This window comes from Aptenodytes patagonicus, chromosome 13, assembly GCF_965638725.1.
Source record: "Aptenodytes patagonicus chromosome 13, bAptPat1.pri.cur, whole genome shotgun sequence".
Classification (NCBI taxonomy): Eukaryota; Metazoa; Chordata; class Aves; order Sphenisciformes; family Spheniscidae; genus Aptenodytes; species Aptenodytes patagonicus.
Window position 1 is genome coordinate 4,398,760 of NC_134961.1, and position 70,235 is coordinate 4,468,994.

The window sequence follows — 70,235 nt, forward strand, 5'->3', positions numbered from 1 at the left end:
TTTCCTTGTTTGTCAGCTTGGCTGCAGTTCCTCGAAACACCCTGCGACTGCCAGCAGAGCGGTCAGTCCCTGATGCTGCAGCTCCTGCCCTCACTGCTCATTAGTGGTGGGCTCCCCTCACCCTTGTCACCAGGCAGCAAGGGCTCAGACATGGCCATTAATGAGCTTCTGGCTGCTCCAGCTACTTGCTTAAATTAATTTGGGCCAGGCTGCTTGAAAACACGTGGTTTAGCTGCATAGTCCAATCTGGACTTTTCCCATCTCCTTGGGCTCTTTCCTCGTTGCAGGGCTGGTGTGTGAGTGTGTGTGAATGTGGGCAGTGCTGCATTGCGTGTGACCACCATCGGTGGCATTGGTTCCCCTGGTTGCATGCAACTGGTTTTGGGTGGTTATGGCAAGCACGGGGGGGGGGCTAAGCCAGGAGGAGACAGACTGTCATGGGATCGATGAGGGGAAAGGAAGGGAAGAGCATTGGCACTGGAGGCGCGGGGCAGAGGATGCTGTGGGACAGCCACAGGGCTGCGCCGACACCGGCACCCAGCACCCCTCCCTGCCAGCTCGGGCGGGACGTAGCTTACCTCTGCGCCAGGACGGGGGCTGCCAGGGGCAAACTTCAAAAGGGGGAGAAAATGCTGTTTCTCTGAGTTAATATTCCCTTGCGGATCTTGTTCTCCTCATTATTCCGGTCGTTACTTAAGCAACAGCCGCTCGTCACTTGTGGTTCAGCAGCTGAGGGAAGGGCTGAGTGCAAGAGGCTAATTTATTTTCTTTTAGTGCTTCTCATCCATGGCAGCCCCTGGCTGCTCCTCACCACTGGTAACCAACTGGAGGCATTTCAGATATTTCTAATATACGACAGTAACTGGGAAACAGAAATTACCCTCTCTGAAATAATTCCTGAGACAGATTTCTTTTGGCACTTTGCAATAGATACGCAGAGGAGATGAGGGCTGCATGTACTAGCTTGCCTTTCCTGAGCAATTTATTAGCCCCACCATCTGTTTAAGACCTCATTTCTTTCCCCCAAATAAATGTACCTCATCGGCAGAAATGGCATCTGCAGACATGAAGAAGCGGAGGACACAGCGAGGGCCTGTCTGACTCTGCCGTGCTGCGCAGCACACCAGCCCGCTGGGATCTTTTGCCACAGAGGGCTTTGCAGAGCCGGGCTCCAGCCTCGTCAGCGCTCAAGCGGTGCTGGTGGAACATGGCGGCCCCGCACAGCCCGGTGGCAAGGACTGACGTTGTCCTGTCCCCACCCCGGACCTGCCTCTGGCTGCCGGGCATGGTCCTGCCCCAGAGCCCCAGCCCCACACCAGGGCACCAGGTGAGTGGGGCGGTGGGGCTCGTGTCCTCTCCTGCCCCAGCTTGTCCTGCCCAGCTGGCTCCCTGGCTCCATCAGTGAGGAGCCACCAGCATCATCTCATGTGCTGAGCCCCTGCTGAGATCCAGAGCGGGAGACAAACGATCTGCTTAGGATGCGCTGCCTCCACTCTGCCTGCTCAGCCCAAATGAAATTAAAATATTGACAGAAACAATTTCCAGGGGGAAATTGGAAAAGTTAGCGGCAGTGCCGAAGCCGTGCAACTCCCGCTGGGCGCTCAGCAGCCACCAGCCCGGCTGCCTGTCATCTTCCTGGGGAGCGTGGGACAGGCAGCGTCCTCCAGCCGCTGTGGCCGAGCAGCACTGGTGGGCGGCCGGGCACAGGGCAGCGAGTCGCTCCAGCCATGACATGCCATCATGGGAGTGTATTGCCCCAAACAGGGCAGCCCCAGCACTCGGTGCTGCTTCATTGCACTTTATTTAAGTCAACCCAGGGAAACAGGAGTTGGGCCATTACTCACCGCACGCCCGAGCACTGCTCCGGGCTCCCTGTGCCATCCTGCACAGGCACCAGAGACCTGGGGCACCGCTGGCCCCAGTGTACTGGCCAGGTACTGCCTCAGGCCACTGCGCAGACCCAAACGTGCCCCGGCCATCGCACCCCACGGCATGCATGTCTCCCCACCACGCTGCACCAGGCCAGCAGCCTCGTCCTGGCAGAGAGCATCCCACAGCAGCGTGCAAACCCGCTCCTCTGCTCTCGCTCTGGCCTCCTGGAAGCTGGGAGGACCCATTGCCTCCAGACAAGAGAGCCCAGGCAGTGCAAGGGAAGCAGGTGCATGGACAGGCAGCAAGATGGTCAGCCAGCAAGACACTGAAAAACAGAAAGAAATTGGGCTGGAATGGCCCCACAAGTGATCCAGGGAGAGCACGAGCCCCACGGCATGGTGGGGTGCTTACAGGACAGGGCAGGGCGACAGTGAGGGTCTGCCTTGCCAGCCGAGCTGCTGGAGCTGGGGGGATTGCAAAGAGCACCCCAAATGCAGCACTCTGAGCGCAGCCTTCCTCGCCTGCCAGCGGTGCAGCTCCTGGCAGAGGAGCCCCAGCAGCAGCACGGTGCTCCCGGCAGCCTGTCAGCGATGCCGCCGGGATGGGAGCTGCCAGGAGTGCATCAGCCAGCACCTCCAGCAAAGTCCCCGCTGCTCGGCGAGCTGCTCCCCTCGGCCGCTCAGCATTTCATGACAGCTCTTGTGGGCCCTGGGTGGGCTCTGACCTGCCAGTGCTGATCCGAAACAACAGACCTGCAGGAGATCAAGCCGGCTGCAATAAAATTTTCATTACTGGTGTGTTTGAAAAGCTGTTGTACTATTTTAGAGAAGAAAGGCAATCAGTCATGGCTTACTAATGCACCCTAATGGGGTTCTTTTCGCGTGAAGGACATGTGGGGTCTGTAATTTTACCGGGGGCTGAGCAGCCCCAGTGAAGCATGCACGGGGCAGTGCAGCCTGGCCACAGCACGGGCACAGCACAGCCGCAGCCCTGCCACAGCATGGCCCTGCCGGCTCGGCCCTCCCGGCAAGCGCATCTGTGCCGGACGGCCCCAGCCCCTCGGGATGCGGGGAAGGACGCAGGGAGGGATGGCTGTCGGCAGTGCACACACGTGTGTCCCCACTTCTCTCCCGCTCTTGGCTGCTTCCTCTCCCCCAGGCGCTCTAGTGCAGGGTGTAATTTGTACCTGTCTGTGAGTATGGCTAGCATGGCTGTGCAATTGTTGGATTTTAAGAAAAAAGTGGTATTTAAAAAGCAGCAATAAAGGACTTTAGCAGGCTCTGTGTCCTCTCAAGCAGGGACCTAGCTGGCCCCTAGCATGCTTTCAGCAGCACCATGCCTGTGCCCGCGTGCAGCTCTGGCAGCGTGGCAGCCGGTGAGGCGAACGGCCGTGAGCACAGGGCTGGGCAGTCCTCCAGCACCCAGCACGGTGGGTGGCAGACTGCATGTACCAAGACTGCCCAAAAACTGCCGGAGGAGGAACCGAGTCCAGAGAGCAGACGCCATGAGTGGGGCGGGAGTTGGCTGCCCCCCAGCCACGATGCATCCCAGGCAAGCCCAGCCGCGGTGCCCGCCCAGCAGCACCAGTGACTGCTCAGAGCTCAGCAGCACCCGTGGCTTCCACGGAGAGAGGAGCTGACGCTGCAGCACAGGGGCAGCACGAGGCCCTGCCCAGGACTCCGGGTGTTGGAGACAACAGCAGCCCGGGCAGAGCATGGCTTCCAGCCAAGTGCTAAATCAGCCAGGGACCCCTCCCTTCACCTTGAAATAGGCACTGAAGCGGTGAGGAGGGATGAGAGAAGAGCTGCATAAATCTGTCTGTTGCTAGAGCTCTGATAAAAGGGAATATGGTGGTTAATTAAATCCATTCATAATCAGATGGATTTGGGTCTTACTTTGGGCACAGTTTCTGCTGCTTTTGCTACACTCAGAATCATCTTCACATAACGGTTTGCAAAAATAAAGCAAACTTGACATTTTCTGCAGACATGGATTTTCCCCGGAGAGCCAGTGTGTAACTTCAGGGCGGGCAGCACACACGTACCCATGTGAGCTGGGCGATTTACTGCCCCAAAGCAGTGCAAATATTACTCACTTCTCTCCTCTGTTCACGCTGCTACAGCACTGAGTGCCAGTGCCCTGCGGCACCGCAGCATCGCAGCACCGCACACCGGTGCTCCTGAGACCCCAGTCAGGATGGGGCCACCGCCACCGCCACCACCACCGCCCAGCTGCAAAACGGCGACAGCAGCAATATTCCCTCCTGCGTTCTTCAGCCTCATTTTCTAATCCACTTTTCCACCAGGGCATCACGGCATCGAGTGAAACACTGTCCGGAGCCTGTTATTTCTGTGTCACTGCCTCCATCAGCCAAACTTGTAATCTCATCACAGGATGAAATCAGGTTGGTTTGACAGGACCTACTCCTTTTCAACCACGTTGACAGGCATGGATTTATATTCCCAGGCTCTAATTCTCCCATTAATTGCATCTTGCATTAGTTTTTTCACCTGTTTGCCCACGATTAATGTCAGGCTAATTGGACATAGTTGTCCAAGCCATCTCACTCACTCACTCACTCCGCTGTCTCTTGGTACAATGCGTTCTCCTCCCACCCAACGCTATTTTCCTGCTCTTCAGGATCAACAGGAAAGCTCCAAGAGGAGCTGCTTCTGGCTCCAGTTTAAATCCATTTCTCCCCAAAAGCCCCTTGTGCAGGTCTCAGGGCCAGGCTGCTGCAGGACCCCACAGTAGCACCCGGCACCGCACGGCGCGCTCGCTGCACACCCGGCACCCACTGCTGCTGCTCACCCATCTCAGCCCAGTTCACTGAGCACAGCTCCGGACGTGTCCTTGCAAGTTTCCCTTCATTCTCACCACCTACTGCACAGGTTTCAGCTTCTGGAGGCCTCATTTCCCAGTTCCTCTCTGCAACCACAAGAACGATATTTGTCTTTTATTGGCAATGGAAATCTGATTTCGTTCGAGTTTGAAAAGAGGGAGGTCACGCTGCTGCCTGACTAACGCCAGCCCTGCAGCCCCATTTCTGATGAGATGCAGCAAGGGCAGCTCAGGCCAGAGGCTGAGGCTGGAGGAGGCCACGGAGGTGCAGGGTCTGCCCAGGCACTGCCAGCGCTGCCGGTAACCCCGCAGCGCTCGGGACGGCTCCGAGAAGCTGCCTGCAGGCAGACTGGGGAGCTCAGCATCCACACCTGACACGTCCCTGGCGTGCAGCGGAGCAGGAGGTGATGCTGCCAGAGTGCGATGCTGCCAGCTAGCAAGACAGGGCAGGGGAGGAGAGGACGCCCAGCACCCACGGCCACAGCTGATGGAGCATCCTCTGCAGAAATCCCCTGGGACCACAGGCCCTCCACGGAGGGCGCACAGCTGGTGCAGGGCATGGCTGCTCTGCACAGGGCCACCCAGGACTCACCCACGCAGGACGGCCACGAGGGCAGCAGTGTCCCCCACGACGTGACGGGCAGGCGTGGCACAGCCCAGCCTGCCGCCCCGGCACACCGCACCCCGGAGGTCTTGCAGAGCTGGTGCTTTGCTTGTGCCTTTTTTCCCCCTTAAAATCTTTTTCTTGAGCATTTAATAGGTAATTTGCATATTGCAGATTCATTTTTAAGAACAGTTTTAATGAAGATACTCCACTGTGTGTGTATCTGCGTCTGTCATCCGTCCAGGCTCACACCATATAAATCACCACTACTTGTGGAAAAGCTAATTAAAGGTAATAATGAAAACCTCATTAGTCCTCATTTACATAAGATACACAGAGAAATTTCCTAACCTTTAATCCTGGCCGTCGCAATCCATTTAGATATCTCCTGCACGCTTAATTCAAAGGCAGAAGCACAGCCCCATCCCCTCTGTGCACACTGCCACCAGAGCTCTGCTCTCGGCCACCACGAGCCCTGGAGAAGATGGGCCCGACTGCTTCAGACGCGGCTGAAACAGGTCTGGGTCAGCACACACCGACCCGCATGGCGGGGTGAGCATTTCCTGCACCACGGGCAAGCACGAGCATGTCCTGGGGAGAGCACGTCTGCATCGCAATGTCAGCACGTCCTGCCTGCCCCGAGCACGTCCTGCCTGCCCTGCATTGCGGGAGAGCGTGTCCTGCAGTTCCCGGGACCTGGCCCTGCCCTGGCACCCCCTTGCCCCAAGAAGTGCCCGTCACCCCGTGCTCGTGCTGGCGCTGCTCGCTGGCACCGTGCATCGGCACCCCAGCCCCTACCACCCCTGCCTGACACGGGGCTCTGCCTCCCTGGCCCCCAACCCGACAGCAAGCGGCACTCACTGCACAGCGGCAGGAGCAGCAACGCCGGAGAGAAGAAAGAATAAAAAAATTAAGCCCTGGGGAAAACAAAGTTCCACTTCTCTGCACAGCTCTATCCTCAGCACCAGGCCCACCGTCACCATGAGGATCACCTTAATAACACATGTTCGTAGCAGCACCAGGGCTCGGCACAGCAACTGGTGAAGGTGACGGTCGCACCACAAAGATCCCCATGAGCCGCCACGTGCCACAACAGCTTCCACCTCCTCCCCGGCGGAGCCCTGGCCTCCCACATGCCTGGTACAGAAATGCAGCTCAATTAGGACCCATCATGCCATAAAAATATTAGAGCATTAAATGTATTAGATAAAACTCCTTCTGCTATTAAAGCAGATCACATCCTGGAAATCTGAGCAGTAAGCTGTGCAATTTCACCCTGCGATAGGACTGGATTAAGTTCTTCCCACAAAAATCTCTTATTGTACGAAAAAGAACATTAGCAACCTATGAAATCAATAGAAAACACAGCCCTGGTACTGTAAAACACGAGAATTAGCCGCAGCGCCGGCAATAGCACCAATTAGGCTGGGACCTCTTTCGCAAACTCTTGCAGGAAAGAGCTTTGCTGAAACCAGAGGAGTTGTTGTAGTCCCGCTGCCACGGCTGGCGGCTGGCTGGCGGGAACAAGCCGCGAGCCCGGAGAGCTCTTCCCGGCGGGGGCATGCAGCCGCCCGGCACACGGGGCAGCAGCACGGGCAGCGGGAGCTGCTGGGCACGTGTCAGGGTGATGGGGCAAGCAGCGGGAGCTGGCGGATGGAAGCCTACAAGAGTGAGAAGACCTTCTCATCCTTCTCCCGTCAGTCTTCGGGGCTGTTCAGCTTTTTTCGCTGCAAATTGGGCTGGGAGCTTTTACCCTCAGCCCCTCAGACTCCCGCTTGCAAACAGCCACCGCCGCTCCGAAGCCCTCTGCTCCAGGAGCCAAGCTGGTTTCCCCGGGAACCCCAGGGCAGGACCCAATGGCGTTAGCCAGTGGCAGAGAGGTAGCTGCACCGACACCGTCAGGTTATCGCCAGTGCCCTGCCTGCCCTGCCGGGTGCTGGCTTAAGTGCAGGGAGCCACGTCAAGCCCCTGCTGTTTGCTGTTACCTTCCAAAGACATTGGGTTTATTTCTCAGTGGCTCAGTCTTGGGCAGAGTTGGGTGAAATGCATCAAAGCAACACAGAATGTTGCAAACCTCATGAAAATATATTTGCAAAATGGGATTTTCCTCAATTTCTGCAAAGTAGGCTCATTTGCTGTAATTCCCTAAGTCAGCAAGCACGGAAACTGGTGTGATGGGGACAGACATTATTCTGGTGAGTAGCTCCCACCTTCTCTCTCATCCCTGCAGCTCTGCAAATCCTGCTCGGCTCCTGATCCCGAGCCCATGTGCCCAGGGAGCTGCCCTGGGGAAGCCGCCCAGGAGCAGGCTGTGGCCATCCCTCAGCCACAGCCACGGCAGCGCTGCCAGGCAGAGTCACGCTGCAGGCGGCTGCGGCCCAGGGCGGGCGCTGGGGTCCCGGGCAACGAGAGGATGCCCCGAGAGGGGACTTCGCCCCAGCTGAGCCCCACGGCACCGGGGCGGTGGGGGGATCCTGGCTGGGCTAGGGGCTGGGAGGGCCGCACAGTGCGGAGGGGAGCGGGACCAAGAGCATCACCTCAGCTCAGAGCTGTCCCCAGCCGCAAGCATGGGGGGGATGCACTGGCCCCGGGTCGAGCTGCACATCCTGCAGGGCTGCCCAAGGACTCACACGTCTGCTGGCAAACGCGGCCCCACCCATGCTGATGGGCACAGCAGCATTGGCCTGCAGGAGACCAGGGGTGCACTTGGGAACGTGGCCCCCTCTCAGCCACGGCCTCTGCCGGATGGACGCCCCGGCCACCCCCAGGCAGCCAGCGGAGGGAGGACTCGACCTCCAGAGCCGGTCCCACCACTCCCGGCACGAAGCGCAGCTGAACCCGTGAGCAGCAGCAGAGACAATTGGACCATCACATCAGATTAGCTCCTCTGTTCTTCAAACTGACATCTAAGATTATTTGTAATTAGGATTAAAAGATGAAGTAAGAGAAGAAACAGAATTGAAAATGGGCTTTCTGTAATTAAGAGCGCTGCTTTCACTGCCGTCACAGGGCCAGCCAGGGCTGGGGCCAGTCCCCTGCCAGTGCCCATGCGTGGCTCCGTTGGCGTAATGGGGGCTGGCAGGAGGAGGAGACCCCTCGCTGACTGCACTCAGAGCCTCCAACTCTGGTGACAAGTATTTAAATATTAAAGGATCCCTTAAAGCAAATGAGAGGCTCAAAGCTGAATCATCACAGAAAGTAATACACTGCGAAGGAGGGAACAAGAGGACAATTGTGCGAGTGGCTCTTCACGGGAGACGTGTCTCGGAGCAGCCGGCATGGAGACTCCCGCTCTCGAGAACGCACAAACCTACCGGGCTTTGCCAGTGTGTTTGCACAGCAGTAATTTAATAGAAACCAATCATGCAAAACAGACACAGTATGAGTTTGGGGATTCATTTCCATATATTACACTGTTCTTTATTGTATTCCCAGCCCCAGCCTGAACAGCAGCGGCAGCCAGAGAAAGCACCAGGCTGGCAGAAAGAGCCGGTGCCCAAGCCTGCCCCAGCCCCAGCAAGCGGCAAGACGTTCCTGCGCTCTGGTTTAGGGGGCCACAAGTTCTCCAGAAAGCATCATCACCCTGCTGGAGCCTCCCAAACCCATCATTCCCCCGCACCAGGTGGGCCAGGGGGGAAGGGGTGGCAGCGCCCGGTCCCAGCCCTCGCTCCCTGCCTGAGCCGGCATCTCCCACCACCCAGCCGCACCGGCACTGGCACTCGTGGTGTCCTGCCAGGCAGGGCTGCCCCTGGGGTTCCTGCCAGTGTGAACGAAGGCTTTCGTGGCAGCTCCCGAACCCCTCCCCACAGCTCGGGAGATAGCCTTGGAGAGGGACGAAGATTTCAAGCTGAGGCTAATTGAAGGCTGAGAAACACTCCTTGTGATTCACCGCTGGCATGGAAGAAACAACAGCCCTGCGTGCCGTGCTGCCTTCCAACAGGGTCACACGTCACACCGGGATTGCGACAAATCCCACACAGAGAGGAGAGCCTGTCCTGCAGGAAGGAAAATCCTCCTGCGTCCACCTTGCATCCCCAGCCCGTTACTGGCTATCCTGGGACTGCTGTGCACTGGCTTCACACCGACCACTTTGCATTTACTCCCCCTCACTTTCCACAGCCCATGGCCTCACCTGGTCCTCTCTTCCTGCAGCAGCTCTTGGGCAATAGCCATTGCCCCCAGGGCCAGTACTTCTGGGTGAAGGCTGATGGAAAGGTTCTTCAGCCATCGCCGCGCTGGAAGCCCTCGGTGCCGAGCGAACGGGCAGGGACCCAGGCAGCCGGGGAGAGCTGGGACTCACTAGTGCACAGGTACGATAGCACAGCATAGCTGCGTAGGACAGCCTGTGCCAGCACAGAATGACGCCGAGCTGCACAGACCATCCCGTTGGCTTGCTCCAGGCACCCATCACCGTGGTGTCGGGCCTGGGCAGCAGTGCTTTGCCAACCTCTGCCCCACGATGTGTGCACTGTGGGTGCCGGTGCAGAGCAGCAGGGCCATGAGCCACAGGGGCGTCGTGCACCCCAACAGCTCCCGCCGCTCAGAAAACACCGCTGCCCTGCACAGCAGCCCTGCAGCAGCAGCAGGGAGAGGCTTCCTCACCCGCGGGCAGCAGGCAGGACCTCACGCAACTCCTCCTCCCCAGCAGCACCTCTGCTCAGCAGCCCTTTGCCACCCCAGGTAATTGCTGTGCACGTACCCTAATAGCACAGTCGAAGGGCTCAGCCGGAAGGTGGTGGTCCGACATGAAAAGCAACCTGGGGAGTTTGATGTAATATTTATACAGTGCCTCGTCTCGGCATTTGATGTGGCAGGGCAGCAGGCTGGCTCCCGATGTGCGGGCGGGGATAACCCACCCCCCGTCCCCACCCCCAAATCCCTGGGGAACCTGTGCCCAGCCCAGCCCGGGCGCTGCGGCCCCCAAAGTGCTGCCCGGTCCTGCCCCCTCCCCTGCCCCTGCCCCTGCCCCTGCAGGGTCTAAAAACCAGACTGAGCAGCAGCTCATGCTCCACAGCTCCCCCAGGGACCCTGCTGCTGTGGCAGGGGCTGACTGCGCCGCTCGGGCAGCCTCCCCCAGGAGTGCCCGTGCTATATGTAAACATGATTCAAAAATACTGTCACTTCAGGGAAAAGGGGAATGTATCTGGAAGGAACTTTATGGGAGCAATTTCTAGCAGGTTTAACATTTATCCAGTTTCATATCTTCTTTAGGCCTTTTGGGAGAGTTTAATTTCCTGTGAAATTCAGGTTGCAAATGAGTTTGGCTGCTCAGCTAGCCAGGAAAGTGGCTCAAATAAGTGAACTCCCTCCAACTGACCAAGAGCACTGGCCCACAGGAACACCATGTAATGCGATGTGAGCACTGGAGCCCTGACAGCCTAATAAATGCCAGGTTAATTTTGATTATACTATTTAAAACCTCGCAGATTACACGAGAATCCATCGGACGCTGGCACAGAAAGTAAAACATTTCCCTTGCTGCTCCGGACAAGTCGTCTTTGCTTTGCTGACAGTTCCCCTAATTTAATTATCCTTCCTTCAGCCACTTCTTATCACCATTTCCCAGGAGGTACAGTTCTTTGGAGGATGTTTTTAGGGGCTCTGTTTCGAGTAGTTCAAACTTAATTGCAATTCACTGTCACTTGAATGCAGGACGGGGAGCTGCATAGCCAGCCAGGACCGCGGGCACCCGGTGAGTGGGAGACGGCTCCTCTGGAGCAGCCGGGGCTGGATTTCAGCCTGGGCTCCTGCTCCCAGGGCGATGCACCTGGGGGGGCGGCAGCCACAGCTACGCCCTTGGCCACCCCCCGAGCCCCGCTGTGGGGACGTCTCTCAGGGAGCGGGCTGGGGGCTCCAGGCGCTGCCCTCACCAGTGGTCATCCAGCGTCCGTCTGCCTTCAGAGAGGTGAGGGGAAGGGACGAGGCCCCTGCCAGCCCCGTCTCAGCTGTGCCGGTGATCCCCCTCGCTAATGGCTCAGAGCTGGGGATGCCACCCTCCCACAGCCGCTCTCCCACCCGGGGGGGATGGAGGTCCCTGCTCCAGACCGGGTCAGTGCTGCACTTTGCGTCTCTGATGCGGGAAATGTAGCATGATGCGCAACATCAAAATTGAGCTGATGGCCAGCAGCCCCTGCAGCTCTAGCACAGCTATTCATGGGGGTTACAAGCCCACTGAGCAGACCTCTGGCAGCACGACGTTGAGACACTTCAGCTACAACTGCACATGAACATGCAGCACGTGGGTGCCCCCGAAGCTGTCGCTGCTCTGTGGTGACGCACCGCACACCCCAAAGCTGGATGTGCCAGGGATGGTGGGTGCCCGACGCCGGTGCGCAGCCCCTCGGGCCAGCAATGAGCTGCAGGCTCAGGGCTCCTGCCAGCGGCAAGGCGGCCAGGCTGCTGCTCACCCACCTGCCCAGCACCGCTCTGCACCCACCTCCCACTGCAGCGCAGGCGGTGCCCAGCGTCCTGGCACGCCAGCTGCGGTGAGGCTGCCAGGGCAGCGGCCTTGAAAGGGAATTTCTAATGACCCCTGCCAAGGGTAATCCATAGCTCCACAACAAACAGGTGCAAATACACGAGCGAGAAGGAAAAGTCCCTTGGATTTTTAAAACATTCAGTAACAGCAAGTGAGGGCGATACATTATTTAAAGGCTCTTCTAAGGAAAGAAAATAATTTCAGCTCAGTTAGCTTTTTAGGACAGCGTTAAGTAGAGAGCAGGGACAGCAGAGCCACAAGCAGCAGTGCAGGTGGTGGAGCGGGGAGATGTACGCAGCCCATGGCCAACAGGCATGTGGCACCGGGCTGCTCGGCCGTGCCGGCACAAGGCACCGTGGGGCTGTGGCGTTCCTGAACCCCGAGATGGCTTTCCTGAAGTCCCAGCCCCCCTGAAGGCAGCGCAGGGTGGCCGCACCAGGCTGCCGGGTAAAGCGGGGTCCAGTCCAGCACAGGTGCTGGTGGCTTCAGCCAGAGCAAGCAGAGGACGAGGGGACACAGCGCCCGGCATGCAGCATCCCCAGGGCCGCCTCCATGCAAGGGTGCCAGGAGCACGCCGACTGGTGGTGTGAGAAACCGGCGGCGATGGACGAGAGCGGGGCGCAATGGGCACTGCAGTGCAGGAGCGCACTGATGAATTAGGAGTCACTGGGTTTAATCCAGAGTCATTAGCCATGCTGAACACTCGCATGTCATTTGTTAAACTAATGGATTGCTGGAGGTCGTTCAGTAATAAGAAAGGGAGAGAAGGGTTATTAGTTTTTATCAGACATTAATTGGCCAAAATCGATTACTTATTTGGCATTTGCAGTGTATTAGGGGTGTTCCCCCCCCCAAGAAGCAGTCTGGCCGGCAGAGCAGAAGGGTGGCAGTGGCTCCACAGTGGGCACCACAGCATCGCCCAGGCATGGGCCAGCAACCCTGGCTGCAGCACGGCTCCATCCCGGGATGGATGCTCGGGGCAGATGCCATCACAAGTGGCTCCCATCCATCCACACACATCCCATCAGTTTGTCCTGGGCTGCAGCACCCCGTACCCACGCAGCCGCCCCTCGCGCCCGGGTGCTCCGTGCCCAATGCACATCCTGCACCCAGGGCTGCGTCTTGCCCCAGCCCAGGGCAGCGCCGCAGGCAGCAGCTCCTGCAGGTCCCCCACGCCCGCCGGCGACGCTTGATGTGGCAGGGAGCAGCAGAAACAATCTGGGAACCGCCCAGGTGATAGCACATTTATCTAACAAGCTTCCAAATGAAAACTAGCATTTGGACTTAATGCATTCTGGCTCAAAATTTGATTACATTTTTCTACAGCTGTAAATCTGCCTTCCTTTCTGCAACATTATTATTAAAGCCAGTATTGAATTGGTGGTGTGATACGTAAAATTTCAATCCTGGCTTTGACATTCCAGGAAGTTAAAAACCAATTACAGTGTGTGCTTTGCCTCGGGACAGAATGAATCATTGAACACAGCCACTTCACCAAGAGAAATTAAAGGTTGAAGCAGCAACATGGGGAAGGTATTAAGTTAAAAATCAAAGGTCAATTAAAGTAAAACTGAGTCTATTTTATTTTTAATATTTTGCTTACATTTTCATTCCTTTCTGATGAACAAGGAGGCAAAATAAACCTGCACTTTTATTTATTTGCTGGGTAATAAATCTGGGCTGAAGTTGGTTTCAGGAGCTAAGAGGAAACATTCAGGTGATAAAACTCCCAACCCAATAACCAGCATTAATCTCGCCATAACGAAGCCAGCATAGCAATGGACAGCACGCATGCACGCCCCACACCAACGGCAGCTGCCACCTCGCCTCCACCTGTGGCCGCCCACACAGCAAAGCAAGGGGCGCATGCGAGAGGTGCCCAGCGCCCGGGGGACACATCCCGCTGCCACCATCACCCCGAGCCCATGAGGCCCCACTTGGCCCCAGAGCTCAGCCATGCCATGCCGGGATGGGCAGCACCGACTGCAAAACGTGGGAAAGAGGGTCAAAGTCGGCACTGAGGTGTGCAAAGAGCTACATGTCCCGCAGCCGGCACCTCCCTCGGGACTGCTGAGCCCAGCGGGACATGAAGGGAGGGAGGTGCAGCAGGTCTTGGCAAAACCAGGTGGCACAGCTCCTTCTGCTGCTTTGGCTTTGCAGGGGGAGTGGGGGATGACCTGTGCGCCCATGGGGGACGCCCCGCGATGCGGGTCTTCTGCAAAAGGGAGCAGCCTGGGCGCGGGGCTGGGTGCAGCGTCACACCACGACAGCGTCACGCTGCGCACTCACAGTTCTGCTCTTGGCTCCAAGGGGCACCCAGGGTGAGCCTTAAGCCCTGAAGCCCCAGCCTGCTCTTTTCCAAAAAAAGGGGGGGGGGGGGGGGGGTAGCAGCTCTCAGACCCGCCACGGGCACCCAGGGCCCGGTGCGCTGCTCAGCCCCGCTGCCCATCCCCGAGGGATGGAGCCAGCACCACCGGGGGACCGGAGCTGCAGGCAGGGCGGGCAGCGCGGGCAGCCCAGGCCACGGGCACGTCCCAGCGGCAATGAGACACGCGGGTGCACACAGGCGCGCGCGCACACAATCCCCCCAGCACGGTGTGCAGAGAGCACGACAGGGGCAGCCCCTCCGCAGCCCCCCAGACAGGGACGGAGCACCTCGGCCCCTGGCCCCCCCGGCCAGACAGGCTCCCGCAGGGCTGTCACCCACCCCGGCACCGGCCCACCGGGCAGCACCCCGGGCTCAGCCCCGCCGCACACGCGTGTGCGTGGCAGCCCCGGCAGCCCCCCCCCCGCCTCGGCAGTGCACAGTGCGACCAGCCCCACCGTGTGAACTGCTTCATAAACAACTAAAGCAGATTTCTCCCGCGCTCCTTGGAGCACAGAGAGCCCTGAGAGATGATATCACAGCCCATGAACTCATCCAGCGGCGGGAGTGAATCAGCACCACCCTCCGCTCTTAACCAGGCACGAAATGAGCTGCGGTTCGATGGGCCAAAGCCTCCAAAGGCAGCGCAGGGGCAGGATCGGTGCCGGCACGGCACAGGACCCCACCACGGCAGATATTTACCAATGTCATTAAAGCAGCGAGCGGGGAGGCCGGCTATCTCCTGAGCTGTGGCAGAAGCTGTTGACCCCTCCTGTAAAACAAAAGATAAGTTGTACTTTCTGATTTCTGCAGCAGTATGTCATTTGCAGATGCCTTTTATGCGTGGACTTTAATAGATAATCCATACCCTTGAAGTGGAGTATATCATCTGCTCATTACCAATGATAAATCATTCGCAAAATATTAAAATGCTTAAAGACCGTCACGTGGGCTTCATGAATTGCTTTGCAACACACACACTTCTGCCTATTAAAGGAGAAAATGTATTCATCGCAGACCCAGGCAGAGCTATCAAACTCTGCTTTATTTACAGTCTGGAGTACAAAGCTATCGGAGAGGCGCAGCACTGGAGGGAGAACCACCTCCCAGCCCCGCCATTACCGCCTTTCTAGATAATCTGACCCCAGCTATGGAAACTCATTAAGGTCGTTAGGAAACGCGCCAGTTCTCCAGGGACCCGGCTTCTTTTAGATTAAAAAAGGGAGCGGGAGCACGTGCGAGCGCTGCTAACAGTGCGGTTTATTCACATCTATACAAGTGTGCTAACCGCAGGGAAAGAGTAATCTAATATATTCTCAGACATTTTAAATTCATTTCAATAAAAGAAGAATTAGAGGGAAGCAAATGGCAGGGAGAGCAGATGTTACAGTACTGGTGACACCCAGAAGAACAAGCTGACAGCGCTGTGTTACACAGAGACAGCGCTTTCAGCCCCGGACGCGGGCTGGAAGGGGAGGCGCGGGAGGGCTGGGAGTAACGGGATGCCCAGGGAGCAACACGGGCCCGGAGCAGGAGCTGGGCTGCCACCGTGCCGCCTGCTCCCAGGAGAGTGCGGCCACCAACAGCTCCCAGGGACCCCCCACCCCCCGCCACGGCCGAGCCTGCGGGGACACACCGGCGGGACAATGACCCACGGGTCTGGGAATCCACAACCAGCCTCAACCTGTGAAGCCACCAGCGTTCATCAACAGAGGAGAGCGGCAAAGGGGCTGGGGGAGCTGGAGCAAGGACAAGTGAAAGGGCTTGGAGGCTTCCCAGCGTCAAAGCCCTCTGCTCACAGCAGCACCCCCTGTCCCCGGCCATCCCCATCCCCGCCCGCTGGCCACCAGCTCCTTGTCGTTCACAGCAGCGAGACCAAGCTCCAGGCAGGGGCATGCAGCCAGAGACACATTAGGGACACAGGTCCTGTGGCATTTGGGGCCAGGACGCCCCAGCCGGACCCTCAGCCATCAAGGAAAGGGGCACGGGAGATGCCCGGGTTATCCCCCCACCAAGGGTTCCTGCAAGTGCTCCACCCCATTTGGTAAATAACGACTTCATTATAAATATTCCATAAGCCCAGGAACTGCAGTGCATTAAAAAATTATAAGGTCCCTGCTTCCCAAGCAGCCACTCCTCTGCACCGGGGCCTGGAAGAAGTGTTTAAAATCGGATGTCAGCTAGGGCTGACATAGGAATTTGTTGTGGGGCTGATGAATAGTTTGAGAAATATTCAATACCTTCAGGAAAGATCAATTTATCACAGTTTGGCTCAGACCAACTGGAAACATACAGCCATCTACACCGCATTCGTTTATTAAGAAATTCAGGTCATTATGTTAGACATGCGGTTTCTTATTTTTTCACTGGATGAAACTAATGTGGAAAAAGGGCCATGCGGTACCTTGATAAATCGCTCCAGCAGCCAACGATTTGCTCATTTCCCCAATTTAAACATCTCCAGAAAAGAGGCGGCAGGACCAGCACCAACGCAGCGAGTGCTCCCAGCTGGGAGGGACGGGAAAGGGCTTCAATGAGTGAGCAAACCCCAGTAGCTACGAAATCATTTGCTTTGTGGCAGTGGCCAGTCTCTGCTCCCCAAGTTTGTGGCCATCACCCCACACCACGGGGCAGACCCTGGGGTGCCGCTCATCCCAGGGGAGGTGGCATGGGCGGGAGGAGCCCTGCAGGGTGCTCGAGCTCTCCCATCTCCAGGGCAATTAAGCACCACCAGCTCCAAGCTGCCAGCCATCCCTCCGTTGGGAAGAGCCAAGACCAGGGCATTTCAGCCTTTGCAAAGCCTCTACATAGGTTTGCAGGTGCAAAAACAGGGGAAACTGAGCCACCGCCTCCACGGCCATGAAGGCACAGCAAGCTCCCAAGGACCAAGGGCCAGCACACCAAGGAGCACATCTCTCATCAGCATAACACCATGCTCTGGTGTTAATGGGAGGGCACCACAACTCCCAAATATTGTCAGTCTCTTCTCTGCATGTGACAAAAACCTCCACGTAAGCTTCCCCCTGGCAGATGGAAGGAGCAATTTCCTCAGCGACTCAACCCTGCAGCCCTACGCCTGCCCCTGTTAACCATCAGATAGACGCTGTGAGCGTCCACTGGCCAGGTGAGGATTCAGGAGCGCTCTCAGGACTTCCTGTTGGCCTCAAAGCTTTCAATTAGGAACATACGTATTTATGAAATATTATGACAATTGAAAGCCCGTTAAGTGTTACAGTAAAAATCCCTATGTGCAAAATGACCGGGGCATCAGCACGGCCTTAACTGTTAAATCCATTTGGTAATCAGGTTAAGCTGCCAGCAAGAGACTGGTGTCAGCGGTTTTTATTAAAAGCTGGGGTTTTGCTATAAGAGGTACTAGTTTTACGTTACCATAAATTGTCAACAGTTGGTCAGATCCCCACAGAGAAAGGATCGATATCCAGCAGAGGGGAAAAAGTGCTGAGAAAGGAAAAGCGATACTCTAATTAGAACAAAATTTAAGAGTCCAGGGGTATGGATGACAGTTCCTAATATGTTATAATTTATTGACGGCCTCCAAAGATTGGGTTTTGTTCTGGCTCTCAGACGCAGCCAGGTGTTAATAAATATCCCAACAGACAGCAGCTGCCTGCAGGCAGGGAGCAGGCAGCTCCTCGCACATCGATCCTCTGTGCCCTCAGCCCCCGCGATCGGCACAACCAGCAGCCGTCCTCGCAGGGTGGAGCTGCTGCTGCCGCCGGGTCAGGTCCTCCAGCTGAACAAGTGGTTTTCTTGGCTCCTCTGGTTTACGCATCTGCTGGGGGCCGCTGGTGCCCCCCAAGCCGGCGGTGGGCAAGTTGCAGCCCTGCGGGACGGGTGCCTCGCCAGCCCCAAGACCAGGTTCCCAGGGCAAGGGGACAAGGCGGAAAGCCTGCCCCCCCCCCCCCAGCCAGTGCTCCCTGGGGACACCCCTGCTTCCCCGGGGTGTCAGAAATCTGCACGCTGTTTTGCGGTAGTCTAATGCTGGTTTAGCACAGCAGTAATCCCAGCCGAGGACCCAAACATCTGCAAGCCCCAGCTCTGCGCCCAGACGCAGCCTCCCCTGCTGACCCAGATTTAATAACCGCTCAAGTCCTAACCTGCCCTTGCTTCATTTCACAGCGCATGAAGCACCTGCCATTGGACCCTCATAAACAAGGAGGCAATAAAATTTAATCACTCGAAGATCAAAGTTCTCAAGTGTTTTCCAATTGTCCTCTCGCCACCCTCCCAGCTAGGTTAAGGGAACTGCGGCGGGCTCTCTATTTAATAAGTAGCCATAAAAACCCGGCTGGATTGGAGAAATATTAGCAAATATAATAAACAAAAATGTATTAACTCTAATTCTGTGAAGCCTTTGGCTATATTAATATCTCTTTAATGTAATCACCTATAAATAAGTGATGACCCTATGATTTAATATGACATCTGTTATCCCCATTTCCATGCAAGACATGAAGTAATTACTCTCTCTGGTATGCAATAAAAGGATGGGAATAGCATGCTGTGACTGCCCAGTGTAGCCCCCAGCTCCTTCACCCAACACCCGCGGGCAGCCCCAGGGGGCTCGGCTCCAGCTCACCGTTCCCAGCGGGATGGACGGAAACGTGGAAGAAAGCTGCATGCGTGGTCCCACGGCGTGGGCTGGGGGTGCCGGCACGCCCCCCCAAGTGCCAGGGACAGGCTGGGGCAAGGGGTAACACAGCACGGCTTTTGGTAAACAAGCTAACTTCAATGTTTCTGTAATTGCAGCTGGGCGATGGGAGATCAGCAACAGCTGGTGACACATCTGTGATTTGGGGACCAAGGGGGATTCATGGGTGACCCCTGCCTGCCCCAGGGGGTGAGGACCGCAGCAGGGGGCACACGGCATGCGCTGCCAACCAGCGGGTCACTGCAGAGCTTACTGCTGCCAGAGACGCGGTGCCGCACGCCGAGGGCACCCTGCCCCCCTGGCCGTGCCCTTCGGCCGCTGGGCGGGCAAGGCGAAGCCCAGAGCCCCCGGCCCCACAGCGCGGGAGGGCTGGGCAGCTGGTTTCTCAGTGCTGGGAGCAGCCCTGCCCCAGAAGGGCCAGGCTCCCCTCGAGGAGCCGCCGCGCTCTCTGCCGGGGACGCCGGCCGGCCGCTGGGCCGAAGCCAGGCCCGGGCTTGGCAAGTCAGAGCCGGGGGACCGCAGGCAGGCCGGGAGCAGCGTACGCCCCACGTCCCGGGCTGGGAACCGCGCCAGCCGGGGAGAAGAGGCAGGTCCCGGGCTGCAGCGGGGAGCAGAGCCGGCTGTAACAGCCCCCCCCGGAATCCCCGTGCCCCCAGACGGGGGTGGGAGCAGCGGCCCCCAGCGCCCTCCCCGGCAGGCACAGGGGCAGATGCACTGCCAGCCCCCCCCCCCCCCAGCCCCCTCTGGAAGCGGCCGGCGGTGCCCCGACACCCCAGGGATGTGCAGCCGGGGACCCCTCGGGCGGCGGCTCCGCAGCTCCCGGGGCTGGGCCGTGGTTCTAGCACCGGCTGCTGGAAGACCACGGCAATCACAGGAGCCAGCGCTGCAACTTAAGGCGGCTCAGCGCAATCGGGAGAGAGGCAGAGCGGTCCCCTATATACGTATTTTCCACTTTAGCCGGAGCTCCGCTGTGCTCCCGGCCGGGCTCCCACCAGCTCAGCAGGGCAGGGACGAGCCCTGTGCGCCCCTCCAGCCAGCGCTCCGGGGCAAAGCTGCCCTTCCCCCGTTCTGTCCAGAAAGCTGGAGATTACCAGTGCACCATGCAGCGTGGTGCAGCTTACTGCTGTCCCCAGGGCTGGAGAGGTGACAGCGTTCTACAGCCCTGAGGCAGGAAGGCAACAAGATTTATAGGGAAAAAGCAGCTATTGCAGGCATAAGGAGGCTGGGCTGAGGCTCTTCTTCACACCAAAAGTATATTGCAGACTGCCTCACCCCAGAACTGGCCAGAATAAAGCAGAAGAGACTCTCCACCTTATCTCCACCCATCCCTGTCCTCGCTGACTTCTGGAGTAGATCAACCCCACAAGCAGCAGCTTGCAAACAAATCCAATGAAGGGGAACCACCCCACGCCCTGCAGAGCTGAACATTTGCTCTAGCAATATAGCAAAGGTGACAACCAAATAGCAGCAGCCAGCCACAACTCCACAATAAGAGCCCACAACCAGAGTCATCTCTCTGCAACCGCACATGACAACCCCACAGCCAAGGACGGGAGCCTGGAGAGCACAGCGTGTGCCCAACTGCCTTGCCCCAGCCATGCTCTCGGCCGACAGGACCTGCCCACCCAGACCAAAGCAGCCCCAGCAGCGACACCAAACCTCCAAGTCCGCTTCTCCAGCTGGAGCGCTGTTTTTGTGATGCTGCATCTCAAAGAGTGTACGTACACAGGAGGGAGGAGGAGAGAGGAGAGGGGAAAAAACCCTTAAGAATCAAAACCTGCATTTAAAGGCAAGTTTATAAAGCATGAGCACCAGCCCCTACTACACCGATCTGATGGCTCACTCAAGCAGGAAGATCAGAGTCTGCAGTGGAAATGCCCCCAGGCAGCTCCAACCACAACGTCTTCCATTTTTCCCTCCTGTTCTTCAGCTGAGGTGACACGCTGGATTGCTAAAGCATTTCGCACCCCATTTGCCCCCCAGACCAGAGCCCCAGCAGCCCAGCAGCTTTGGGGACAGTTGCCCAGCTGTGTCTGCAGCAGCCGCAGCTGGAGCAGCGCACCCAGCCGAGGGTGTCCCCTGCAGACAACGCAGCCACCCGTGTAGACAGACAGAGAGGTCCTCCCTTCAGCAGCCGGGAGCAACAGTCCGTCCTCCTCCCACCTCACTCCATCCTCCTCTTCCTCCTCGCTGGGCCGAGGTGAGGAGGTGGCAGGAGCAGTCCAACTGCATTCCCACCCAGCGGCCCACACTCTCCTCCACGGCCAGAGAGCCACCGCTGATCACCCTGTTAAATGAAAAACAATATTTAATTAGGACAGAGCTAGGGGAGTACACAATTAAACACTCTGTTACTATCGCTCTTGCACAGTTTAAGCCTCAGTTCAATAAAGAACCATTAAAAAAGGCTAATATTGAACCAAACCTCAAGCAGCAGAGCCGCATGCTGCATCACTAGAGCGGCCAGAGGACAAGGAGCAGGCTGGAGCACAGCCAGCACCAGCACTGCACATGAGATGGGGACATGGGGATGTTCCCTCCAGAGCCTTGCACCCGCCAGCAAGGGGAGTGCAGCCTTGGGACACAGGGCCAATGCAGATGGGAACCCGTGATCAGGTACCCATGGACAGAAAGGAGCCGGGGCAGCCGCAGCTTTCGAGCGGAGGCCTGAGCTTTCCGCAGGGCTTTAGGGGCAGAAGCAGAGAGGCTGAGCCCAGATGCGAGGCACGGCCGGGTGGGCAGGGGAGACCCCCACCTCTGCCTGGCCAGGTATAAGCCCCCGAACCCCAAAGAGGAGCCAGATTGCATCCGCCTGCCCATGGGGCTCACAGACCAAACTCACCAGCACAAAAAGGCTCCGTCCAGGTCCTGCACCCCATTCTTGGGATGTGCCAGCAGCAGGGACCCCGGCCAAGCAGCAGCAAGACCTGGGCTGCCGGTCTGTGGAGAGAGAAGCATCAGGGACACCACCGGGGAGTAAGGTAGGAGGCCATGTCTCCCCCTCCCCAGCACACAGGTCTACGCCCAAAAACAGGCCTCCAAGGTTTTTGTTTCCCAAGGGGAGCAGAGACGAGCCCTGTTCAGGATGCAGAGGGAAGTTACTAAGCCCTTGCCCCCCTCCCATGCCTGCGCAGGGAGGGGGCAGAGCCGCCACGGCTGGGTGGTTAGAGCCAGCACTGAAGCCCCCCACGGTTACCCCCCGCAGGCACCAACCCTGCCCCGAGAGACGCTCTCCTTCTGCAGCAGGAGAGCAGGCAGGGCAGCACAACCTGCCAGCGAGAGCAGGGAGCACGGCGAGGCTAGAGCAGCGGGGTGCGCAGCTGCCGACGCCTTGTCAGGCGATGATGCGGACCTGGAAAAACGCTCACTCAGGCAGGATGCCTAGTAATAAATTTATTGTATTTTCTTACATATTCCCCTTTTTGCACTTAATTCCAATTCCTCATATTCAAACTCTTCTTTCTGAAAGAAAATTATTTGTAACATAAAAATATAAATTCTGCATATTAAAAGTGCATACACCTTGAATAATAAAACATACAAATAAATAATAAAAGGCATTGACACAGTCTCATGCACTTGTCCTCAAATAATTTAAAATTTATGGTACAATGTTCAATCCCAAGTAAAGACAGCCTGCTTTCCAGATTACTGTACAGTTCAAAAACATTAAAATACAGAAGAGAATATCAAAGGTGTGGGCAAGCCCCACGTCCCAGTATCAGTGTACAGTGATGTGACATGCAGTTTTTAGAACTGTAGATATTCCAGTGTAAAATCTGACATTGTGTCCAGAAGAGAAACTGCATTTGCAACAGGACTTAAAATTCAATTTTAACCAATGGTGAGGCACAGTTGGTGAGCAAATCTGTACAAATTAATACTTGGAAGGCCACAAGAAAATAATCTAGCCACTTGTAGCCTGTATTCCCTTGTGTCACCCTACCCAAGGCAATGTAGCACCTAAAAATGGTTTCTTATTGCACTGCACAAATGCCATACAAACCTAACACTAACTTTCTTGCAACGCGTTTGTGGTGCAGGGCCTAGAGTGAAACGGAATTTGTGTTTACACTTAGTTTTAATCTGTGTCTTTTAAAAAACACTATTTGCAGATAAATTGAGTGCTATCGCCTTTAAAAAAATAGAAGATTCCCTAAACCTTTAGACCTAATATAGATATTGTACAAGTCTTCAGGTACTTTTATTTTACAAAATAAAGCTCCTAATAGTAAATGCTTTATGGTGCTTTTATTAAGAAAACCATGTAGTACTTTCATCTCACCACAGATTAAAACTAAATTTCAGTTCCCTCCACAGATAACATTAGATACCGCCAAATTATTTTGGATTAGTAGGCAAATGACAAAGATAAAAAAAAAACAGTAAAATTATTTGGAATGTAATTTCCAAATCCTCTCTGTGCCGGCTGACCAAGGGGGACGGGCACAGAGCCCGCGGGGGGAGCGGGGCCAAGAACCTGCCCGACGCCCAGCCGTGGCTCAGACCGGCTGCTCTGTGAAAACAAGGGTGCTGCGAGGTGGTTTCTCGCGGGGGCACAGCCAGGCAGCCCAGGAGGAATCCCGGGACCTACACCTCTTGCTAACCAAACGTGCTGCTCGTGAGACCTCGCCAACCTGCCAAGTCAGCCGCCTCGAGCAGGCGGCTGCCCGCTTTGCCCAGTACACCCCACGGGCTCCGACCCCGGCCGGCCCCACGCTGCCACCAGCCGCACCATGTGCGCAACCACCCCGGTGGGATCTGCAGTCCGACGGGAGCACGGCTCAGACAAGCAAACGCCACCACGGTTTTGGAGCACAAACGGGAAGCACAGCCACCCCTGCGGGCAGCTGGGGCCCAGCACGGCTCTTCCCGGGAAGGCAGGCAGAAGCCCCATTACTAGTACAGGCAGCACACTGGCAACTGGAAACTGCTCCCTTAGCACGGAAATTCAACAAAAACTCTTTTTTTGAGTGCTCGCATGGCTACAGGTGACTGCCTCTTCTCACAACATAGAACACGTCATTAAAGTTACATGGAAAATGGCAGGCTACATACAGAACACTGATCAGGTTTTCCCTGTTAAAAAAAAGAAAAAGCAATACAATACAGAAAACCAGTTTGTTCTCATTTCAACATTTCAGATCCCTTTGACGTTATGCTACACTCCAGCCTTGTCAGTAATGCAGAATTCTGCAAAGGAAAGAATCAAAGATGTGCAAACAAAGCAGGAACCCAGGGACATGCTCCTATGCGCTGACACGCAGCTGCACCAAGAAACAGAAATACAGACTCAAAGCAGTGCTCCAGAGTCGACCTAGCAGCTTCTGATACTGAAAGCACGGTCTATGGTTTGTATTAGATGCTTGCATAGTTAGTAAGTGCATGCGTTTGGGTACAGCGAGAGAACTGCCATGCAAAACTGCCTTTATTACTGAGAAAAAATGGTTGATCATGCTCAAGTTTCAGCTTTGGAAAGCAAACAACCCTGCAGCTAAGACAGATGAGGGCACTTGCAGTGGAATAAATGTACTGTAATTAAGCTGCTAATTTTCTATCCTAAGCATCTTTTTTTTTTATTTAGCCATATTTGATAAGTTTGAGAGGGTTAACAATTTATACACCCAAAGTGAGACACTTACAAGTTACAGAGAACTGCAGGCACCAAATTGTCTATCAAATGTGATTAATACAAATAAAAGGTGCCTCTTTAATACACGTCATTGAAAATGTGCTTATAATTTGTATACTACTAAACACTATCCAAAAGACGCAGCCCAAAAAGGGTAAAAATAATTTCTTTAGGTGACTCCAGCAGGAATCTAGCACTGGAATGAAGGCACTGCTTTCCTGCGCCCAGAGGGCTGATTCCAGGAACAGGAGCAAGTGTCAGACTAGAGATGTGATGTGAAATACAAGTTACACATGGCCGATGCAGGTGAGTTCAACCCAAAGTTGCTTGGAAACACACCATAAAACCCTTCAGAGGACTTGAAGCCTGCTTTCCCTTGGAGCTCGCACAGCTGTTTGAGAACAGGGACAGTGCTGGACCTCCCCCTTTCAAGGCATTTCTCACCAGCGTGAGGCTGCCCTGTAAACCTTTGCGTCCAGGCACCGTGGCTGTGCAAGACTGGCAAAGCAGACCCAGACAGCAGCCATTCTCATCCCACTCAGACACCCAGCCACAAGACCTCCAGGCCCCACGTGCCACCACCCAGGGGCAGGTGGAGATCCCTGGCCAGCGGTGACCTTCAGAAGATGGCAGAACCCACCTCCTCCACAGCCACAAATGCTTCTGAAGCCAAACATGAATTTTAAGGAAAAGAGGTGACCACATACAAGTGGCTGCTTCAGAACAGCCTCAAGCCTTCACTGCTCTAAGGATCAATACACAAAGCCAAGGTGGTGTGGCATCTAGGACTTGGAAGATCCCTCTCTGGTGTGTTCCCTAGTACCGTGCCACATCCTTACATCTGAACAACGCGATACACATGGACAGGAATTCCTACGCATGAAAGGGCTAAGAAATAAGTCTGCTTTAAAGCAAGGAGAGAAGGCTGATGTTGCTTTTCCCCAAATCACTTTAAGCAGGGCCTGCAATAACCTACATTCAGTTTTAGAAAGATTTACTCTACATCACTGATGGAGCCATGACTTTTAACATAAGCAACGAGGCCTGGTTTTCACTCACAATGAACATTGTTGTTTCCTGGACCCACACCCTTCAACCCTCTCCTGTGCAAGGAAGTTCACATACTAGTGGAAATCTGTGATACCGAAAAGCAGAGATGCAGAGTGGCAGCAAACAGCTGCTTTCCAAACTGCTTTGTTACAGAGTGGACCCAGCCACAGAACAGGGACTGCACTTTCCAGGTCCTGCACGGGCATGCTTTGCACGTTTTGCCTGGTGTGTGCCTTATATTCAACACGAACTACAGTGCACCCTTGTAAGTCAAAACATTTTGCCTGAGGACGCCCTAAGTCAAGCCCTCCTGAGCCAGAAGACACGCCACGTGCTGGCAGCCCACCACAGAAGAGCAGCATACCATCTCCTCTAAGACGAGGGCACTGTCAGTACAGCCTCTCCTGCCCACCCCATGCTCATTTGCGGAGCGAGGAGTCTGTGCACCAGAGCTGCTGTTTTCAGAGGGACAGGTAGGAAATCCAGTTTGGCAGCATGTGCAGAGTAGATAGTGCTGGAGCTGGCAGCAACTTCCATCAGGAATTACGGAGAATACACAGAAAAATAGCTAGATTACACATCATGGGATTGCAGAGGTTCAACTGCTTTTAACATCAGCTGCTGGAACACTTGGCACCAGGACCTTCCATTCCCATTTTGTCTAAATGGGAGCTCTAATGATCACTCTCATGCCCCAAATACAAACATGTTGAACTGGCATTCAGCTAAAATGCCAATTTGGACATGACTTCAGATTTCCTTCAGTCCAGGCATGCAATACAGGAGCAAAAACACCTCAAAAACCATACACCAGCTTCCAGTTTAAACTTCTTCAGTGAACTATGTCATGAAAAGAAAATGTCATTTGATAAAAATAACCTTGCACAAATATCCCATGGTAAAATGCACAGAAAACTAGGTTCTGTCTATTTTAAAAGATACCAAACCAAGTTTGCACTAGCTACCAGAAGTACATTCTTGCTAGAAGAGTTGTTACAAGAGAAGAGCCAACACAGTGCAAGACCTTAATACAGATAAAACCTTAAACAAATGCTTCAACATCAGCATTTCAGGGAGTAATTTAAGTACTACAATGTGAAGCAAGTCTTATCTGCTCTGCTGGATATAACAAAAAATAATCCAAGAATAATCCTAGTCATACATTTAAGAAGCAAGTAATGCAGTCTTTGCTTCTTGTTGCTGCAATAAATGAGACTGAAACAATACCTGGGAGAAGAAATGCATCAAGAAGATGGTCATGTTCAGGTTTAAAAACATAGTCCAGGGCACAGAGTCCAGCACATTGTAAAGACATGCAGGCTACTGGCATTGCTTCTGGGTTGCATGAAGGTAAGTACTGCAGAATGTCATCAGGACAGAACAAGGGTTATACTGCAGGTGGGCTCACCGTCACACTGACCAGAGCTCTGTAGCACCCCCAGCTCAGCTCCACACACACGCTGCCTTTTCTCCAAGGTGTCAGCTACCCCCAAAACACTTCTCTCCAAAGCTTGCTGCAGATGTGTGGTGAGCCGAGTACAAGAAGTGATCACGGAGCAGCACCATGCCCAGCAGACCTGGGGGCAAGGCTTCTTGCAGGGTTGTCAGCACATCAGCTCAAGAGTGGAGGTGGAAGAGACTAGCTCAGAGTCACTACTTGTTCAAGGGCTGTTTGTTACGGTGACAGAAAAGATGTACAAATAGGTCTGTCCGTAAGATAAGCCTGGAGAAGCTTTGCCAAACACGACTGTATGACAGGCAAAGACCTCATTCAGAAAACAAGCGTGCCCAGCACACTGCCAGCTGCTGCATGTCGTGACCTACACAGATTGCTGCTGTACATAAAGGATAAGCAGCACATTAATAAACACCCATGAAATTAAAAAAAAAAGATTACACCACATGTATATAAGAGGACTTGAGGAATCCACCTTTTAAGAGGAATCTTAAAGAACTTGAGGAATCTCCCCTGTAAGAAGGGCATGTAAACAAAGACGTCACTAGATGTAGTGTTTTAACCCTGATAGAGACTGTCATCCAAAGAAGAATGGGGATCGCTTCGCTGAGACATGTGGTAGCCAGACCCGCCGGGGAAGGTGACAAGCATGCCGAAGGGAGGAATGTAGCAGCACCCTGGAGAATGTGAAAACTGCTCCACGGTATTTTGGTACAGCCCCTCCAACCCGCACGAAGAGGCTTGTTCAAAGCATGCTCAGAGAAGGCAGAGAAGACAAGACAACACTTGACTTATCTAAACATTACTCCTATAAATAACGGATGCTATATTCACACCACTACAATTAAGCATCTGAGCACATTAGGAAACACTCCTTCTCAGGAGTTTGAACAGGGGTCCTAACAGCATCACTGCCATTCAGGTGCATGAAGACAGCTCTCCTACGGCACTGCAACCATCTCCCACCTAGCACTTTCACAGGTACGAGCTGGCAACCAGCTGCTGATTTCTTCTGTTGCTTAGTATAGTGTTTCAGAAGAAAGTAATTAAAGAGGACAGGGTAGAGGTCACCTTAGGTATGGACAGAGTAAAACTCTTCATAGACATAGCAACAAAAAATGCAGGTTATATTTCATAAAAAAATGAAACAAAACTTTCTGCTGTTGTAATGCAAAAACGAAATCTATTCCAGACACACATATGCACAGACACACGGGTACCTTTCTGTCCATCCACTAATGCTAGTCCCTCCTATACTGGCTGAGTATATACCTGAGAAACAACATTAGTGTTGAAATATTGCCCTTTAGAAAGCTTGAAAAATGGAGGGGAGCGGGGAGAGAGGGTTGAGAGAGAGCATAAAGAAGCGGCAGTCTCCCCTTTCCAGTTTCCTTCGCATCCTCCACAGCTCAGAACAAGGCCATACACCAGCGTGGACACAGCCTGCTCAGAACAAGACCAAAGGAATATCAGTTCACAGCTCTACAAAGCACACTAGTGTCAGTACAACTGGGTTTCAGATTTCAAACCCTGAATCTGAAGAAAGTTGTTGCATTTGCTATAAAGAGACTCCTGTACAAGTGCTATGGGACAGCTGCATTCATGTTCAACAACAACTCCAGCTAGACTACTTGCATCAGTGCTGGCTGCCTGTGGCTATTTGGTTTGATGGCAGAATAAAAAGGCGCTTTAACAACTTGCAGTTAACTTCTCCTCAAAACATACATTAGGCACATGAACAAAAAAACAAGAGCTCAGAATAAATTAGCTTCTCAGCAGAAAAGACACCTGGATTGCAGCATTTCACTGAGGTTCCAGAGAAGGCCGTACAGACACCTGCATGCTGGAAGGTAATTTTTTCAGCGGCTTGTCAGCAGACTGCTTGCCACTGGAAGGAGGAGACTGGACTCCGGGATCTAGCTGGGAAGACTTGGACTTGCGACTGGATAGCAGAGAATGTTTGTTGGGTGTGGCATCTTTTGGGACAAGTTTTTCTTTTGCGGTAATGTTGGCATTGGTTTGAGAGGCTGGTGGGACAACACCTTTCTCCGATTTGTCTTCCAGCACATTTTTACTGCCTGACTTGGAACTGCCACTCACTGTCTTTTTTGAGAGCATCGTTGTCTTTCCCAGATCTGCAGACCTCCGGGTCTCCTTCTGCCTTAAGGCTGATTTAAAGAAAGACAATCCTTTCTCTTCTGACTTGCTGTCCCTCTTCAAACCAGAACGCACACCAACATTTGGAGACCGCAGGTTGGCCATAGAGGAACTCCGCACATGCTTGCTGTCTACTGCCCTGCTGTCGCTCCTAGAGTGGCTTATCCGCGGGGAACTCGTTCTTGAACTGCTGGTAACGCTTGTTTTATCTGACCCCAGACTTATCTTAGAGCCCTCCCTGCTGAGGCTTCGGTCTGAAGTCCGGCTCTTCCCAGCAGAAGAGCCCTTAGTCAATGAGCCTGATGGGGTTTTCTTGGCAGCTGTGGAGGATGGAGAACCACCCGACTTTTGCTTCTGTTGAGCCGATGGGACAGCCACCTCAAGGGGCTTCGTGCTATGGTCCTTCCTAGCCTGAGTGGGAGCAGGAGACCCATGTCGCCCACTGGCCCTAGAGGAGTCCGTCTTACTTCTAGACCGGGAAACTTTCTGGGAACTCTTTAGTGGAGGAGAAGAGTGAGAGACTTTGGTCTCTTGGGTAGGTAAGACTGTCCTTCCCTTCCTCAAACTTTTGTCTGGCTCAGAAACTCCCTTGGAGCTGTGAACCTTCTTAGGGGTGCCATCTGCCTTCTCTGCAGCCAGCCCTGTCCCAATGGGGGCTTTCACCTCCTTGACTGGAGAGCTATCCACAGAATCACTCTGATCAACAAAGGCGATTTGATTGTTGTTATCGAAAGGGTCCAAAGCAGGGTGATTCCTGTCTGGCTGCACAGAGCTTTTACCATACCCATCTGAAAGATCTGAGCTAGATGTCCTTACAACAGACTCTTCCCTGAATGCCCCTTCCATGACAGCCAAGGGGGCTCTGCGAGCCGTCCTGTGCTCTCGCCGACTGCCATCACAGGGCTCCAAGTAGCTGCTAGAGAGATTCCTCAGGCTGCCGAAGCAAGAGGTGGAGACTTTATCATCAGCCGCCTCCCCGATCTTCTCCAGAGTGGAAGCAGAGGTATGTACAGGGGAATCTCCAGAGAAGCGCGATGGAGAGTTGGAGCGCAACTGCAGTTTTGCAGAAAGTGACCACGAGGGCCTGACACCATTTTCACTCACTGCCAGCGGGCTGGTGACAGAAGATCTAGATGACAAGCTCTGACGCTGGACGCTCCTTACAAAGGGACGAGTTGAAAATCCTCCTGCAGGGAAAGAAAGCGACATCCTCAGTATGAAAGCCAAGCCTGCAGTCGGTTTATCCCACCTATCCACAGACGCTATTTCCATATGCGAGTCAGACAGCCCACCTACACCAGATTGTGTACCTATCCCTTCATGCCTGCTGCAGGCACAGCTTCTTGCGTAAAAGCTGAATAAGGAACTCAACAACTGTTATTTGCTAGTGGTCACCCAGAAGTAACTCTCTCTGAAGCCTGTAATTGAAAATCCAGATTTTCTTCTCATCCCCAAACAGCGGGAGACCAAACACAGGTTTTGTACCTTGGAAGTCCGTGAAGCTAGCAATGAGTTCACCAACTATGATTATGCTGCCATAAATACATTTTTCTGTATGAAAGAATATTTTCCCGTACCACCCTGTAAAAGGCAAAGTAGGATTCCTACCTCTTTAGATAAAGCAATGTATTTGTATTTACAAACACAAAGTACAACAATAAGCATTTTAGAAATGCAACTACCACGGCTGGATCTGACAGCTAGATCACAACACTGCTGCAGGGACATCTCTATACCCGCTTCAAAATGCTCAGACTGACCCCTGAAGCTCCACATTTTCAAGAGTTATAAGGCACTATGTGGAGAAGCCAGGCAAAGCCAGGAACTGAACAGTTACTTGCACACACAAGTGAATTTGCGTATCTTCACACCTCCCTGGGAGCAGTCCTCTGCAGCATGGCAGCAGACAATGAGTACCTACACTAAGTTGTAGTGACATGTCAGCCACCCTGCAAAGGTGCTGCAGTGAAACCCAGAAAAAACACAAACGCAAGAAGTTCTTGATTGAGAGGTTTAGTTGATGGTATTTCCTTTCAAAGAAAGGATCCTTAAGGGTCCTGCCCTGCTCTTCTCCATCCCTTCACACCAGAGAAAAAGCTCACCTGTGCCAGAACCCATCTGCTCCTACTGACACAGGGCCTGCCTCCCCCAGCTGCTAGAGGAACTGTCCCCTTGTAACTACATATTTTGCAGCTACCTTAGTAGGGATCTTGTAACAGAAGAACTAGTGGCCCAATATCCCCCACACGCTGCAGTGTTGATACACACCATCATCTTCACTCCTTTCCCCGGTCAGCTCTACCGATTCTGAGAGCGAAGCCAGAGACGTGCGCCGCGATGACGCTGCCGAAGCAATGCTGGGCTGCTTGCTACCAGGAAGACGGCTGACCCAGTGCTCACAGAGCGAGGAGCTTGTGGAGCCTGCAAGGAATCAGGCACAGACATCAGGCCAGCAGCACACAGCTGCAGAACACGTGAAACCTTGGAAGGCTACTGAGAGTCAGGTACGTACTGCACTGGCTTCGACAGACACCTGGAGTCTGGAGCTGGCCCACACAGCCACAGCATCCAGATACTGCCAAGAGAATAAGTCTTTACTCTTATGAAATAGTTATGGTCGTAAGTGAAAGACAGAATTGCACTTGTTCCAGTATGCTGTGAATCAAAAGAATCAGTGCAGCACACAGGTAGAGGGCAGTCCTTGAGCTGCCACGAAAATGCAGTGCAAACCCTTTCCTTTCCAAAGCCAAGTGACCAAGCCTGTGTCTGCCCCCAGCTCACCCTGGATTCAACCAACACATTCAGCTGCTGGCTGCCTACTTGAGACCAACAGCACTGCTGGAGGGAATGAGCTAGTCACATTTTTATGTCATGGTTTTGACAAGGGCAGCTCTGAGCAGAACTACCCATGGGGGTGGAGGGGGATTCCCCCATTTCCACAGCCTCTTTGCCACAACTAGCCTTAACAGAAGAGGTGGGAGTTTCCCACAGCCTCTGATGCACAGCAGACTGAGACAAGCCTCGCTGAATTCTGGGACAGAGTGGGGGCTTAAGCAGAGCTGGGCAGAAAATTCTTCAGAAAGACAACCTATCCATGAAAGACAAACTACAACCACTCCTTGACAATGCCAGCGGGGCTTACCTGCCACAGAGCTGTTAGCAGACCACGACGGGATTGCTGTGCGTCTCTGGTAGAAAAGAATATAAGCTGTCTGCTTGCAGACTTCGTTTTCAGAAAGTTGCTGAACATCACTGTCATCAAAGCAGTACCACTGGCCATCAACGGAGTTTTTGCAATATGCTGAGAGAAAATACATTACTATTAGACTTTCCTCACTCCTGCTACTCAGGTTTGCTGTATGATAACTTAAACATGACCTTATCTGCTATGATGGACTCAGAAGAGAATGAAAGGAACAGATTTATTCATGCAACACATCCTCTTCCAGTCTGACTGGCAAGATGGGGGCCTGAGGCCACCAGAATACAATAAACAGCTCACATTTCAGGATTTTCTTTGTTCAACACTACTGCTCAGAACAGAACACCATTTGGGGTGGCTCCGTTCACTTCACGTTCTGTAACTTGTGGCAGTCTGCCTCCATCAGTGATTCTCCTTCTAACTGAGCCCACCCAGGACAACACAGCCCAGAGACGTACATCAGAGGGCAAAACCGGACACACACATTTTCTGGGCTGCTGCGTGAAGTCACACAGATCCTAAGAACCACCAAGCAACTTTGTCTATCTCTGGCTGCTCTGGGAGCTGCTGAAACAAGCAAAGAGGAGTTCATAAACTGGCTGTGCACATAGGCAATGTGCAAATACTTCCTATGTATAACAGCCTCTTGCAACTACAGAAGTTCTGCGTTGAGTGGCCAGAAGCATTTTTGAAACATGAAAGGCCAGTTACATTACTCTGAAGGAAAACAAAAAAAAGCAGAGAAAGAAACATACAGTAAGACATTTGGGGTCACCAGGCATTGTTCCATTCCTCACAGTCATAAAGGTTACCCCTCAGGTGTTACATAGCCCGCCCTTGTTAGTTGGATTAGGTCCTTTTGTCAAGAAAGATGAAGAAGTTATGGACACTCGATAGAAAAATATAACCGTTTTCTTTCTGAAAGGATCCAACGTACATAATATTGCAGGATACTTGCCTGTATAGTGTCCCCCTTGCATGGTGCCATGATGATTGCAGACAGCATACAGGTCATAGATATAGTCCTCAGGATCCCTTCCGAGACCATAAGGTCTCCTCCAGGGCGACCAGTGTGATGGCAGACTCCAGCTGCTCTGACTGCGTTTAACAACATGAGGAGTCATGTCCAAGCCACTCAGGGGGAATTTAACCATGTTTTGAAGTTTCATCCTTCGGTCTCCTTCCTGTGTAAACAGAGAATAGCGTGAGCTGCAGTGGCAGCAAGGCCACCACGCTTGGAGAAAACAAAAACCCAGGAGAGGAATGCATAGGGCAGAACAGCTGCTTCTGAAGAGGTGGTCTAGTCAGGTCACTCCCTGGCTGAGAAGCAGTCCTCCAGCATCACTGCAAACATCCTTACCTGTCTAAACCTTTTGAGATGTATGATGAGAACATCAGGTAAGGTCCAGAGGCTCAGTGTGATGCTACCCTGCTGCAGCTGCTTGCAGTGTGGGCATCGCCATGCGTCATCTGGGGCAAGCTACAAGGAAGAGGCATCAGTGGGTATGAGTTTCTAAATTCCAAGGCAGCTTTTACTACACCACTGTTCCTCTGCTGCCCCAGGCCCAGTGCAGACACTGACACCTGCACCCTATCTACCTCCAGCATTTATCAAGCTCATTGGAAATGCAGGGTTCCCAATGATGCTTTTCAAAATAGTGACAAGCAAAGAGACATGTGCGCCTCACGCAGAAGGCACTTCCCACTGCAAGACAGAATTTAGCTAGTGCTGCTGTGCTGAGAAGCTATTTGCACCTTATAAACCCCAATCCCTTTGAAGTGGGGAAGAAAAAACAAAGGCAAAAAGCAGACAGGCTTGGCAGCCTGAGTAAAAGTATTCTCACAAGAAAACTAGCAACAAAGAAAGAATCAGAATAGAAAGAAGACAGATGTGCTTCGAATTTCATCTCTGACACCTCGCTGCCCTCTAGAAATCCTCTTCCTCCCTATGTGCCAATGGCACAGACTTACAAACTGCAGAGATTTTCACTGTCCACCAAGGAGAATTTGTCTTTTCAAAGACACAAACACGACATGCACTTCCCTCCACAGCCCAGTGCTCAGAAAACTCAGAAGCCAGAGAGCTTTAAGCTGTCAAACAATTTTTCCCTCACCTCTGAAAGAAGCGACAAGAGAGGCTCCAAAATTATTAAAGTTCAATCACGGATCCGCAATCCACCTCTAGGACCATCCCTTTTTACAGCAGATTAGAGACCTCTGGCAAAGAAATGCAGATTGCTTATGTGTTCCAGGCAAGGGCCAGATCAGACCCATCTCTAGTCTGCCCTATGGCACATCATCTCTCCTGCCACTTCAACCTCCTCACACCATGAGCTGAGCTAAAGGAGAACAGCCACGCTTCTGGAGAACTCAGCTCGGCAGTCACTGCGCTGCCATTCAGGGGGTCCCATTCAGCGACGGTTGCCTTGAGCCAGCCCCAGTCCTGCTCAGGCTTGGAAACACACAATTGCTCCAAGACAGAGCAGTAAATTCCCATGAAGAAGCCACGCTGTTCTAACCCTTTATAACGTATGCCAGAAAAAGACATTGCTACTGCAGAACAGAGGAGTAAGTTCTCATATCAACATTTAGGAGGCAAAAAAACCAAAAGCAGTACCTCCCACAACTTCCTCCTCACTGCAGAGAAACTCTGTTAGGAGGACTGGTAACTAGTGTTGTGTTACAAATTTATTCTCCTGTCTCAACAAATCAGTGTTTGCAGAAAACAGCTACTCTGCTGAATGTGGGAGTTCAGGCAGCATGTGGACCAGCCAGACCTTCCGAGTCTTGGCTGCTATACAGTCTTGTCCCTACCTGTTCCTCTTTGGTGTACAGTTGGAAACACTGAGATAAAGTGCAGGTCTGAGGTTGATGATGAAGCTCTCTCTGCTGGCGGACGCTTTCGGAGTCTGGAATATACTCCTCTTCCGTATTCACAAACAAGCTGCATCAGGGAGACAACACATTTACCAACACATCCACCCGCTCCCCACGAGGAGCCATCCTAAAGGTACAAACAGCAGCTCTTTCCTGGATATGTCCCATTGCACACGAGCGAGAGCCGACTGGCAAGAGATCCCACCAGGGCAACACAACTGAACACAGGGGTAAACAGCTTCAGTGGGCACCCATTCCAGTTTCTCAGACAGAAAAAGCTACTCACTGCCCACAAACTTTCTCACACAAATATGATTTGTGGGGGAAGGAGCCACAGGCGAGACGCCTGCTCCATAATGCAAAACCCCGACTACAGAGAAAAGGACTCCAGCTCGGAGCAAGTCTAGTGCACCCAGCCCCAGTCTGTCCCCCAGGGCACAGGGTGGAGTTTCTGAGGGGTCTCGTGTTTGCCGAGGGGTGCACAATTCACACAGAGCCAAGCTGGCCACAAGCATCACTCTTAAGGTGAACACACTTTAAGGCTTTCTACTTCATACTTACTACTCTTTAGTTTCTTTGTCCCATTCTACCACTAATTTCACATGAGCAGTTCCCCCCTGTCCACATGACTTCAATGTCCTGGAGAGAGGAGCAGACCGAAGTTAGACCACCTTTCAATTTGAAGCCTACGTTATCTTTTACATGCATATAACTTCTCTCCACTAGCCCTTCATCCTTCCTCCACTCCCACACAGCTCAAGTATGCAAAGGAGTAAAAGGAATTCATACAGCAAAGAACATGGCAAAGCTGGCAAACTGCATTTACCTAACTACACTAATTCTGTAAATAAACATACATTTATTTACAGAACAGGCATCTACAAAAATTTCTAAATAATAACAGTCACTAAAAAAAAAAAATAAGTGGGGGAGTAATACTTTCATTCTCTTCTCCATTTCCAAGGAGGACGGACTCCAGATGGCATGACACACAACTGAGCAATCCTCACACAGCTTCTTGAGGACACTCAGTCCTTTCCCTGCTCCTCAGGCCTGTGAAGTCCATTCCCCACCATCCACACCAAGACTGTCCCTTTCTGTATGGCTACACACTGAGTTCCCAGCTGACAAACCTCTCCGCTCCTGAGAACGAGGGCTAACCCACCTTTCCACTGTTGGATGGCAGAGGGGTCGCTCCTCCTGAGGTAGCAAGTACGTGATGCCCACAACACTGACCACTCGCAAGCTGAATGGGCAAACCTGCAAGAGAGTAGAAGCCATCTCAGTGACTCAAACCCAACTTACCTATGTGCAAACCTGCTCTCAGCACCAGCTGACATGTACTTTATCCCAGAACGTGTGTTTTACATGAGAAAGCAAATGCACAAGGTCTCAAATATGCCTACGCCAAGCAGCTAACAGAGGGGTGAGGTACAGCAACTGAGGCTTTGTATCCAAGTCCTCCTCTACTGTGACCAAAGACACCCCTCTTCACCCCTCTGCTGTCAGAGGGAGTTCTCATCAGAAACACGCAATCACTAAGCAAACGTTTCAGCTTTCCTTTTAGGCAAGCACCACCAACCAGTGGATTTCCAGTGCAGACAGCAGCACTAAATATTTCTTGGGGGTAAGGAAGGAAGTGAAGCATGTAATTTCTTCACCTGATCAGTCTAATCTTACTTGTACCTTTCAGCAAATAGACAAAAGCACCAATGAGGTGGAATACCTTGGACATCATTGCACAAAGAAATATTGGGAAGCCATCAGTTCAGCATGTGCAGCATGTTTATCGCTCCAAGTAACTGGCTTCCCCTTTAGTTCATGTCACACAGAGCTGCAAGTCTCAAAACAGACAAACCATTTGACTCACCTGCATGCAGGCTGTAGGCCGCAGGAAATACTGCATCTTCTCCAGAATTTCCTTTTGCAGAATATCCCAAGCAATTGTTTTTTCCAAATGCAACACAAAGGGCAAGCCAAACCTACAGGAAGGAGTAGCATTTGAGGCAGCAATTAAAAGATTATTCTGTTCAGCAGTCCGATCCCCAAACTCTGACAGTGCCACTCTCCTCCTCACTCAGCACCTATGGAGCTCGGCATGCTTTGGATGAAACTTCCCAGAAACCAGGCATTTAAAAACTTGTCTCCAGAGGAGAGGTGCTTAACTTTGAGGAAACACTGTTATGGCCGCCCATGCAGAGGGCCCTTTTTAAAGGGCTGCAGCCCTGCTCTGTGCTCAAGCGGCTTGCTTCAGGCTGCAGAGCTTTGCAACCTGGCAGGGATAACTCTTCGTGAAACAAACTTCAGCAGCTGAGGTAGTTCTCAGTCCGCAGTTGGTACAAATGCCTTTGCCATGGTTGTTCCTCACTTCCCTCACCCGCTGTTTGCACTCCAATTAAAAGTTTCACACATCACAGGATCTGGTCAGATGTGCTTGCTGCTGTCTGAAACCAGATAGCTCTAGAGAGAGGTGGTATGTCCTTCCAACTGGTCTGCATTCACCGCTTTCCAGTAACACGGGACTATTTGAAGTCCACCAAAATTAGGAATATTTCGTTGCATTCATTAACATTTTTTGATCAACATGTTCTTTAGCACTTAATGCAAGCTAGGAATGCAAGCTGTCGCTCCTTCACCTTGTGTTTTCACTACGCGGTGAGTAAAACCCCAAGTCAATTAAGCAGCCAGAAGAGTAACTAACTGTGAAGCTGTCAGTCACCTTTTGCTCTGCTGTCCAGTGCACGCTCTGTTACACACCAGCAAGACAATCTTGTCATTTGCTACTGGTTTAGTAGAGGACTGTTCCAGTTTTCCAGACTTCACTGTTCCTTGAGAGTAAGATATTGTTCGGGAGTGCTCAGTGCCACATTTCAAGTTATTCAGGTTATTGTTCACATGTATTCCTGAAAAATTAGGAGAAAGGAAACATTTTGTTATGTCATTTGCCTTTAGTGCCCTGATGCCCCCCTCAAGAAACTCTTTTGGCTGCAGCGGAGCGGGTCAGTATGGAACAAAGACCATTTTTATTACTTGTATGAAGGCTTCAAAGAGCAATTACTTTTCATAGTGACTATTTCTTTACAGAAAGAAATTATATGCAAGTGCTCACCTAACTGATTTTTCACAGTAATTTCTACAAGTACTCATATCTTTGCCCGCAAGAAAAGCTAAAGTGACAGAAACCCTACTTATTACTTCCAATAATAAAATTTGCCTTTGATTACGCTCTGTCTACCCAGGATGCAATTATTCCCTTTCACTGAGAGGGAGATGCAGAGAAGCTGAGTTTTTTCAGCTTTGAAAGAGAAAGCGTTTGTTCATTCCTCAGACTGTTTATTCATCACTGGCAATCTGATTTTAAATAACACATTTTCAGTGGCTTCATCTGGTCCCTAGCAGATCTTTAAATTAAGCCTGACAATAGATTTCACATTAAGCCAGCCTGGCCTGCAAAATCAGCCCCAGGAAGAGCAAGAAAGGAGTATACATCGCTTCTTGATAACCTCCCGGCTGACAACACCATTAAGTCTGCTGGAACGAGTCTGGACAAAGTCAGAGTTGAAATCAATACACCAGAACATTAACTGCTTGTGGGACTTTTATTCTCCAGTATATCCTTTTCCAAAACAAGCCTCCCTCACCTAGTCACCTGAGGTGGGCATTAAGCGGAGTTATCGACTTACCTCTCTGACTAAGGATACCCTCAGGCCTAAATATCTCTGGGGTCTCAAAGGCAAAAATGCAGTCGCTTTCATGAATGGTGTCCAGGTCATCAGTATCGCAGAAGGAACGATGAAACCCATCATAGTACATCTCCGTCAGCACAATCTGGAGTCAGCAAAAGCAAACCAGAACCCATTAAACCATCCATGCCTGGTCCACCTGAGCTGCCCCATCTCTCGACCAGGACATTCTCCTGCTACAAGAGGACATTCCTCAAAACATCCTGGCATCAGCCAGGAGCAAGGAAGAGGGAAAACAACTGCCATAAAGGAGAAGCTGGGGTAAAGGCACTATGTGAAGAGGTTTTGGTGGGATCCGACAGCTTTCTTGAAGCTCTTCCCTACAGAGGAGTCCCTCATAGGTGCCCAATGGTTCCCCCACTGCCAGCATGCACAAATCACCAGGTGATCAGGCAGAAGGTCTGCACACTCCACAGATGGCTATCCCAACATCACTAGGTTTCAAAAAGTCAATGCACAGAGAAAAGCATGATCCAGATCATCACCACTCTGCTTCCCCCATTTAATCATGGGCAGCGTATTTCAATTCCTACATATCCAAGATGGGATGAAAGCCTCCGCGCTCCCTCCCACTGAAGGCAGGGCACACGGGGTGACGAGACCAGCCTGTTACCTGCTCTGTGGGTATCTTGGTCTCTGAGGAGACAGCTTCCCGCAGCCTGGCCACCGTTCCAGAGATGGGCACTGCCACCCCGATCCGCATGCAGTGAGAGCACTTCCCCTGGTACACCACGGTGACGTAGAGCGGCCTGAGGAGAGCACGGGAGGCACTGCTGGGGCTGGGCTGAGCGTTTCCTGGCAGTATCTTGAACAGAGTCAGCCCAACCTGGGTGCATCCAGGCTGCCCATAAGCTACAGGGCCATCTCGGCAGTCCGGATCCACCTCACACTGGAGTTACGCTCGGCCAAAGACTCCTTTCTTACTACACGGACTGGTGTTACTTGTTCCCACAAGCAGAAAGTCTTCTCAAAAAAGCCCCACAGAGTTAAAAATAAAACTCTCTGTTACAAGGCAATCGTAATTTTCCAACAAGGATCCTGTAATGCAGCTTAGGACAGTCCGAGGCAGCACCTTAAAGCACCACTCAGAGAGCTGCTGCTGGGAACAGCTGCTCCAGGCTGTCTCTCAACACTCAATCCTGCCTCCACCAGCAACCAGAAGTACTACCTCGGGAAGAGAAGAGTGGGGCAGCTAGCCTACCAGGGACACCTTCCCTGGAAAACCCATTCAGCCTCCACTTGGTGGTGGAGCAGGGACTTCTGAACCAAATGTGACATCATCATATTTAATAAGTTCTTTCATTACTTTATTCCATTGCTTCTTGAACCCATACAAGTTTTCTGCATCCAAAACATCAGGTGAAGGAGTTGCTTATTTATACAACGGGTAGTTTTGCTGCACATCTCTTTCTTCACTCTGAACTTTTACCTGGATTTTTTTCCTCCCTGGAGCTTTTTTCTTTTTTTGAAAGACAACTGTTGCCAATAAAGCAAAACATTTTGCAGGAAAGCTTTTAACTTCACTTTTTGAAATTGGAGTGATCAGTGAGACTGTTCTAAAGAAAGTAAAAAAGTGTTTCATCCTTTTCCCCTTTTTAATTTTAAAATGCTATAAATTAAGTCAAAAGCAAAATATTTTGGTTACCTGAATCAAATATATTTTTTTCTCCCAAAAATTAATTCTATAGGAAGTTAAGGGTGGGGGCGAGGGGCCATTCTGAAAGAAGTAAAAGACTCAATTTTCCAATTTACCTGCAATGCAAAAAATTTAAGCCCCATATGGTCCTATCTATCTTTTTTAAAGACTTACCGGAGAGATTTTGCTGACATCTCTCTTCCTTCTGTAGCAAATTAAACAACACTATCTGCATGGAAAACAGCCAACGTTAAGTTCAAGACAGTTACATACCGTGTATGAGGCAAAGGAATCGGCAGAGAGATGCAGAGAAAAGGGTCAAAGGTGTTACTCTGCTTCTGGCAATGAGGGCACGTCAGAGAGGACCTAGTACAAATATCAATAATAGGACAGAGTTATACCTCATTTCATCAGGCATGGATAATTCATCAAGTCACAAATAACAGCCTTCGCATGTCAACCTGGCTGCCCCTTTCTACTGTTCTTTCTCCATACAGAGCGGCTCTGCACGGAGGCTGTATAGACAGAGCTGCTGTAAATGATGGACTCCTGATTTCTAGATCCTTTTAAAGTAATTAGTCTCAAAGTTCATTACAGGGCATGCCAGGAAAAGACTTCACTCCAGTCACTGAATTTCTCTTTTAATAAACATCACTGCAAAATTAATAATTCACCAACAGTAGCTCCAACATGGAAGACCTGGAAGGATTTTCTCTTTGAAGAGAAGGGAATTGACGGGAGAGGGATGGCAACAGTCAGCACTGCAGGTGTACAGATCTCTCTTACTCAAAGGGAGAAACTCCAGACAATACATCTCTCACATTCAGAATTAACCTGCACCTTCCACCGGCTTCGTGTTTTATACCAGGCTTAAGACTTCTCCTTTGCAAAGGAAGCCTTGGCAATTATCAGGGAGAAAGCCCAGCAATTAAAATTCTTATAGCAGCACAGATACAAGCCATCGAGGAGCACTGGAAATTAGGTTGTTTTCTTGTATTAGTTCTGAAATTAGAAAGCTCCCTTCCCAAAAGTATGGGAAACTCATGGGAAAACCCCGAAGGGACAGTGAAAGATTCAGCTCAGAACTCTCGAGTGCCAGATAACAGGAACTCTACAGGACATCTGGGATCTGTAACTCCCCAGCAGCCTCCAGGCACCTCCAGGTCTTGCCACAGGCTCTTGCCTCTGAACAGCCAGGGTAAGCCTCACAGCACTGAGTCATCCTGAGTCTTTGCTCCATTGAGCACTGACTTGCTTTCAGGATGCGTGAGGGCAGGTGAAGAGGTGGTACATACTGTAGATTTTCACAGAATATACCAAATTAGAAGTAGTGAAACTCTTTCTCCTCCAGAGCAAGATCCTAGTTCAGATTTCATTCAACAGGAGTTCAGAAACAGCTGTTAACACAATGACACCAGTCTCAACTGTACTGGGAGCTAGCATCAGGGTAGAATTATACTGGGGTCACCAATACATACAATAATGCCTCAAAATTTACAAAATATCATACCTGTACTGGGCTTGAAAGAGTTCCTGCACAAAAGTACTACTGATTGGAAAGGCTGGTCCCTCGAGCAGCACGTCATCCTCCAGCGGTGGCTAAAAGAGAAGAATAAACCCTAGAAGCACATCCAAGCGTGGAGGTGCAGCACATTAGATGGCTCCAGTACTCTTTGTCAAATTTGTGCCCTCCTTGCCCAAAACCACCAGAAAAATGTCACAAAATTTTTAACCAAGTGCGCTCTGCTCACATGGGTAGTTATGCAGGAATGTGAGGTAGCTAGGGCAGCCCGAGGAAAGGCAGGGATCTCACACCAGATGATGTGTCTGGCAGTCCCTCCCCTGTAACACCTCCCAGCTCTGGCAGAGCGGTATGCGACCATTCACAAACGGTTGTATTGGGGAGCACTTGCCAGGGATTAGTGAAACAGTTAGTTACATTCACAGGGCCAGAAACAAACAGTATTTTAACCCAAGCTTTTGTTCCATACAAGTTATCAGAGCTGAGAAGCCAACACATAGATCTAATTTAAAAAGACAGACCGTATGCAAAGTTGCAGCTACTCTCCCACGTTGGCTCCCAGCAAAATCCCTTACCTTGAGTGGAGGCATGCCGCTGTAATTCACTGCATTGTTCAGATCTTCATGGACTCTGTCTAGAAGCCAAAGCAGGAACTCCTGCGCATCGTGCTGGGCATTCCCGCGGTACTGCATAGCGTTCTTGGACACAATGTTCTGCAGAGAGACAGAGATGGCGTACAGCAAAAGCACAAGAATCAAGCTCTTCCCTTTACCAAGCCCTCACAATCAGACAGGCACAGTTAACAGTGCACTCAAAACAGGGACTGCGGACAGCTCTGGATGGTGCACTGCCTTCCCACACCACCTGGGGACAGGCCAGGACCTACCATCGTGTGTGGGACCCTCCACACAACTTGAGTTAAAGAAGCCGCTGATGCCTTGCTGGGCAGAGAAACTGCCACCTGCTCTGAGAACAGACCAGACGGGTTATGGCAGTGGTTACAGAGGAGCTACATCATTGTTTAAAAAGAAACGTTTATAGCAAACTTGGGACTCAATTACATGAGATGAGCACCAAAACGATCAACCTACAACATTTTCACACAGGTCAAGAGCAAGGCAAGCTCACTTCAATCCACTGACAATGAGAAGCAGTATTTCCCATGCTAACACAGAGCAAAGGGTATTTTTAGTCCTACCTATCCACGTACCACAGGGTCTGAAACTGTTCATTTCCTAAAATATATTTGTTTAAGCTGAAGCAAAACAAGTATTTAGTCTCCTAATGTCCACTCACCCTGTCTAGCTCATTCCTGCTTTGGTGAGATTTCCCAAAACCTAGATGCAGATGCTCAGTGCTAATACAGGTATCCAATTCCAGGAATCAGCCAAAATCAGTACATCAAAGCTGCAGATGCTTCTACAAACTGATCATCCCAATAATATGCAGGTAGAGCAAACTTACTTTGCATCACTCTCTTAAGCACATAAGCACTACAGTCACCGTGTAATTTTCTCCACTAGCTATCAAGTATCCACACTATGCACAACTTGCTCATCCTAAATACCATCTTCTATTGCTACGACCCGAAACAGAAAACTTGCTTAGGACGGACCACTGAGCAGGAGGAAAAGCGCAATTTGCACTGGCATTGCACACAGTTATGAACGACTGTCCCAGCCAGCCAGACGCAGCTTTCCCTCTAGCTGGAGCAAGCATAAGGAACCGAAGGGTCACAGAACGACCGACGCCAGAGCAGTGCGGTACCTGATGGGTGCTGCTGGACCGGCGAACTCCAGACAAGGGAGGACTCAGACAGACACAGGTGCAATGCGCACAACTGGCACTACTTTGGATACAGACTAAGAGCTTGGCGAACGCACCTAATTTACTCTTGAATTTCCAGACAGACTGTCTTAGAAGGACACCAGCACACCCAAGGGATTTGCTCAAACCTGTTTTTCTTCCGGACACAAACAGGAAGGGCTTGAAGCTCACCAGCAACCAAAATCTGCACTTGGCAGATTTATCCTTGCTCTGCAGCTCTGGGGACACCCTTCATAACATTGAAGTTCGCACTGAGCTCTGCAGCTGGGCCACACGCGCCCCTTCCTTAGGACGATGTCTCCTCCTCCTTGAAAAGCCAACAGGAACTCACAGGGCTTGGTAGGGTATCTTCCTCACCAACAGCCAGCATCAGGAAACACTTTCTCTGCTCCAGCTCTCTGATCTCACTTTTACCTCCACAACAACACCCGAATGGCCAGCCAGCACTCATCACTGTGCACCAGGGGACATGGCACAGGCTCTGGAGGATGGGCGCCAGGCACCAGCATCTGCATTCAGCAGGAATACTCTCTGGAGTAACGTGCCATGGTGGGCTGACCCCAGCAGCTGAGCCAGGGTTCCTTCCCGAGCAGCAGACGCCACCACTGCTGTAGAAAAGCCAGCATGTTCTACTTCTTCAAGGAGGCATTGGGCTGCAGCCAGGAGAGCCAGCCTGCTCCTCCCGCTGCTCAGGAAACAGATGAACGTCCTGCCTAACACATCACAGGTCAGCCACCCCCATGTTCCCACTGCACCTATTTTAACCACAAAGTCAATACCAGGCTTTTCTTTGTAAGAAATAGGCTCATGGCAAAGCTCACGTCAGTTGCACAGCTATTACCCAACCTTCCTGTGCTGCATACTACCAGGAAAAGCAATCCTGTTTGGGATGTGCTACACCTACGTCCTTCAGTACACCTCCGGAGAGACAGAAAGTGCTCACGTGGGACTTGAACTTGTTTGAGCAGGGTCCCCAAAAAGGGGCAGCGGCACCAGCAGAGACCAGACTGTACCTGCAGGGCAAGAACCACACGGGAAGGCTGTGGCAGACCAGCCGCCCCAAGGAGCGCCCAGAGGGGCCAGGCAGGCTGCACACGCGCACAGGACCAGAGCTCCTCCATTTCTCTGATCAGACTTCGTAACAGATTTGAGAAATGAGGTTGGGCTGCTTGCTTTATCCCTCTAGAAAATGGGGTCACCAGAAGGGGGGGGTGATGAAAAAGACAGGAAAGGACTGATAAACATATACTCTCTATCCTCTATGATCTGTCCACCTGCCTCAAGGCAGCAAAATAAGGGAAAACAGAAATAATCTGCTCTCATTACATATGTGCAAGCCCTTCTGACAACAGATTTACTGCCCTTGCCCGCACAGGGACCAACACCCTCCCACACAAAATATGTAAACACAGTTTTAAACAAGTAGCAGTCCACAGTGAATACTCACGTCTGCACCACACAGGTGCGAGCCCAGCACACCCCTGCTTGGTGCTCACCGTAACGTGAGCTTGGGACGCTGCTGCAAGCCGATTTACCGGGGAGAAAAATCTGAAGTAGTCTGTATGGACTCAAAGATTAAAGGGGACCAAACAGCCTTCTAGTTCCCATTAAGCAAAACAAGACCCACTGGCAGGAAAAAAAGTGACAAAACATGATCCAAAAAATTATCTTAAGCCTCTTCAGGTATCAGCCTGATACCTCTTGCCCTCCTTCAGCAGAAAGCCTAGTGAATTATTCATGTTGCACCAATTTATGAAATTTAACACTAACACCTGAAAATACAGTGAACGTACTTGCAGATCCTGGTCCGACACCTAAACACTCGACATTCACCCAGCAGATATTGGGACAATATAGCAATGACCTAGAGAAGCCTAGTTTAGCTGTGCTAGAAACCCACCACCCCCGAGTCACACTTAAAGACACAACCTTGTAGTTTCACCAGCTGACGTTGACTAGCCTAGACCACAGACGCTCTCATGACCAGATCTCTCCTTCGCATCCTTCAGCTGAATACCACGGCAGAGAGTCCCACTCCTACCAACTTTATTACAATTCCCGGTCTTACACTTCTCCCGTTAGATTTACAGAACACTAGTTTCTTGATCAGAGCACCATGCATTCTTTTATTTTTAAGAAAGCTCCAGGCTGACCCATCTTAGGGCGCTCACGAGGCAGCTCCTCACTGTTGGATACCAGCAGGGCCAAGCAGCAGGTCTCGAGGAGCACTGCTCCGCAGACCCAGGCCCTGCCTCAAGCAGGGGCGTTGGAGCCGGTCACCCTTCCAGCTCCATGACACCATGACTTGAGTCCACGGTCGCAGCTAACAGTCAGCCATTGCTGACAGGATTTAGTGGGTCATCTAGAATTAGGAAAAATTCATATTCAACAATATCCAAAACATCCACAGCAAGGAGAGAAGGCTGATATTCACAGCAGCTGTGTTTAGCTGAACGCTCCCAGACAACAGCGTAGGGAAGAGTTTAAGACATACATGTGGAGACTTCCTTTGCCAACATTATCTTTGTTCAAAAAAATTACATTGAAAATTAAATTTAGCCCTTTAATTACTGTGTCAAGTTCCAAATGGAAGATCAATCACTGAAGTGTGAAGCAGAGATTTTAGTCCAGTCTTAAGTGGTTATCTCACTACATCTTTTCTCTAGAACTGCTATCCATGCCTCCACATAACACACTTTCCTTTTAACAGCCTTATGCATCCCTCCCATTCCCTCCTGCACCCAGCTCAGCACGCCAAGGTGACCATGTCCAGTACCACCACTGAGGGAGGAGGGCTCCAAAGGCAGCACAGGTCGCAGCAAGACCAAGCTCATTCTTCTCAGCAGTGAGTTGACTGGAGAGGGCCAAGAGAAAGAGAGGTGCTGAAACACACACACACTCCCCTGCCACCAGCAGTGTATGGTCCCCTCTGCACTAAGATATAAAAAGGTATGAAATCATCAGGCCAGCATTAATGCTTTTCAGTCGGCATGCTAAGAGCCAGCTGCCTTACCTGGTCTACTTTTAGTGAAGTTAGCCAACAGGTGCTACCACTGCACTTTAAGTCCTAGTCTAGACAGAGTTGAAGATACAAGGGTCTTTAGTATTGCTAGGAGGAAGTGAATCTGGTATTTCAAGTAAAAAAGGGGGCATGGGGGGGTTCTGTATGGAAACAGACATAAGTAAGGACTTCAGGAATCCAGGCTAGTATTTCTTACTGCCTCTCTCTCAGTGTCACCAGCACATCACTCCAGTCTAGACCCTCACTGGCTTTTACTGACGTGCATTCCTGGTGATGTGTCATCCTACAGCGAGCCACACAAGCCTGTAACACCCCACAGCAGAGTGAACCCCAGAGATCCACAACAACCATGTGCCTTGGGCTGTATCTGTGTCATTCCTCGTCTCAGAAGCATCTCCATGATAACTGTTCTGGTTTCCTCAACACTCTCCCAGCCTGAGCGGACCAAGGATAAAGAGCTGCCTGTGGAGACAGATCACAAGATGTTGGAAGTGATTCAGGAAGCACTACAAAATATCAGATGCAATTCCCTCAACAAGAGGCTCTGCCACAAAAACACTCCAGCAATAGCAGTGTGTTCCCAGTGTTACTCATGCTTCCTGCCATCGCTGCTACAAGTGGGTTTGTTATTACTTAAACCTCTGCATGTGCTGCTCTGTGAAACACTATGTGCCTTCCTCCCAACACGCTCCGAGATGCTGGGGCAGCAAAGCAATCCGAGACAGGCAAGGTGTAAAGGAGGAGCAACAGACAGGCAGTGCGGAACAGTCAGTACTAAGGAACACAATCAAATCCAAGTAAGAGATAAAGGCGCTGACTCAAATAAACAATTTAACAATTTGAGAAAAATACCAGGAACTCCTAAAGCACAGTCTCCACTCAACTAGATGGCTCAGCAATCAAATACATCCCCACACACTTCCCTGTCCCCAAAGCCAGCCCCCTCACTCAGGCTGAGGGCAGCAGGCTGTATGAACAAGTAGTGGGGACCTTACAGCCCTGTGCAATAGACGGGGGACTGCAACCGCTTGGCAAGCCAGACTGGCAATTCCTGAACAGCTCCAATAACGTTTGATGGGCAAGAAGACAAAGCGAGCAAGTATCTCATTATTAAGCATCACCCACCCTGAACCTCTTTGTATTTATTTTCTGAGAGTCCCCTTCCAGCTCATCAGCTGCAAAGCTGCCACCCAGGGGCAGCGGCTCTCCTGCCCTTGCTCTGGAGCATGCTCTGGCCTCCTCTCAGCGCAGGGATAAGGTAGTTCAACTTAGTCTGTAACGGTGCAATCCAGGTGACACCCATGCAGCTCAGGCAGAAACCTCAGTTTAGATAAGGCCACAACTGCAACACCCCTCCCCAAGATACCCGCTCAGCCACCCAGGCTGAGGAAAGATTACTTTACACAAGGACAGGTATAAGTCAAAACATAACCTCAAACTTTCTCTCCTCTTTCACTCATCAAATAAGAGAAGGTAACACCTCGTTTTGCTGGTCCTGGTTATGCTGAACCCGCTGCAGTAAAGCAACAGCAATTGCAACTGGCTGCAGATACAGAGTTAAGCAGTTATTGGTTTAAAAAACACATTCAAAACACTACATTTACCAACCCCCCCATAGCCTTTAATCCTCTGCCCCTAATCTGAATCTGTTGTAAGTATAGGTGATGCATCTGAACAGACTCCATCCATCACCAGAGGATATTAAGAACAGGTCAGGAATGATTTTAGCGCAGCTGTTTCAGATGCGAGACACCAGGAGCGGTCTCCGAAGCTCCCTTCCCAAGACCTTTCCACAACTGTACAGCCATGCACCTCCAGCCCCTTTCCTCAGCTCAGCCCCTAAGAGTTTGGCAGAAGGAATGAAACCTTCCCTTCCCCCAGATGTGCAAGCACCAGCACGCAGGCACCCTGAATGGAAGCAGCACCATCAGAAGAGGTAAGAGGGGGAAAATCATAACTTCCCATCGATTGCATACACTTATCTAACCCCCTAATGCAAGCACCCTATAACCAAACAAGTCCCTGTCCATCTATAAAGCAGATTTATGGCAAAGACATATTATTTTTATCAGCCCACTGAAAGTTTAATAATCATTCATCTATTGCTCTAAATAGATGCCATAAATAAAGCCAAACATAGCTGAACTACTGGCCTCTCCTTTGCTGCTGTTATTGTTCCAGATCACAAAGACAAGTAAAGGAAAAATGTCAGTCTGCTATTTTCCAGTGTGCCTCTGGTAGGAAGCAGCTGTGGAAAGGTTTTTGTACACGAACGGATGAAGCCAGCTCATTAGAGACCTGACACAATGACACACATGAGCAGGAAAGAAAGGCTATTCTTCATCTTTCATTGAACATCATCAAGTTATGCTCAATCAGATTTTTTTTTTTTTTCTTTTTTAAACCCACATAGTTCTGTGTTTGGGCAACTTCTACAGCAGACATCTCATGAAGAGTGTTTATCTAAATCACTCCCTGCCGCTCACACACAGAAACAGCAATTTCCCCTCTCTGAAGAGAGATGTTCTTTTCTGGGGAAAGCAATACCCGGGAAACAGTGCGGCTCAGACCTTCTGTTCATCCCCAGGCCCCGGGACAAAGCCAAGGCCAGCAGTGACCCTTCGCCCCAGCGAAAGTGCCAGTAGGGAGGCTGCCAGCAGGGACCATTACGCTCTTTCCTGGCCAGGGCCCTGCCACTGGCTGCTGTGAACAGACCTGCACGGCTTCCAGCACTCGGGACATGTGGGCTCAGCTGCTGCAGGCTGCACACGGCAGAAAAAAAGAAAACGAGGGAGACTCAGAGCAATGAGCCTCCCCCCCTCGACTGAGGCTCGCAGCGATGCCGGCTGCCTCCCCGCAGCAGCACACAAAGCGCTGGCACAGCGGCACACCCAGCAACCCACCCTTACTGCCAGGAGCCAGGGATTCGGTGGCAGAAAGCTTCTGCAGCATCTCCCTGCACGCATGGGGCCCAGCGCTGCTGCAGAGGGCCAGCTGGGCTCGCGGTCCCCGAGCTCAGCACCAGCCCGGGGTTTGCCCGCCTGCCTCCTGTCCAGCACCAAGAACGAGGCACTGGTCCAGCCCGGGGCAGATGAGATCTCTGCTGGCTGAGTTTTACCACAGCTCTCCAAAAGGCAGAAAAAGGGAGTTTTGAAGACAGCAGGTCTGTCAAAGCAGCCAGGGCAGGACAAAACGCTCCTCCTTTGCCCCGCAAGGGCAGCCGGGAGGTGCTAGGGCTCTGGAGGCAGCACCCCACAGGAGAGCATGGTGGCTCTGCGGGCAGTCAGCCATCCCCAGCACCAGTGCAGGATGGCTCCCCACGCAGCCAGGCCCCTGCCTGCCGCAGTGGGAGAAATAAGCACAGCCATTAATTATTCCACTTCAAAAAGTAAAAGCAAGAGGAGCACGGCAGAGTGCAGCATGCCAGGACCAAAGCAGGTTCTCCACCGCATTTAACAAGCCCGGACAAGAAGCATCACCCACCAGCCCCTGCCTGACATCTGTCCTGCGCTAGCGGCTACTCTGACCCTTCCAGGCTGAAGCCTTAGTTAATCCTGATTAACCACCTTTCTTCAACACCTAAGGAGAGAGTGAAGTTTGTCAAGATGACACTTTCCAAGGTTGCTGTGTGCACATGCAGTGCTCCCTCCCCCACGCAGGCACCAGCGGGCAGAGCCGCTGGCAGCTCCCCAACACGGCAGAGCACAGCGGGAGCGGGCAGAGGGCTTGCAGCCGGGGCCAGCGCCCCTCAGCTGCCTCTCCCTCGCAGGAAAGGGACCCAGACGTGAAAGGTGGGTTGTTGGGTGCTGTGTTCCCAAACAGGCACACTCCTTCCCAGGCTCTTCATAGGAGCACAGTCACGCCTGCCAGAAGGCACCGCTGGGAGTCGGTGCTGACTGCCGGGAGAATTCATCCTTATAATCAGCAGAAATACAATTTTGTTCTACAAAAAGACTTTGTTTTCTTGCTACGCTAGCAGAGCGATCGGTGGGATTCAAAAGAGGGAGGAATCAAGGAGCTGGGGAATGCCACAAGTGTGAAGCGGTTCACTAAAGGAGAGTCAAGAAATGCTGGTGTAGTGGACAGACTCTAGGGCTAGGCTTGGGAGCTCAAGGAGCTTGTGCTCCAGCTGCACACCCATGCCTCTCCCGCGCTCTCCAGGTTTTGCCTCAGGTCCCAAGTTAGGGCACGAGCCCCTGAGATGGGGATCTGATCACTACTGCTCACACAAGCCTCCCCATGCACTTCAAGGATGCTGCAAAACAAAATTAATTCCACTGACAATCATATGCAAAAGAGTTCATTAAAGCAGTGCTTTGCAGCAGTCGTGCATTCAGATGGAAGCACGAAATGGGTTTACTCACAATGAAGCGTGGCCATTTATAAATGCCAGTGTGCAAAGCAGGGCACGGAGCAACGCACAGATCCAATTAAGCTGCCTAAGAACAAGCATTCCCTCACCCCTTCCACAAGTTGCCGGACATGACATGGTTTTCATACTTTCACCATTTGTACTTCTGTGGAGGCAGTGTGGAAATAAAGAGCTCAGAGCTCACAAGACAGAGAACATGTTTTGGCAACCACGTGCAATCGCCCTTCCAGCCCCAGAGCAGGTCCATCCAGCCATCAGCCCCCAGGGCCACCCCACAGCAGGGCTGCAGAGCTGGTCTACACTGGGGTCTCTTCCCCTGCCTCCCCCTCGCCCTTCCCTCCGCTCGTCTCCTGGACTTCTGGAGATGAGCGGCCACATCACTTCTGCTTCCCCCTCCAGCAGAATCCCCTCAGCAAACCAGTGTCCGACATCTGGACTCAGCAGCTCAGCTCTCTGCTCCCCCGGCCTTCTGCTGCACTTACTCAGATCAAAGTTTGAAGTATAACCCAGAAGTCCCCAGAAAAGTCTTTGGATTTGACAGGTAAATCAGACTACTGCTTTAAGGCAACCAGGATCTTGCTGCAGGAAACCCTTCTCAGGGGGTTTATGTGAGGGGGGGGTGGGGGAAATAAAGAAAAATATGCTTCAATTGTAAGGAAATACACACAAAGAAAAAAGTAAAACAAAACCAAAAAAAACCCACACACAATAATGGACTTGCATCTTATTTTAACATTAAAAAAGTAAAGTCTAACTTGAAAGACTGCCAAAGACCTTTGTGATCCCAGTGAAGAGAGAACCACGTTCCCATCGTGTCAAGAAGTGTCACAGTAATGATGTAGAAAATTTATAACTTGCATTTTGTTTCAAGTGAAGTGTGTCAATTCCAAGTCCCAGAGCAGCTCTCGGACAAGTCTCCCCATTGCAATGCCACCACTGGGAGCACCTGGACTGAACTGGAACGAGCACGTCAAGATCCCACGTTACCTGGCCCTACTTGAAGCTCTTTCAGATGAACACAGGAACTGAAATACCAGCAGCCAAGAGATGAGGGACCGGGAATGAAGGGTGAAGGGTCTTGCATTTCTGCTTTCATGTCCCGTTCTTCCATCTCTTAGTGTAAAGGGAGGACAGTCTGCTCTCCGCAGAAGTATTTTAGGAATAAGCAGTCGACACTGTCCAGAATAAAATAACTGATCGCTGCGCTAGCCAGAGAGCAAGATAATTAAACAGGGGATCCCATTTCACATATAACTGGCCCCATTAGCAAAGCACAAGGGCTCTAACGAGTGGAAGAGCTCGTGGCTAACAGCTCTGAGTGCAGGACTGAAGGCTTCCAACGCCCAAACTGCACCAAGCAGCCCCACGCTGAGAACGGCCGTCATTTAATCCACAACGGGAGGTAAAGGTACTGAGCATGTCAATACTTTGCAGCAGCTCCTTCATAATTCAGAGGAGCTGAAGTGACCAACACAGTTGACAATTGCTTGTCCCAAGTGCGATATTTACACCAAGTGCATTTCCAAAACACAAGCACCTTGAAACTGTAACAGTTACACACAGCTAAGAAATCTTACACTAAACACGTTTAAAAATAAATAAAAATGGAAGCAGCACTATTGACCTGGCACAATAATCCCTGCTCTACTAACAGGGACTCATTTTGGGTTCAGATCTAATTCTGATAATCCAACTCTATCCAGTTCTTATGATTTTACTGTATTTGCTGTACACACTGCAGGTCATAAAAATAAGGCAGTCTTCATCTTGTAGGACAAAAAAAAATTAATGCAGTTCTAGCATACAAAGGGTCTTGTTAAACACTCGGCATGCTTTGGTGTGCAACTGGTTTAGCTACGAAGAAAGCCTGAAAACAGAAGACAGCCTCATCATCCACAGGAGATCGGAACTCCAAGGAAGGCAAAGGTAGAGGATTTGGATAAGTATATACAATTTTTCAAGCCCAACTAGTTTAAATAAAAACCCTTCTTGCTTAAGACCCCCATCATCACCTCCGAGTGTTGCAGACCGATTCCCCATTACAAAGGGTGCTCTGTCCTCACTATCTGACACTCCCAGCAACTTTGCAGGCAGAACAGGACAGCTCCCCAGAAAAAAAAACACAAGCCCGGAGCACAGCTACTGCTTATACAATAGATGTTTGTCACCATTGTCACGCCATCACAAAGGGGAAGGAGGAAGCACAAGCTGCAATATTGGCCCTTGTTATGAAAGCAGCAGCTCTGTTTAGGCAGGAAAATAAAAACCACTGAGCAATCAGAAGAAAACGATTGTTAAAACAAACTGCAAATGAGCACAGGACCAACAGGAACATCATCCAAAGCAGAGATAAAAAAACAACATCCATCACGGTGCTCCCGTGTCGTCTCCCCGGGAAGGGCTCCCTTCTGCTCCCAGCCCCAGGGCTGCTACCCGAGGAAACAAACCCCTCTGCTTCCAGGTCCCAGTCAATTCCTTCCCTGACCTTTTCCTACTGCTACAGCCTTCTAGGCCTCCTGCTCCCCGGAGGCTTCCCACCGCTCCCCCAGCTCTCATGAAGACATGCCTCCCCACGTCCTTTGCCTCCTGCTAGCTCAGCGTCCCGCACCCGCAGTAAGCAAAGCACGCACCCTGGGCAGCAAACACCTCTGCAGCAGGAATAGCAGAGGATACACACGGCTTTACACACAACTTCCACTGCACTTCAATCACAGAGAGCAAGCACTCCCAAAGTCTTCCTTGGTGCCCCTTCCACAGCAGATCCTTAACCCGAGGATAAGCCATTGCAAACACTTTAGAGAGCGCTCCACACAGATTCGCGCTGCAGACTGGGAAGAAAAAATTATTTAAAAACATTTCTCATGGCAGACAGAAATGTCAGGTTTAAAATGCAGAAACTGGCAGAGATCCTTGTGTTTCAAGTAGATGTGACCAGAGATGATGTGCTAGCTGCTGGCTGGGTGAACACTTCATCTCCCTCACTGCACATTAGCTCTCTTGCAAGGCTCTCTCTAGGCCCTGCAATTACAAGACAAACCATTTTATACAAACCACTAGTTTTAATTGCGTTTTCCGTGTTTTCAGCAGCAGGACTACATGATTCGTGAACCCGTGGGATGGGTTATTTCTTGAAGACCAACCTAAAAAGAGAGAAAACACTACCAAGAAAAAACAGCTAAGGGTAAAGAGCATCTCAAAACTCACCCCCTCAAAGGCCTCTGTCCACAAGGACTCAGAGAGACCCTCTCTTAGACAAGAATTTCCTCTGCCCCAAGAAAAAAGCCTACAGATATAAGAACGAGCAAGAGGATAAGTATTATCCTTTATCCTAAAATACGCTTAGCGCCTGCAGATAAGTGCTTAGGAATCAGGAACAGTCTTTGCCCAACTATATTCAGTGCCAAAAGAGGGAAAAAAAGAAAAAAACAAACACACATGGATTTCTAAGCATGCTGGCTAAAGAGCTTTTTGACTATGAAATAAATATTACTGTCAATAGCTATTACTGTTGGAGTGAAAGTGCAAAATGACTCTTCTGAAAACACTTTTCACCCTTAAAAAAAAATTAAAGCAATGAAGATAGGGAATGTTCTACCCTCTCTCCAAAACGAGGTTGGGGGGATGTTTTTCTTGTTTTGGGGAGAAGCAGCAGTTTCCAGAGTGAAAATGCCAATCTTCACCTTTCTCAAATCTAATCCTGTTGTTTACATCTTTAAATTAACTGTGCAAATCTGCTGCTGAAAAAAAATTTAATTAAGAACACTGAATTTAATAGCAGGTTCAGGCTACTTAACTGTCTTTAGAGGCGTTAATTTACTATTAAAAGTAATTGACCCCTGTAAGGAAACAGGCAAGTACTTGACATAATGACAAAGTTGTTCTGAGTAAGACACAGGCTGTTGACATTGTGCAGCACTGAACAGGACCTACTGGGACAAGATCCCCCACAGCAAGACGCTTTTTAAAGTCCTCCAGGGGACCTGGCAAGTAGAAGATTGATGGGCTCCTGCTACATCAACGAGTAGAAAAGCATTCGCTTACCGTTAGTGACGCCTGCAAATAAGCAAAGAAGTTCCACTATAAAAAAATCAAACTTGGAACATGGCCTTAATTTAATTTACAGACCTGTTTCTCTTCCTCCTTCTGTCACTCTTATCTGAACGCCTCTACTGCAGGCCTGCATAAACAGCGTATCTTGGCCTAGAAAGTGGTCTGCTTTCCCCCTTGATTTTATCAGTTACACTGGCAAAAGATAATTCTGCTTTCGCAACCTTTTATTCACGTTATTACTCAGGAGAAATCTACAATTTCTACTCCTGCCAGAACGCCTCTAAAGCGGCAGATTATGATAAAGGTGAGTGCCCCGCGGTGCTGCCAGGACCGGACGCACCGAAACCACAGCTGAGCCGATCAGCTTCCCAAGCGCTCCTCCATCAATAAACACTTCTGAAAACACCAGACTCGCACACGGTCCCTACCCAGCGCCCGTGCGGCCACCTGCGCCAGGCGTCCTTGAGAGAGGGCAGGCGCCTTTGCTCCAAAGGGCAAATAGCCAGGCTCCCCAGAGAACACCCCCCGCCCGGCAGTGGTGAGGGTGGATGCAACCGCCTGGAAACACACAAGGGAAGCAAAGGGAGGAGGTGCCAGCCGTGCGTCAGTCCAAGCAACTGAGGGTGCCAAAGACCGCTGACACCTCAGAGGAGCCTCTCGGACATCCCATCATCCAACAGACACCGAGGGAGAGCAGACGCTGGTACACGGTCTCTACCTGCTGCCGCGCCTCACCTGAACTGAAGGCAGAGCGCCCGAGAACGTGTGAACTACGTTCTTGCCGTATTTTCATGCATCTGTGCATCCCCTCCCCGACTCATTCTGCAAGAAAAATTTCCCTAAAGCAAAGGTCTTTAAGTCCACGGTGTGGAAGCCGCCACCTACCCTCTCATCCTTTCACATGGCCAAAGGGTTTTATATGCCAGGGAATCGCTGCCACAATGAAGCTTCACAAGATTCTGTTTCGAGAAGCAAGGTAGGCCTGGAGCGCTTTTAAAACAGTTCTGACTTATTGCATCCAAAAGCATTGCAGGGAGTTTTTAAACCATAGGTGCACCCTCTGCTACAACAATTCCTGGGGCGAGCGCACGGCCCGTGGCAGGGCACAGCACTACACGGCAGGGCAGGGCAAGAGACGGCTGCTGTCAGATCAAACCGCGGTGCGAGGGCTCCAGCACGGAGAACACCACGGTATTAAACATGAGTTAGTTACGATCTCGTACTCCTGCAACTCATTCCCCAAATCAGGCCAAACTCCCAAGTGCTCGGGCAGACTGGGCAGCACACTTCTCAACAGCCTCCTCCTCCTCCTCCCGTGCACGCTCACAGTGCCCGGCTCCAGTGCCGCAACAACAATTAGTCGCAACTTTTCTAAATGCAGCATGACGGAGGTATGAAGCAGCAAAGTGGACACTTTCACAGTAAAAAGCAGCAGAGCTGTCAGCCGGCTTTCAACGTCATCAGTAACGAACGGAGCAGCAGTGCCCCGACTGCAGGCGCTCACCCCAGGGACAACCGCAGAGCCGAGGGGCAGCTGCCATGGCCGATGGCGTGGGCACACAACGCTGCCACTTGGCCAGACTGCGCGCAGGCTGGGGGTCTGCTTCTCCTGAAGGATGCCGGGAAGCCGGAGCAGCTCTCCGGAGCTACCGGCATGCAGCTGGCGAGGCCTGAGGCCTTTTCACACCATTTAAGCGCTTGGACCAGCAACAAGGCCCCGCCGCACCCCGACGACTAGAGCAGCCGGGCGGCCTGTGGTGCCCGCATGGCGTGGGGGAACACACGTTTTCTGGTGTCACCGCCAGCACAGGCCTCTCCCACCGGCCTCCGCAGCGATGCGCGGAGCCCAGCCCCAAGCACAGCGGCCAGGCGGGGGGCACGAAGGGGCCGCGCCCTCCCCGTGCCGAGGAGGAAGGGCACTCGAGGGCCGGTTCCGTGCTGCTCCCAGGCGGACGAGGCCCGCGTGGTGCGGCTGCCTCCCGCTCAGCCTTCCCGCCTCGAAGAGACGAGGCGGCCGTCCCCGCCGGCAGCCGGGGCCCCACCGGGCCCGGACGCCCCGCTCACCTTGAAGTCTCGGCTGTGCTGCGGGGTGTACTCCAGCGTCCAGAGCGCCCGCACCAGCTGCGCCAGCTGCTCGGTGACCTCGCCGGGCGCGGGCGGCGGGCCGTCGGCGGCGGGGCCGGCGGTGGCAGGGGGCGGCCCGCCGCGGAACTGCTCCAGCGCCAGGAACTCGGCGAAGAGCTCGGTGTTGCTGAGGCACTGCAGGATGGCGTTCATGAAGCAGGTGTTGCCGTGGTTGCGCAGCCCCGCCACGCCGGGCACGGCCTCGGGGCCGCCGGCGGGCCGCGGCGGGGGCTCGGGGCTGCGCGGCGGGCCCGGCGGGAAGCAGCTGCCCAGGCCGCCGGCCGCCTGCGGCGGGGGCAGGCGCGGGGCGTGCGGGCCGCGGGGCTCGGGCTCGCTGCTGTAGTGCGAGAGGGTGGAGAGGGTCTTCAGCACGCGGCTCATGAACCCGCCGAGCGACCGCCCGGACGGGGACGGGGCGGCGGCGGGGGACGGGGCCGAGCCCGCGCCGCCGCCCGCTGCCCGCCCGCGGAAGAGCCGCTTGCTGAAGGAGCGCTTCTCCTTGGCGCTGCCGGCCGGTCCGGGGCCGCTCACCCGCGACATGGCTGCGCGGCGCAGCGCGCATCCCCGCCCGGCCGCTCAGCCCGCCGGCCGCCGCATCCCGCCGCCCGCCGGGCCGCAGCCGCCGCGGCTCGCCGCCTCACGGCGCCGCCATGCAGCGGGTGGGGCGGGGCGCGCCGTTACGTGACCGCGCCGCCACCTTAGCGGCGGGCAGGCGCCGCCGCAGCGCCGCCATCTTTGTTGCGGGCAGGGCGGAGGGGCGGGCGCGGGGCGGGAGGGGGCGGCCGAGGCCCCGCCCCGCCGCTGACGCCTCCTCTCCCCGTCCCCACGGGGACAAGCGGCGCGTGGGAGCGGGCTGGCACCGCGCCATGCCACCCACGGCGAACCCGCGGGGCTCCCGCCGGCGGCCGGCGCTTGCTGCGGCCCGCGGGACCCTGCCCGGGGGTGCCCGCCCGGCCCCGCCGCTCCTGTCGGCCCCGCCGCGCCAGCCCCGGCGGCAGCCGTGGGGCGGCGCTGCGCGGCCGCGGAGCGGGGGCGGCGGGCGGCGGCGGGGCGGGCCGGGGCGGGCCGGGCGGGGCGGGCGGCGGGGGTAGGTGCCGGGGCGGCCGCCCGCCGCGCCATCGGCAGCGGCGCCGGGGCCGGGAGCGCAGCGATGGCCCCGCCGGGCCCGGAGAGCGGCCGAGGTGAGGCGGGGCGGGGGCGCCGCAGCCACGGGCTGCCTCGGAGGACCCGGGTTCCCCTGGAAAATGCTGTTTTACGGCCTAAACACCCGCCGCGGGGGTGGGCGGGATGCCGGTTCACGGCTCCGCAGTCGGTAGCGGCGGGACAGCGGGGCCCTGTCAGCGCGGGGGCCGCCCGGCCGCGCCGCGGGGGCGGGCGGTGGCAGCTCCGGCGGTAACGCGGCGAAGCGGTGGGAGGGCGCCGGCCCCGCCGCCCCCCCCCCCCCCCCCCCGCTGCCCCCACGGCCGCCGCCCCCGCCCCGCCGCGCTCAGGCGCCCGGTCTGCCTCTCCGCAGCTGCCGTCGGCGCCATGGCCCCCGGGAAGAAGATCACGGCCCGGATCAAGAGGACGCTGCCGGTGAAGGGCCCGCAGGCGCCGACGCTGAGCGAGCTGATGAGGTGGTACTGCCTGAACACCAACACGCACGGCTGCCGGCGCATCGTGGTGTCCCGGGGCCGCCTGCGCAGGTTCATCTGGATCCTGCTGACCCTGAGCGCCGTCGGGCTGATCCTCTGGCAGTGCGCGGAGCTTCTCATGAACTACTACAGCGCCTCGGTCTCTGTCACCGTCCAGTTCCAGAAGCTGCCCTTCCCCGCCGTCACCATCTGCAACATCAACCCCTACAAGTAAGGCACGGGGTGCCGGGCGGCCGGCGGGCGCTGGCAGGGAGGAGAGGGTGGTCCCCAGCCGCCGGGGACTCCTGGCAAATTCATCGTCCCCTCACCAGCCCAGCACCAAACCCCTTCCCGGGCTTATCCTGCTGCGCCACAGTGCTGCTCGTCAGCAGTCTTTCCCAACTGTGGGTTTTCCCTCTACAGCACTTTGAGTACCGTATCCACCTCTGTGCTGATGCTCTTCAGACACATGTGGATTATAATCGCATCCTTCACTTGCTGCCTGCTGAGCTAGACTCAGTCGATTTAGCTTTCTGCTCGAGACAGTCCCTGGCCGGCTCCGTGGTTCTCGTCAAATTCCCTTCTTCCCAGCACCAAAGTTCCAGGATTACAAACAAAGGCGTCTCCTGAAGAATGGAAAGGGAACATCTGTCACTCCTCTGTTGCTTCTTTCTTTCCTTATAGGATGCTTTGACATTATCAATCAACAATACTTTTTCTCCTGTCAAATTACACTTTACGCTGATGTCTGTTCTGCTGCCAGCTACCCACCCCGGTCCCTGCAGGCGATCCAGCTCTCTGGTGCCTCTTGGCACAGATGCAGAAATCTTATTTCCACATGCTTTGCCTCCTTGGGCTTGCTAACACAACCTCCAAGCAGCTTGGGAGTCTGCGAGGGCTTTCTCTGTAGTTCAGTCTGCTTTTGGTCCTTGCTCTGAGATCTCTCCATGGGCATAGCTGTGTCTGCCCACACTGATGTAAATTGATGTGGTAGTAAGAGAGATCGATGTGAGTCCGCGACAAAGAATTCTGTCCTGAGCGATGAAATTCTCAGTCAGCAGGCAAAACACTGCAGCGAGGGGGTGAGGTGAGATGGGATGTCACTTTCTATCACATTGTCTCCAATGCAGGTACAGTTCGATGAAAGACTATTTATCTGAATTGGACAAAGAGACAAAAAAAGCTTTGGAGACTTTCTACGGGTTTTCAGAGGGCAAGTCCAAGGTGCGCCGGTCGGTGGATGAGTGGAACAGCACAGGGAGCGACTTCTTCAAACAGATCCCTCTGCTGAAGTTTGAGGACCTCTCTAAGACAGCGACTGACCTTCGCAGTGGCCAGAAGAGGAAAATAGAGGGCAGTGTCTTTCACAAGGATTCGTCCATAGTGAACTCTGGGGATTCAAATGATATCATCGGCTTTCAGCTGGTGAGTGTCACTCTTCCTTGGCCAGCAAGTTCCCTGTGGGGCAACAAAGGGGTGTTTTGGGTTGGTATCCCTCTGGCCAGTTTTATTGCTTGCTTAGGTAGCTTTATAGTGAAATAACACTCCCCCTGCTCTTTTGCCCATTCTGCCATGCCTCCATGGCTGCCTGCAGTTCATCTCCAGCTCTCTGGAAGAGAAATGCCTTCCTGAAGTCTACCCAAATAGACTTAGTGCCTTCCGTGACCTGTCCTTTGGGCCTGAAACATTTGATCGTATCACTTAGCCCTGAATGAAAGGTCTTCGATGCTCCTTTGTCCTACTATAACTTCATACCTGGTTTTTACTGTGGAAGAGAAATGGTATCACATGTACCTTGTAGAATACATAATTTCATTTCGTCTGAAATGCTTTTTCCCCTTTGTAATTATCAGTGCGATGCAAACAACAGCAGTGAGTGTGCACTTTATACGTTCAGTTCTGGTGTTAATGCTATCCAAGAATGGTACAAGCTGCATTACATGAACATCATGGCACAAATTCCCCTGGAGACTAAAGAAAAATTGAGTTATTCTGCTGATGACCTTCTACTGACATGTTTCTTTGATGGCCTATCTTGTGACAAAAGGTCAGTGCACAGAAAATACCTGCCAGTTTAACAGCTTATTTCCAAGTACAGAATACATAGGAATTGAATATGTGGTATTTGCTGAATTCCAGCAGGAACCATTTCCATTTTTAAATGAAAGCAAACATTTGTGTCTTCGTGAACTTTAATTACGCTCTTTAATTTAATTTGTCATAGTGTTCTGCTGTCCACATTTCGGATAAACCCATGGGTTTTGGCAGAATCAAATCTACTTGCTTATGATTGTGGCAGTACAATTCTTGTGTGTCCTGGTAACAGGAGAGTCACCCCTTCATACTGGGGATAACAGCAGAGTTCCCCTGTGCAGTTGTGGGGATAAGATTAAACTTGTACACGGGTTTAGCAATTTCCCCACTGCCAGGCGCAAAGCAAGCTGAACTGTAACTCTTGTTATGGAAGACATTTTGCTTGTGTCTGTAATCGTGCAAATGCATAACATCTTTTCTTGGAATGAAGACATTTGCTTGAGTGGGAGGGGATGTCCACAGGAAAGACACGAATGTGCTTGAATCACGAGGGTGTGTCCGCAGCCTCCCCTGCGTGACAGTGGCTATGACACCTTTTCTGAAAAATGAGGAGTCGTGTTCCTTTAGACACTTGGCTGTCGAATGAAAGAGGACTCTGTCCCCTCCACCGCCACCTTCCTGCTAGTTCTGTAAATCCGCTTCCCCGACCTTCTCAGCCCCCATTCCCACATGAAAACCTCCTAAACTTTTCATTTCCTGATGCTATTAAACCAGATCATATTTCCATGTAGTTTCAAGATACTAAGAAAAAGACACACTTTCCAGCAAAATTAATTGCTTGCCAAAAAAAAAAAAAAGAAACATCCAGTCCAGCTGTGTCTCTGCCAAAACAAAAAGCCCAAATCTGCTGATTTTCTCCCACAGACAGTTAAAACTGCAGAGGGCAATGTAACAATATTTAATTTCTTTCAGGCACTTCACTCTTTTCCATCATCCCCTGCATGGCAATTGCTATACCTTCAACAGTGGGGAAAACGGGACGATCCTGAGCACCTCCACGGGAGGCAGTGAGTACGGTAAGGAAACCAAGTTTGCAGAGGAACTATTAGATAACAAGCGGTTCAGCGAACTGGATCCCACTGGAGAGTGATTGATGTGTTGGCTCTAGATGTGCAAGCTGATTGGGGAAATGCTTGTTTGAACTAGTGCAAACTATTGCCAGAGAATAAAGATAATATCATTGCATCACTAATGTTTTCCATCTGAAATTACTGCTTCCCAGTTATATAACTTTTTAAAGTAGGTTTCAGCCACGTTCTACGGAGACACTATTTGTTTGCTGTACTTGGGGCCGCGGAGGGACATTGCTTGCTGCAAGGGTCTCAGTCTAGCACTGCAAAGGCTTTGCTTGGTTGTTACAGTTCTACTTAAGGCCAGATAATATTAAGTAAACTGTGCTGCCCTCCCTGACCAGAATGGCTCTGGCTTCTGGTGTAACTCTGCTCCTGCCTTGCCTCTGTTCTTCAGGATTGCAGGTTGTTCTGTATATAGATGAAGCGGACTACAACCCCTTCCTGGTGACATCCACAGGAGCCAAGATCATTGTCCATGACCAGAACGAATATCCCTTCATTGAAGACATCGGCACAGAAATTGAGACTGCAGCAGCCACCTCCATAGGGATGCACTTTGTGAGTGACAGCAATCTTGTTTCCTCCTGGTGCACGGCACCATTTCATTGAAACAGATGTAAAAATGAACTGATAGGATGTTTGAATATAGCCAGTAGCTGGAAGGCATCTAATACCTCGCACTTGAGTGGCTGAAGTGCCCCGAGGAAAATCCTGTGATAGCACTTTTCTGAACAAAGTTTTCGCTTGCGCAGAGGCTGTTGGAAAAATCAGGTCTTTATCAACCAAACAGGGATTTTGTTTGTTCTCCCTTTTCTCCGACCCCTTGGCTTTCCAGGGGACTTTTTTGTTTTGTTTTCACAGCAAAATCCACAACCACAGAAATGTGTTGTCAAGTGCCCCGTTTCGCTTTAGCAATAAGCAGAGGAGTTTGCATCCCACGCAGGTTCCAGGGGTGGAAAAGAACAAGCTTGAGCTGTGGGTAACCCACGTTAGGGTCAGGTCTGTAGAGATGACTGCAGCGCAACTCATTTAACTGTTTTGTGGGTGTGAGTCTCATTTTTCTGGGTTTCTTGTTATTCCAGCTGTAAAGAAAACCTCGTGGGCAGTGACTCTGCCTTTGCCAGCTTAGTGAAGCGTCTTGCCGTTGCTGTCAGCAAGGGCAGGGAGGGCTGCAGCTCCAAATTTCCCCAATTAGTGTAGTGCAGAGAAGGCATTTGACCCAAGGGGCTTCTTTCCGTGGTAGAGAAGTGAAAGCAGTGCCATCAGGCAAGCCAGACTTTCCCCTTTCATCTGGATGGGCTGTTAAGTGAGCATTTTAGTTCTGCCCTTTCTTCACTGATGGTTGGGTCAAATGCACCAGCCGGCCAGCTTATCTTTCGTGGCTGGGTGTGCCAGATCTAGATAGTCCACGCATTAGAAAAGACATTAAAAACAGGGTTGATGGTTTTAAAATGTGCAAATAGTTAACTATCTTCCAGCTGTCTGGAAAACTGTGGCAGCAACTGCTTGGTCTAACCAGTGGGGATAAATGCTACCTGACAAACAAAAAGTGAATAGAAGGTATGGGAACCAGAACGGTGTAAAGGAGGCAAAGTCTCGCAAGACTATTTATTTCCTTTATAATCTATTACACCTTACAGGAGAAAGTCACTGCAGGCAGAGTCTCAATATTTAAATGTAGTATTTTCCTGGTACAGTAGATTTGGACTGTTGCATATAGTATTAAAAACAAGACTGAACATATCTCGGTGGCTGTGTTTAAAAGATTTGGCATGAGGAAGTGATCTGATTGCATCCTAATGTAACAGCCGAAACAGAAGCTGGACACAGTTTCTGGACTGAAAACAAAAGCTGATGATCACTGTACTGCCAGTAAAGGAAGACTCCAGAGAGCCTGCCGAGGGGGAGTCGCGATTGTCAGGACAGGGCCGCACCACCGAGGCACCGGATCAGTCCTTGTACCCGCATCCAAATACATGGAGGAGGACACAGCGGACATGTGCCACAGACAACGCTGCTCACTAGAGGCTTGAGCGTGGCAATCGCTGTTTTCCAAATGCGAACATCAGTGTCTAGGTTATCGCTCATGTATTTCTGCTGTGTACTAGGACTTCCCCTCCGCCTCCAAAAATATTCCAAGATGTTTGGAATGCAAACAAGGCCTTGCTTGGTAGGAGTTTCAGTGCTTTAGTTAAATATTTAGTTTGGAAATTATTTCAGTGCCTGAATGAACAAGAAAGCTTTTGTAGGAGTATAAGCCACAACAAAAAAATTCTATACAGGATCCATCACCTGTCAGAAGATAGAGCAGCAGACTGAGGCAGGTGTCCTGGCATTAGATTGTCTGCGGAAGTTAAAAGCATATTAAAAGCTGGTTTCATTCAGTTTTCAGAAGTAATCCATCTCTAATACTGAAATCACATGTATCTGTGTTCCCTCCAAAGAGAGATTTGAGCATCTTTCTAAAAGAGCTGACTTGCATCATGCATGCCTGTAGCCTTCTATTGCTGCAGACAAAAATGGTAACGCTCGCTCTCAGGCTTGACCTCAGTAACCTGTAGATCTATAGTCAGTGCCTTAAAGGTGAGCAGGCATTTCTCAGGTTCCTACTAAATTGATCCTTTGTAGGATCAGCCCCTAATTTTAAACTCTGTAGAGAAAGATAGGTGAATGGCTTCTTAAATGCGTGACATTTCTTGTGGTTTCAGGCCACTTTCTTTGTTATAAAGTGGATAATTACTGCAGAAAGATGGTAAGAGTTTAGGGCTGAGCTAGGTAGGGCAGTCTGCAGGAAGCAGACAACGTAGCCTGAATTGGGTCTTGTGAATCTGAGTGCTCCCAGCCCTGGTTTCAGCAGACCTTGCAGGCACAGCACTTGGCATTTCAGAGCTGTTTTCTCTGGACAGAGATCGCAGAACAGGAGAAGGTTCATCGGAGAGGAAGGGTCAAAGCAGTACCTGGAAAAAGTCCTGAAGGAGATACAAACATTTGATTTAGAGTGATTTTAGAGAGGTGGTGTTGAGCACTAGTGGAGCCTGAAGTGCTGTTTTACCCACAGAACAGGAGCAGCCAGTGCAACAGCAGCGCAGGAAGGTGTGGGTCTTCACAGAAAACAAAACAAACCAAACAAAAAACCAACAACCTCCCTCCCCTCAAAGCACAAACACATATCCAGGATAAATGATGCGTAGCCTCTAGGACTTTGCAATGAGAGAAAACATACATGTGAATTACTCTGCTTTGAAAAATCCTCACCGTTACCATTATACCATCTCTGCATTCCTGCAGAGGTTTTCAACAAAGACAGCAGATAATCCAGCCAGAGCAGTGTTTTGGGAAACGGACATTACAAATCAAAAAAACCCCTTGTTTTGACAAGTGATTGGCAAATCATTTGAGATGGCAAAAGGTAAACATGCTGTTCAAACCTGCCCCATCACTTACAGTTTCAGAATCACGATGAACTGCCACTAAATCCTTTGGTTTCTCTGTGAACTCCAAAAACCAAGATTTGTTCTTTTCTGGTTCTCAGACTCGGTCTCGCAAGCTGAGCAAACCCTACAGTGACTGTACGGAGACTGGTGCTGACATACCAGTAGAAAATCTCTATAACAAGAGCTACTCACTCCAGGTAAATCTGTTACATTTGTTTTTATCAGTCGCTTGAACACTACCTTCATAAAAAGCTTTACAATATCCTGTAGTTCAGGATCTGAGATTGTGAACAGTCCAGGTGTAGGGTCACTGCTTCTAACACTGATGTAAAATACCACAGCACTTTTTAAAAATCCAAGTTTTATTCCTAAGTGGTTCATGTTTGAAGTTCCCTTAGGCGCCCTGTTAGATAAAGAGAGAACATTAGCTCATTAGGCAATTTTCAAGCAATGTGAGACTGGAAAATATTGGCCAAGTAAATGTTGCAGCTTAGTAACCCTTGAAGCCAGAAATTGTGACCTTTAGGACTCCAAGAATAACAGATACCATCTAATCAGTATCCAGATAGCAGGATGTTTGTTTACAGAGTAAGTTTCCACTAATTTTGCATGGTTTCTGTAATTGGGTCCTCTTGGAGAGTGTCAGTTGTTCTGGCACTCTCCACTTGAAGAATCATAATTATATTAGCTGCTGCCTACTGCAAAGCCTGTGCCTAGGCTGGATTTTTATTTTATGGGGTATTATACCTGAAATCTGCTGTGATGTATTGCCAGGTAGGATCACACAGACATTATCTCAGGTTTTTAATAACAGTACTTCACCAAAACTCAGGGCTTAGGAGGGCTGGGACTGGGACCAAAAGGCTTGACGGCTGGGATTTCAAAAAGAGAAGTTCAGTTCCTGCTTGTTCCAACTGATTGTTTTAGCACAAAACACTGACTCTACTGCCTTATTAATCCTTACAACTTCAGGTCTACAAATATGCACCAACACAATTTGGTCGAAGCTGTGAACATTTTCACTAGTGAGTCACATCCCACACCTAGTTGTTGATTCATGGACCACATGCCATGGCAGACCAAAAACCTTCTCTTTGGCTGTGAAAAGAGCAACTGCAACACTGAAGCTTTTGATGGCTATAGGGGAAGTGGGGGCATTCACAGAAACCCCCCCTCAGAGAGGATTATATTCTTATTTCTTGCACTAGAGCCTAAACCCTCCATGCCACTTTCTGCCTGTATTTGTATTTACTAGCAACAGAGCGTGAAGGCCCAGGGAAATGGGTTCCCATCTTATTGCTACTATCGTAAATAGAGGATGTTTTTAGGTGCGTGCGAGCCTGGAGCTTGGCGCTGCGGAAACGCAGCAGCCTGTGCTTCTTAGACACCAGCTCTTGGTTTATCTCCCCCAGATTTGCCTGCACTCCTGCTTTCAGAAGGCCATGGTGGACTCGTGTGGCTGTGCCCAGTATGCACAGCCCTTACCTGCTGGGGCAGAGTACTGCAACTACAAGAAAAACCCCAACTGGAGTAAGTGTTCAAACACCTCCCACATTGCATGTGCCTCAACTGCCCGCTGCCAGCCGCATCCCTCCACAGCACCATCCCCGGTTGGCACGGCCCTGCCTGCACCCAGCACCACCCCAGCCACACAGTGCACTGGGAAGAGGCGAATCTGCCTTAGCCCACTTAAGACCCCATACCGCAGAGCCTGAAACTGCCTCTCTTGTTTAAATTGACTTGTTTCTGACAGTTGTCCTAATTGCTTGTCATTTGTGCACACCACAGAAGTGTCGAGTGGAGGACTTGACCGGGTGAGGCAATTGTTCATGCCTATAGCAAGCGACAACCACTTCTCGGAGTATTTTGCAATATTTATAGGGCAAATCTTTTTATCCCCACCATGTAGGTGATGGCCACAAAGGCCACCTACACCCCAGAAGCCCCACTCCAGCACAGGTAGCAAAAGATCACTGCTTTTCTTTCTGGCTTCTCATACACATGTCCTGCTCCCTTCTTGCAGTGTACTGCTACTACAGACTGCACGAAAAGTTCGTGAAGGAGCAGCTGGGCTGCCAGCAAATCTGCAAAGACGCCTGCAGGTAAGTCCTGCCCACAACCAGAGGTAAAATGCTGCATGTGCATGGGAGTTCAAGCTCACAATTGACAGCCCGCCTCTCTCTCCAGCTTCAAGGAGTGGGCACTCACCACCAGCATCGCCCAGTGGCCATCCACCGTGTCAGAGGTCAGTTCCTAATTGCGCTCTGCTGTGACAGTAGCATGGCACAACAAGGCATTAAGGAAACCCAGAGATTCAGCACAGAAGCAGGGGGCCCCTGGGGTATTTGTTAGCACTTCAATGATGCTCCTCCCAGAGGCTCAGTCTGTAGTGTCCAGGTCAGGGCTTCCCCTCCAGGATTTCACCATTAAACTAAAATTTGGCTTGTGGGCTGGGACATCCCCATGGGGACAGGTGGCCCATCACACACCTTCAATTCTGGCACCCAAGCTGGTCCAAGGAGGTGTGGAGCATGAGCTCCCTTTCCAGGGGATTTCTACACAAGCACACAGAGCTATAACAGTAATTTCTGTCTTATTTCCAGGACTGGATGCTTCGAGTTCTCTCTTGGGACAAAGGGCAAAAAATCAACAAGAAGTTGAACAAGTAAGTTTCCATGTATGTGTTTCTAGCTTGCACCTCAAGCTCAGATATAATCTCAGCGGCCCTAATGATGGCAATTGGGGAAAAAGCTCCCTTAGAGCAGCCCAGCCCTACTGGTCCAACTGGTTATTTGCATAGTTTTTCAGTATGTTTCATGTTATTGTTTTACTAAACCCTCAGCCTACCTTTTGTTTCTCCTCTCAGGACGGACCTCGCAAATCTCATGGTGTTTTACAAAGACCTGAACGAGAGATTCATTTCAGAGAATCCTGCCAACACAGTAAGTGAGCGCAGCAGTTCCCTGCTTGGCATCAGGAGGATGCGGCTCTTCCTCCCAGACAGGCTGGAAGTTTTCATCTTGCCAGAGGAGTGGTCCCATCCAGGCAGGGGCAGGAAACCATCCACAGACGACGCACCCCAGGGTGCCCGGTCCTGCCCTTCGCAGCCCTTTTATCCAGGACCGCTTTTCAAACTGTGCAGTCCCAAGCCCTGCACCCGGGTAGCCTGTGGGCTGCCTGCAGTAAGCGCAGCACTGAGCTCCTGCTGAAGCAGAGCAGGAGAGGATAACGCAGGCAGCAGAGGAAGGGCCCATCGCATTTGGTAGCGCTCACAGCAAACCCTGGGTGCCCCAGCTTGGTGCAGCCTCCCCGCACACCGTAATGGTGCTGTGGACACGCGTCGCAGGAGCCGATAACCTTGTGCTCTCTTCTCTTCCAGCTCGTCATTCTTCTTTCCAACTTCGGAGGCCAGCTGGGCCTTTGGATGAGCTGCTCAGTTGTTTGCGTCATTGAGATCATTGAGGTCTTCTTCATCGATTCGCTTTTCATCGTAATGCGGCGCCAATGGCAAAAGGCAAAGAAATGGTGGAACGACCAAAAAAGGGACCGGTCGGGGAAGACACAGCAGGGCAGCGATCTGGAGAGGCAGGGCCACGATAATCCCGTCTGCATCGATGAGGACTTGCCCACCTTCAACACCGCCCTCCGCCTGCCGCTGCCCCAGGACAACCCCTTGCCCAGGACTCCCCCCCCCAATTACAGCACTTTGCGGCTAGAGACTGCGTTCACAGAGCAGCTGCCCGATACACTAGAGGTGGGGCAACACTGATGCTTATTTATCCACCCATCCAGGTGCCAAACTAAGAGGTGGGTGCTGGACCCACGTGTCCAGGGGTGAAAGGCACGCATCCAAACGAGCACTGAAGGGCTGTTGGGTCAGACCCTTATTCAGGGATTGAACTTGCAGTCAACGCTTCTCTGAGCAAAGCTCAGACACAAAAGCCAAGGGCTCAGAGATATTAGGAACTTCAAGCAACATCAATTCTCAAGTTAATCATTGCAGGAGATGGCCGGAGCAGGATGTGGCACTGAGCTGGGATGTCTTGCCAGACAGAGGCATACATTAGCAACCAACTGCACACACCCCATTGTAAGTGGGCAGGAATTACTCCACAGCAGAAGATTGATGCCACGTTGGGTATGAACGCTAATTGCTCTCTGCTGTGTGGCTTGACTTGTGGGAAAAACCCAGGGCTTTCAGGAATGCAGCATGACATTTGTAGGAAGGGACATGACAGAGGTTTGGGAAGAGCACAAATTAGATAAAAGGAAAGCTCTCAAGTTGAATTTTGATTAGGAACCTGATTCCAAAGGTGGCCTGAGGAGCTCTTTATTCTGAGATGAAAAGTTAGGATAGCCATAGATGTGCTTGTAGAGCAAGTTACTACACAGCTTGAGTAGGAGAACTTAGGTCATCCCAAAAGAAACATCTGAAAAGGGCATGATATCTCATTTGGATCACAGTAATGAACTGCATACGCTGCAAGCTTGTTTCATTTTACATCGCTCAAGCCGGCCA

The 70,235-nt window shown here is 51.7% G+C and overlaps 2 protein-coding genes across 4 annotated transcripts in view; one reads left to right on the forward strand and one right to left on the reverse strand.

The window, feature by feature from the left end:
- Positions 1-22,210: 22,210 nt before the first annotated feature.
- Positions 22,211-58,042, reverse strand: USP31 (ubiquitin specific peptidase 31). Of its 3 annotated transcripts, XM_076350760.1 has the most exons (17): positions 57,443-58,042; positions 42,683-42,820; positions 42,096-42,184; positions 40,859-40,951; positions 39,563-39,698; positions 38,890-39,034; positions 37,926-38,109; positions 37,077-37,188; positions 36,372-36,466; positions 35,768-35,845; positions 35,144-35,273; positions 33,690-33,809; positions 33,288-33,513; positions 32,270-32,428; positions 31,396-31,548; positions 28,759-30,314; positions 22,211-22,294 (listed from the first exon to the last, which is right to left on the reverse strand). In XM_076350760.1, the coding sequence occupies exons 1-16, from the start codon at positions 58,040-58,042 to the stop codon at positions 28,774-28,776; spliced, it is 3,999 nt and encodes a 1,332-aa protein (XP_076206875.1). In that variant the 3' UTR covers positions 22,211-22,294; positions 28,759-28,773. The 3 variants fall into 3 exon arrangements, with proteins under 3 accessions (XP_076206875.1, XP_076206874.1, XP_076206876.1); XM_076350759.1 differs by having other exon boundaries at positions 22,211-30,314; XM_076350761.1 differs by lacking the exon at positions 33,690-33,809 and having other exon boundaries at positions 22,211-30,314.
- Positions 58,043-58,636: 594 nt separating this feature from the next.
- Positions 58,637-70,235, forward strand: part of SCNN1G (sodium channel epithelial 1 subunit gamma) — a 12,411-nt gene continuing 812 nt past the window's right edge. The window contains exons 1-13 of the mRNA XM_076350934.1: positions 58,637-58,683; positions 59,016-59,346; positions 60,246-60,540; positions 60,969-61,162; positions 62,122-62,225; positions 62,677-62,840; positions 65,815-65,913; positions 67,129-67,246; positions 67,740-67,818; positions 67,904-67,961; positions 68,320-68,381; positions 68,583-68,658; positions 69,096-70,235. The exon at positions 69,096-70,235 is cut by the window's right edge and continues 812 nt beyond it. Of these exons, the coding sequence (XP_076207049.1) occupies positions 58,653-58,683; positions 59,016-59,346; positions 60,246-60,540; positions 60,969-61,162; positions 62,122-62,225; positions 62,677-62,840; positions 65,815-65,913; positions 67,129-67,246; positions 67,740-67,818; positions 67,904-67,961; positions 68,320-68,381; positions 68,583-68,658; positions 69,096-69,485 (2,001 nt within the window). The 5' untranslated portion in view covers positions 58,637-58,652 and the 3' untranslated portion in view covers positions 69,486-70,235. The remainder of the gene's footprint in view (positions 58,684-59,015; positions 59,347-60,245; positions 60,541-60,968; positions 61,163-62,121; positions 62,226-62,676; positions 62,841-65,814; positions 65,914-67,128; positions 67,247-67,739; positions 67,819-67,903; positions 67,962-68,319; positions 68,382-68,582; positions 68,659-69,095) is intronic.

What these genes read in the sequence shown, in the direction of transcription:
- USP31 (XM_076350760.1), bottom strand. Translation starts at nt 58,042, where the DNA reads ATGTCGCGGGTGAGCGGCCCCGGACCGGCCGGCAGCGCCAAGGAGAAG. An exon ending in GGCCTACAGCCTGCATGCAG is followed by an intron (nt 36,467 to 37,076) that starts GTGAGTCAAATG and finishes ACTCTCTTGCAG; the next exon opens with GTTTGCCCATTCAGCTTGCG. An exon ending in GACAAAGAAACTAAAGAGTA is followed by an intron (nt 35,274 to 35,767) that starts GTAAGTATGAAG and finishes TCCCTGATGCAG; the next exon opens with CTTGTTTGTGAATACGGAAG.